Source organism: Humulus lupulus, chromosome 2, assembly GCF_963169125.1.
Source record: "Humulus lupulus chromosome 2, drHumLupu1.1, whole genome shotgun sequence".
NCBI lineage: Eukaryota > Viridiplantae > Streptophyta > Magnoliopsida > Rosales > Cannabaceae > Humulus > Humulus lupulus.
The window spans coordinates 66256872-66328960 of NC_084794.1; the positions used below are offsets into that span (position 1 = coordinate 66256872).

General features: G+C 42.5%; 1 protein-coding gene and 1 long non-coding RNA gene across 15 annotated transcripts; both read right to left on the reverse strand.

Moving 5' to 3' along the window:
* Positions 1-7790: 7790 nt before the first annotated feature.
* LOC133817967 (uncharacterized) lies at positions 7791-53284 on the reverse strand. 14 transcript variants are annotated; one of them, XR_009885748.1, is made up of 13 exons: positions 53020-53284; positions 52729-52784; positions 52375-52527; positions 52175-52272; positions 51290-51377; positions 51087-51190; positions 49561-49659; positions 44735-44810; positions 44430-44642; positions 25962-26043; positions 25122-25170; positions 9421-9476; positions 8066-8094 (listed from the first exon to the last, which is right to left on the reverse strand). XR_009885748.1 is itself a non-coding variant. In XM_062250629.1 (12 exons), the coding sequence occupies exons 1-11, from the start codon at positions 53093-53095 to the stop codon at positions 9466-9468; spliced, it is 1023 nt and encodes a 340-aa protein (XP_062106613.1). In that variant the 5' UTR covers positions 53096-53284; the 3' UTR covers positions 7976-8094; positions 9421-9465. The 14 variants fall into 14 exon arrangements, 12 of the variants coding, with proteins under 12 accessions (XP_062106619.1, XP_062106610.1, XP_062106612.1 ...); XM_062250629.1 differs by lacking the exon at positions 25962-26043 and having other exon boundaries at positions 7976-8094; XM_062250636.1 differs by lacking the exons at positions 44430-44642; positions 44735-44810 and adding an exon at positions 26132-26188 and having other exon boundaries at positions 8003-8094.
* On the reverse strand, positions 35695-36918 carry LOC133817966 (uncharacterized). The gene is made up of 2 exons (XR_009885747.1): positions 36495-36918; positions 35695-36408 (listed from the first exon to the last, which is right to left on the reverse strand). It is a non-coding gene; the product is annotated as an uncharacterized LOC133817966 (long non-coding RNA).
* Positions 53285-72089: the final 18805 nt, after the last annotated feature.

Consider the following 72089-nt stretch of genomic DNA (forward strand, 5'->3'; position numbering starts at 1 on the left):
CCTTTGGCTCAATATGCGCGGAATTGAGTTCCTACTAGTCAGCCAGCCCCGGAAGCTCCGGTAAATCAGCCCGGGCCCCGGATAAGTCAGGATACCCCTCCTCCTGTAATAGTAGGAGAGATATCCATAATCTCTAGAGCCCCCCACTAGGCTGGCACAAATAGAGGTGCCCAGAAGAGATATGTCAATGAGTTGAAGGCTCATAACAGAGTAGATTTCCTCTCGGAGCAGCATCTACCCAAACAGCAACGATTGGAGAGGCAACCAATAATTTTTACAGAGTAGAACGCTAGTCACGTCCAGTTCCCCCATAACGATCCTCTAGTCATAACTGCCCAACTCGCCAACCGGGGAGTTAGGAGGATACTAGTCGATAATGGGAGTTCGGTGAACCTGCTGTTCCGACTACGCTGGAGAAAATGGGATTGTCAGTAACCGAGCTGAAGGGCACCTCCATGATGATGTATGGATTTTCCGGAGAAAGGTCGGCAGCGATAGGAACAATCGAACTAGTAATAACCTTGGGAGAGGGGCCCCGACCTGTCTCTAAGCTCCTCGAATTCATGGTTATCGATTGTCCCACCACCTACAACGCTATTCTGGGCTGACCTACGTTGATGGCATTTGAGGCCATAACCTCTATCTGCCATCTCACAATCAAATTCCCCTCCTCTACGGGGATATGTACAGTTTGAGGTGATCAGCTCGCTGCCAGGGAATGCTATATCATTTCCATGAAGGGAAAATCACGAACCAGGCAGCAAACGATGACCATTCAAAGCGGGAATGAGGAATCTCAGGAAGTATGACCTATTCCTGAGATAGAAAAACCTCAAGAAGCCCATGGGGAGGGTATCACCTTGAATGATGATATCGACCCCAGGATAGGAGAAGATAGATCCGAGCTCCAGGCCATCGAAGAACTCAAAGAGGTGAACATTGATTCGAAAGACCCCTCGAAGGTGGTAAAGCTCGGGAAAAACCTGTGTAATGAGAGGAAGGCGGAGCTGCTGAGATTCCTACAAGAGAATCTAGATGTGTTCGCCTGGTCTCATGAAGACATGACAGGGATCAACCCAAGCATCATCATGCACACCCTCAACTTGGACAAGAATGTGCCTGCGAAGTCAAAGAAACAAAGGTGCTTGGGCATGACCCGAGCTGAGGCCCTAGAAGAGGAAGTAGCTCAACTTTTAAAGTGGGGCTTTATTCGCGAGGCGAAATACCCGATATGGGTCGCCAATCTTGTTTTGGTCCCGAAGCCCAACGAGAAGTGGTGGACCTACATCGACTTTTCCGATCTGAATAAAGCCTGCCCCAAAGATTGCTTCCCATTGCCAAGGATTGATCAATTGGTAGATGCCACTGCGGGGCATGAGCTCATGTATTTTATGGATGCATACTCGGGCTATAACCAGATCGCCATGAACCCTGCGGACCAGGAACACACTAGCTTCATGACCCCAACTAACATTTATTGTTACAAGGTCATGCCCTTCGGGTTAAAAAATGCAGAAGCTACATACCAGAGATTGGTCAATAGGGTGTTTATTAATCAGATCGGGAGAAACACGGAAGTGTATGTTGATGACATGTTGGTCAAGTCAAAATCTGGCGATAACCATGTCCTCGATCTGAAGGAATGTTTTAAAATTTTAAGACAGTACGGCATAAGACTGAATCCCCAAAAGTGTACCTTCGGGGTTGCGTCGGGAAAATTTCTGGGTTTCAAAGTCAACACCAGAGGAATAGAGGCGAACCCTGATAAAATCAAGTCGCTACTTGAGATGCCATCACCCCAGTCGCGAAAAGACATCCAAAGTCTAACAGGAATGGTGGCCGCCCTTAATCGGTTCATTTCCAAATCAACCGATAAGTGTTTTCCATTTTATAACCTGCTCTGGGGAAATAAAAAATTTGAGTGGACCGATGAGTGTGAGCGTGCCTTCCTCGACCTAAAAGCACATTTAACTGATCCACCCGTGTTATCTAAGCCCACAGCAGGAGAGCCTTTTTTTCTTTACCTAGCTATATCGGAAGATGCAGCCAGTGTCGTGCTGGTTCATGAGGAGGACCGATCTCAGAAGTTGGTCTACTACATTAGCAAGAGGCTTCTCGGAGCCGAGTCTAGATATCCGATGATGGAAAAGATGGCGTTATGCCTTATCACGGCCTCGAGAAAGCTCAGGTCGTATTTCCAGTCCCATTCAATCCACGTCATAACCGATCAACCTTTAAGGCAAGTTTTGCAGAAATCTGAGGCATCGGGGCGTCTTTTGAAGTGGGCTATCGAGCTCAGCCAATTCGAGATACTGTACGTGCCACGAACTGCAATCAAAATCCAAGCTCTGTTTGATTTTGTAGCAGAGTGCACGGGATTCCAAGAGGAACCAATGGAAGAACCGGTACGAACCTCGTGGAAAGTCTTTGTGGACGGCTCATCTAACGAGAATGGATCCGGAGCTAAAATCATCTTGATATCCCCAGAGGGACATCACTTCCACTCTGCGTTGCGATTCGGATTTGAGGCATCTAACAACGAGGCCGAATACAAAGCTTTATTTGATGGGCTAAGGGTGGCCCAGGAGTTGAAGGCCAGCTCCATCGAGTGCTATAGCGATTCCCAGCTCGTGGTAAACCAGGTGTTAGGAGAATACCAAGCGCAGGGAACCAAGATGGTGGCCTACCTGGCCAAGGTAAAGAAGGAGTTGTCTGCATTTGAGCACAACCTAGTTGAACAGATTCCAAGGAGGCCGAAACCTTGGGCCTAGTACCGGTGGAATTCTTGGAAAGGCCAAGCATAGAGGAATCCGGGAGGGAGGTCAAAATGATTGACACCAGGCTGACCTGGATGACTCCCATAGATGAGTACCTCACAATAGGAAAGTTACCTGAAGAGCAAAACGGCGCAAGGAGGGTACTTTACCAAGCTCCGAGGTATGCAATGGTAGGTGGGACGTTGTACCAGTGTGGTCTTTCTTTACCTCTTCCACGATGTGTTCTGTCAGGCGAAGCGAAAACAATTCTGCGGGAGATGCATGAGGGATTTTGTGGAGATCACGCTGAGAGGCAAAACCTAGCCTTGAAGATATTAACGCTAGGATATTATTGGCCCACTCTGTCGAAGGATTTGATTTCTTATGTCCAAAAGTGCAACAAGTGCCAGTGGTTCGCCACGGTCACCCGAGCCCCTCCAGTCGAGCTGAAGATGATCTCGTCCCCGTGGTCATTCACGGTCTAGGGAATTTATTTAGTTGGTGCCCTACCCAAGGGAAAAGGAGGAGATCACTATGCGGTGGTGGCTATTGACTACTTCACAAAATGGGCAGAAGCGAAGCCCTTGGAGACGATCACATCAAAGAGGGTCCTTGACTTTGTGGTTAATAATATTGTCTGCCGATTCGGGCTGCCAAAGAAGATCGTGTCGAATAATGGAACCCAGTTTGATAGCGACCTCTTCACTGAATTCTCCGAGAGGCACGGCATAATTAAAATCTTTTCCTCCGTGGCCTACCCCCAGGCTAATGGACAGGTCGAGGCTGTGAACAAGACACTAAAAGCGAGCCTTAAGAAAAGATTGGATGAAGCCAAGGGAGTTTGGCCTGAACAGCTCCCCCAGGTGTTGTGGGCGTACCGGACCTCACACCGAACTTCGATGGGTCACACTCCTTTCTCCCTGACTTTCGGGAGTGAGGTCGTCCTTCCTCTTGAAGAAAAGATAGCCTCGCATAGAGTCTGGGCGTTTGACCAAGACCAGAATGACAAATTGCTCAGCGCGCCCCTCGACCTAATTGACGAAAAACAAGAGGCTTTGCAGCTGCAGCTTGCGCTTTATCAACAAAAGATCACTCGTTATTTCAACTCAAAGGTTAAGAGACGCATCTTTAACTTAGGTGACCTGGTGCTCCGAAGAGTCTTCTTAGCCGATAAGGATCCCAAGGACGGAGTGTTGGGACCAAACTGGGAAGGACCCTATCAAATAATAGAGGTTGTGAAGGAAGGGACCTTTAAACTAGCTCGGCCGAATGGAGAAGCAGTCCCACGGACTTGGAACGCTACATACCTAAAAAAATATTATCAATAGTCATACTTTTGTAAGGCTTAATTATGAAATTCGCCTTGTTTTATTGAAAAATGAGCAGTACGTACCTCGTATATCGTTGTATGTTTTCGTGTGCGTGTAGTGTTAGAAGAGCGTGTTCCAAGTAACCGAGAAAGTTCCCTTTCTGGTTACTTGGGGGGCATATATATCCTGGATACAACCAAGTCCCGAAACTTAGAAGTTAATTCAAATTGGTTAATCGATGTTTTTCTTAAAAAGCACGAGGTATCAATAAAAAATTAACGTGAATTAAATTTTTAAAATCAATATCCTGGATACAACCAGGTCCCGAAACTTAGAAGTTAATTCAAATTGGTTAATCGATGTTTTTCTTGAAAAGCACGAGGTATCAATAAAAAATTAATGCGAACTAAGTTTTTAAAATCAATATCCTGGATACATCCAGGTCTCGAAACTTAGAAGTTAATTCAAATTGGTTAATCCATGTTTTTCTTAAAAAGCACGAGGTATCAATAAAAAAATTAACGCAAACTAAGTTTTTAAAATCAATGTCCTTGATACAACTAGGTCCTAAAACTTAGAAGTTAATTCAAATTGGTTAATCGGTGTTTTTTCTTAAAAAGCACGAGGTATCAATAAAAAATTAACGCGAACTAAGTTTTTAAAATCAATGTCCTGGATACAACCAGGTCCTAAAACTTAGAAGTTAATTCAAATTGGTTAATTGATGTTTTTTCTTAAAAAGCACGAGGTATCAATAAAAAATTAACGCGAACTAAGTTTTTTAAAATCAATGTCCTGGGTACAACCAGGCCCTAAAACTTAGAAGTTGATTCAAATTGGTTAATCGATGTTTTTCTTAAAAAGCACGAGGTATCAATAACAATTAACGCAAACTAAGTTTTTAAAGTTAACCGTCCTGGATACAACCAGGTCCTAAAAACTTAGAAGTTAGTTAAAATTGACTGGCAGTGCTTTGTGGTTTCGAAGAAAAAGTCAATAAACTAACGCAAACTAAGATTTTACCAAACATGCTAAAAAAATAAATAAATAATAAAAATAGATTGAAATGAAACCAATTGTCTCGAGGAGGAGAAACCTCGTGGTAAAAGATTACAAGTAAATAAAGAATACAGAAGTCCTAGGCCCCCCTAGGCCGCTCCGATGAAGTCACCCCTTCAGTCTCCTGCTCGCCAGCAGCGGAAGTCTCCCCAGTCTCAGAAGGCGACTCCTGTTGAAGGCGGGCCTTGAACTTCTTGAGGAATGGCTCCCACACCTCAGGCGCTAGGAAGGAGAAGTCGCCATCATGGTTGAAGGCCCAGCAGTGATAGAGCATGGCCTCCATGGAGGAGATGAAAGACGCCCTCTCTGCCACGGTGGCGGCCTCGGCCTCCAACTGCTTAGCCTTGGCCTCCCTGAGCTCGGTCTTCGCAGCAACCAAGGCGACCTGTGTAGCCTTGACCTCCAATTGCTTAGCCCTTGCTGCCTCCAGCTCGGGCTTTGCAGCGGCCAAGGAAACCTTTGCGGCCTTTTCGCTTTCTTTGGCAGCCGTCATGGCAACCTTGGCATTTTTCTCTTGCTATTGTGCAGACGCGAGAGCGACCTCAGCAGTCTGGAACTCGCCCCTGATCTTGTCAATCCTGGCCCTGGACCGAGCTATGCTACGGTGTAAAGCCAAAGCTGCTTGCAATGACATAGATAGTAAGGCATGTGCTGGAAAGAAAGCAAAGAAGCATGTGTTGAGAAGAAAACAAAGAAAGTTAACTAAATAAACTTACTGTGAGGGTCATCCCCATTGAAGACTCCATAACATTCTCGGGGTTCCTCGTCTCGATCTCCCGCAAGTCCCTCGGAGTGGCATTGTAGTAATGATCCACCGTATTGCTCGCGGTCTCGTAAACCATCCCTCGGAAGGCCTCAGGGATTTTCTCCAGGGCCTGGGTGTTAATCGGGATACGCGCGGTGGGAGTGGGAACTGGCGGGGTTCCAGCTGGTGCCTCCTATTCCCGAGTAGGGACTGGAGGTCGCGAGGGAGGTGGGGGTATGTTCTCTATGGCCGCAGGGACCTGGCTCCTCCCCTTAGCGGGAGACTTGGAGGTGGTCTTGGGGGGAGGAGTCTTCTTGGTCATCCGGGGTTTCTTGACCAGCGGCCCGGACGATCCGGAAGGAGGATTCCCCCCTGGAAGATGGACCGCAGGACGTTATCTCCGAGTTGGGCCATCTCTTCGCCTGAAATAAAAAATAAGGGAGCGTTAGTATACATGTAAGGTTACTTCATTACAAAAAAAAAAAAAAAAAGTCTGCAGGTGTATTGAAAAGGTCCTACCCTCCGAGATAGAGGAGGAATCTATTACCATGACCTACGGCCTCGGACCTTCTATGGGGGAGTTTAAGTTTATAACTTCGTGAATGAGAGGGGGATCTGGGTCCGGATCCGCCTCAAGACTGGACTCCTGTACATACTGCCTAAGCCCTGGAGTGACTACACCCTCCAGAAGGGAGGGCCACCACCTAAGGTTGGTCCCGTACTCCTCAAAGAAGGCCGACCTAAAAGTCAGGGTGTTGTCTACTACTATAGTGCCCCTAGGGCGGCCCATATCATAGCACAACAAAAGTTGATATACACACTAGAGTAGGGTTATGTTAAGGTCTGGGTCATCTCGATGACGATGTACGAGCTGGCTTGGGTTAAACCTAGCAAGCCTTAGGTCTGTGGCAGCCCTGTCTAAGTCCCTAAACAGGTATGGGTTACCTTGGCCGGAGGGGCCGGCTATTACCCTGGACTGAATCTGATCTGTGTTGAGGCCCTAAGCAGCCTCAAGGGCCCGCTTTCGTCGCACGAGTGGCACCTCATCTTCCTCGTCCTACTCGTCACTGTCCGCAGCATCCCCCTTGGGGATAAGCACCATCTCACGAGCCACTGGAATAGCCCGCGACCTCCTCAAGGCCAAAGTTTGGCCCGGAGAAATTAACTTACATGCCACCATCATCTCCTCAGATACGAGCTTGCGGTAGTCTTTTTCACTTGGTGGGAGCCCCACCAAGGTTTCGTATTAACCCCCAAGGGTCACCGATTTGGCCGTCCTCGCAAAATGGCTACACGGTAATGTTCAAGTCAATACACGCGAAAAGAACTAAAGCAATGTAGTGATTTTGCGAGCTGAGAATAGAGATAACTTACGAGGACGGTTGACACTACAAGAAAAAATACTTTAAATAACACTAAAAATGTGTTATCAAAACATACCATAACACTTTTTGATGTGTTAAGACCGACTATGTTATCGTAGGTCAGGGTACTTTACATAACACTTTATCATTGTTATACAGATGTTTTATTATACTACCAACGATAACACACTTTCTTTGTTATTTTAATAAATAGATAAGTGTTTTATTATATTATTTATAGTCGATTATATAACACATTTCAATACTTATAAATTTGTCTTATACTACACTTTAGTATAACACATTTTTTGTGTTATACTACACTTTAGTATAACACATTTTTTGTGTTATATAATGAATTTTGCATAACAAAATTCTTTACTTATAAAAAGTGTTATTGTAATAGATATTATAACACATTTTTCATATTATTTTAATATTTAGATACGTTTAAATTCTCATTATATATTCATTTATATAACACTAATTTATTCTATTATATTTTTATTTTTTATATATATAATTAAAATTAGTTTTCTAATATATACTAGCATCATCAAATGAACTTGATTTTCAAATAACAAAAAGTAAAAAAGCATTCAACATTGTATTAACAATCCACAAATTAGTTTAAAACATTCAACACTGTCATCAAATTATATTATAGTTCTCAGGAGACAAAGACCCGAAAACTTAAACCAATAAATCTTAAATCACATGTAAAAAAATTATCGCATTATTGCATATAAAGTGCATCCTAATGACCAAATATCATCTCTCTCATCGATATCTGCATTACTTGGACAATCCCACAACTCAAGAGCTCGAAAAGGTGCTGAACAATGCTCAGATGCCCATTCCTACACAGCAAGCAATGAGTCCACCATCAATACAAGTACGAAATATTTAATGAAAGATGAAATCTATGTCCATTCCTCCATTACTTTGGCATATTCTAACAATAGGAACTTTTAAATTGTACAAATTAAAAATTCAAACATTTTGTAATTTGATAAGTTTTTTAAATGAGGTTATCCAAACAGTAACTAAAAATGCAAAAACTTGATAGAAAACCTCAAAACATGAACACATGTCAAGTCTTCACAAATATGCCATTAATTAAAAAAATTCAATATTTTTTTTATCTCTTAAGACTATGAAAAAATAAACTTGGACCATCTTGAAGTTCAGATTACAAAAACACTAGACATACAAGTGAACACTTTAAATCGCCAATCATATTTGCTTATAATGTCTATATAGCAAGTACTTTTGGCCTAATTTTCTTTTCTTTGTCTTCTTTTTATTTTTATGTACAGTCAAAACAAATAAGGGAACTTGATCTTGCTAATATACATCTGCAACTTGAGGACACAGAACCATATTCAATCCATACTGCTTTAGAGGTGAGAGCAGTTGAATTAAAAGGTCTACAAGAAGTCCTAGATAGGCTTAGTTTAGACAAAGTTCAAGCAAGTTTATTTATTCTCTAGAGCCACAAACAGAGAAAAACTCAGAACCTGCATGCATAGGAAGATCATGAAATTTCTAGGAAGTACGAAGCATAAATGTAGAAAGACAGCTCTGACGTACTGACCTATTCAGAAAATAAAAGTTTTACTCAATTATCAACACATAAAAAGCATAGAACAGCAAGATTAAATTGCTACTACAAAAGTAGAAAACATAGAAACAAATGACCAAAACTCCAGACAAGAGAACTGCATGTACCATTAAACACCATTCTACATATAAAGAGCAGGTTAATTGCTAAGGCAATTGCTGATACGCAACTGTTGAACTAGCTGTAACATACACAGCACAAAGTTCGTACACACAAAGAAGAGCAACAACTAAGAGTAAAAGAACAGCAACAGCTCTTGTAGAAGTAAAATTCAGTGAAATGTGAGTGAAACTTTCTGAATTTCTCAAGAGCTTACAAAACCTCTTCCCCTCAGAAAAATAAATAATCACAACAACAACAATGCAACAATGATTTATTTACAGAATTTTGGACTTATAAATCAGAATTAAAAACTTATGATTACCCTATTCTCCCCACCATGAACAAGAAGATGTCACAATAACAAGAAGCATCTCAAAACTAAAAATAAAATTAAAAATTTGAAGCATTTAGGACACATCTCTTGCAAAGTACTGATTTAAAGAAAGGAGAACCAACCAACCTGTAGAGTTGATTCAAGATAAGAGGCCCCACAAATTGAGAAAGATCATTTCCAATCTACAAGTTATAAAGTGAACAAAAAAATAAAATATTAGAAAACATATTTGGTCTGATATAAAATTTACACTTAAAATAACATATTTGGAAAAGCAACGGTCTGATGTTGGTTGGTGAAAAATTAGAACACTGCTGTACTTTTTCCATATAAATGTGCAAAAAAAAAATGCTTTGTGCTATGATGTTCCAAAGCTATAATTAAGAGAGAGAGAGAGAGAGAGAGAGAGTAGTTGAGTACTAAAACATTATGACTTGGAAACTTTTGTTCATATGAAAAAAAGATCCAGTCTTGGATACTTGCCTAAAATATGCCAAAAGGTACCTAACATAGTGACATGGTGTGCTCAAAATATAATGATATATTATTATGGCCAATTTACCGTTAAAGAGGGTGACACAATTCAATATAAGCAATCACTTGTCACGGTTGTTTCGAACATTGTGAAAGGTAAAATCAAACTTGATGGCTATGAAGGAATGGAAATAATGGCCAAAAAAAATTCCAATAATGTAAACCGGAAAATAAGATGTAATACTCTGTTTTGTCTTTAGAAAACATAGCCCCCCAAAAAAACTCAGCAATGAAGGCTGAAAATAGATAAAAATCAGCAACAAAGACTTTGAAGAAACTAACACCATGTGGAAAAGAGAGTAATTTCTTCTACTACTTTTTCTATTAGAGAATAGAAGCCTTATACACAAAATACAATCCTAGGTTAAGTCGGCTAAACAAAGGGAACCAAATAAAAAACTTTAAAATATCTCAATTGATCCCACATAATCAGGACCTGCTAAGATATTCCATATTAAAAGGGCCTGCAGATAATTTAATCCCCTACAATTTATATAATTTATAATTAGGCTAAATAAATAACTTTTATATCCGTGTTTCTCCACAAGGTCCTATACAAGTAAAGAGGGGTTAATGTTTCAATCAAGCAAATTCAATTTTTTGGTGTCAGAGCTGAAACTCTATTTAGAGGACGAATAGCCAACTTGTACAAAAAAAAAAAAAGCAATGATGCTGGTACATAAGCTTTTACTTAAGTTTCCTCCCCTTGCCTTACAATCATGAATCCATGATGAAATTGTACTAAGACAACAAAGTTGCCATCAACATCTCTTGTAATCTTGTATGATTTTTTGAAACATGTTGAAGTTGATCACCATTTAAGCATAACAATAGTTAACACAAAATAGATGAGGAAACACGAGACTTAAGCATTAAGCTACCTTTCATGAAACAAGGTGATTTAGGGGGAAAGAGAATCCAAAAAGACTAAATTAAAAATATAGCAAGAAAGATAAGACAAACCTCAAAAAGTAGGAACCATAGATGAAATTTGATAATAGAGCACATAGAAACAATACATCAAAAAGAGGCCTAGTTTTGATATCCTTGTTGTACGCCCTGGTTTTCCCACGGGCTGTTTAGCAGGGCGAGCCTCGGACTAAACCTGGTTTAGTCCGAGGCTCCCACAGGCCGGAGGTTCTATTTCCAGGACGGGCCCTTGTCAGATCGAGGGGGTCCTGTTTCCAGCTCGCACTTATTGCCCCAGGAGCTGGGAATGACATCCGACGGCCACGAACGGATAAGCTCGGGTTATGAACTGCTCCGGTCGCGAGCTTCTCAGGAAGCTCCGACCCTATGGGAATTCAACACGCAAGATAAACGTGCATATTCCTGCCATCACGTGTCCGATATCCCCCTGACTTCTCGGACACGCAGCAGGAACGTGCGTATTCAGACACCCACGGACGGGTTGGGCCGTGCGGCCCATTATCTCCTTCCATACTGATTAGACCACACTTGTGTGTCAGGTTTAGGAATTAATCATGAATATCACAGATTTGATATGACAAATGGTAAGGTCACGGGATGACCTCCCTACCAACTTCCAGGTGCCTTCTCCTATAAATATGGAGACCCTGGGAGTTGATAGGGGTTGGAAAAAATAGTCTTTGAAGAACTATATACTTTGTAAACCAAATACCCAGAGAATATCAATAATATTGACTAGTGGAGTAGAAGGATTTTAACCTTCGAACCACTTAAAAACGTGTCTTGAGTCACCTAGTTCTTTCCCAAAAGATTTCCTATCTGTGACGGTTCTACTTTTAGTACTAATCTCTTTCTCTTCTTCTCTTAATTATCTGTTGCCGAAGAACCGCGTCAACAGTTTGGTGCTTTCATTGAGAGAAAGTCCGATTAGTACTACCACAAACATACAACTATGGTGACCACTCGATCCAAACATGGCAATGAGACAGAACAGCATGATGGGCAGGAGGCCCGCCATGTTGCCCTCCCTGATGAGCAAATTCCTGAAGTCCAGCAGAGGCCAGGGAAGCAGCCGGCGGGCCAAGACGACACTGGTAGTTCAGCGCCCCGGCCGCCTAATCCGAATCCATGTTATTACACTGCGGTGGAGATGGAGAACGCTCAGCTGAGGAGCCAGTTAGCAGCAGCTGGTCAGCAAATCCAGGATATTCTGAGCCGACTACCCTGTCTCACAACCAACGGTAACGTTGGAGAGAGGCAAGGCGAGGCTCCTAAGTCTCGCCGGAGTAATCGATCCAGGCATAGCCGTTCGGGTAGACTTCCTGCAGCCAACGCCACCCCTTCATCACACCATCAAGAGGCGAACTTCAGGGAAATGCCTCGGACCGAACAGCAGCAGTACAGCCGTTCGGTTAGGACGTCAACCCCTAGCTCTCAGCCTTCCTCGAGGACGCCCAGAAGAGATCGAGGAGATTCCCAAAGAAGGGCCGAGGAGATCCGGAGACGTCAGCCCGTCCCCGAAGAACGTCCAGTTCCTCGTCCAGCTCGCTCAGCGCGAAACCAGCAAGCTGGCAGGGCCGAGAGGCCCCCACCAAATTTAGTCCGTCCTGACAGCACTAGGATCGCCTCTCCGGTCAGGCATCCTCCTTCTCCCATCAGATATCCGTCTCCTCAGCCCGTCCGAGACATCCCGACCTACGGGAATAGCAGGAGGGGCCCGCCGTCAGCTGGACCCTCCTGGCGCGGCAGGGTGCCGGAGGAAGGATCAGGTCATGGCCGCCAAAGACGCACTCCTAGTCTGTCCAGCAGGAGTCACTGGACCGGCAGTGCACAGAGTGATCTTTCGGGAGGAGACCTGCGCCAGCGACTAAGTTCAGCACAAAGTCACCATACTACCCAGGGAGGCGACCTTCGAGATCGCCTCAACTCTCACAGAGAGGATCGAGTTAGGGATAGTAGCCAAGCCCGCTCAGTTGGGGTCCGATCCGAAGTACGTAACGGCGGGAATGCCCCAAATGACCTATCTCAAGATAGGAGGGGCAACAACCCGCCTAATATGTACAATGGGTCCGAAGCTGTTGAACAGCCCCGGAATAACCCAGGATCTCAGGACAAAACCCTAGAGCGCTTAACTCAGATGGAGGAGCTGATGAAGAAGCTCCTATCGGAAAAGGAAAAAGACGAATATGATTCAGGGGATGAGATGGAACTCTTCGCCCCCAATATAGCAGCAACGGCATACCCTTCTGGCTTTCGTATGCCCCACTTGTCAAAGTTCAACGGGGATGGAGACCCGTCTGACCACTTAGGGATGTTCAACACCCTAATGATGGCTCATAACATCGGACCGGAGCTTCGTTGTTTGATCTTTCCTTCCACTCTAACTGGACCTGTCAGGCAGTGGTTCAAGCAAAGTAAAAGGCAGTCAATCAGCTCCTGGAAGACCTTTTCGGCTGACTTCAAGAGGGCATTCCGCGCCTCTCAGGCCGCCCGGGTCCAGGCCGACTCCCTAGCTAATGTGAGACAGCAACCTGGTGAGACACTGAAAGCCTACTTGAGCAGATTTGCAAATGTCGCTGCTCGAGCCAGGGATGCTGACGATAGCTCCAAGCTCATGGCCATGAGGACCGGGATCCTGGTCAGCGGAGACCTGTGGAAGGATATTCAAAGGAGGGGGGTCAGCTCGGTTAGTGAATTCCTTAACAGAGCCCAAGAGTGGATAAACTTGGAAGAAGCTGAAGCTTCAGCCGCGGGGACCAGCCAGGTCCTCGAGAAGCCCGCTGGGACGGGAACAGAGATCGTAGTGGCGACTCCCGACGTCACGCAGAGTAACCAGCCCGATGGCGGCAAAAGAAAAGGAAATGGTGAAAACAGCCAGCACGGTCAAAAGAAGAATAAGTCCGTGGATAAATTCAAGCCCGTGTTCACAACGTATACCGAGCTCACCCAGACCAGAGAGAATACTTTCCTGGCCAACGCTACGCGAGTCCCCTGGAAGAGGCCGGAGCCATTAAAACACCCTAAGGGAAAGAGAGACGCTTCCAAATTCTGCCGTTTTCATAACGACGTCGGGCACAATACCGATGACTGCAGGCACCTCAAAGATGAAATCTAGACTCTAATCCGAGCAGGTCCATTGGCGCAATACTCGCGAAATAGGGTCCCGGCAAGTCGACCCGCTCCGGAGGTCCCAGTCAATCAGCCCGGACCTCGGGTAGATCAGGACGTCCTTCCCCCCGCGGTCGAGGGGGAGATCTCCACCATCTCTGGAGGACCACACATGGCTGGCACGAGCAGAGGCGCCCAGAAGAGGTATGTGAATGAGTTGAAGGCCCACAATGGAGCGGAGTTCGTCCCGGAATAGCGTCAATCAAAACAACAAAGATTAGAGAAACAACCGATTATCTTCGCGGAGGAAGACGCAAGCCATGTCCAATTCCCTCATAACGATCCCTTGGTCGTAGCAGTCCAGCTCGCCAACCGGAGAGTAAGGAGAGTGTTAGTGGACAATGGGAGCTCGGTGAACCTCCTATTCCGGTCCACCTTAGAAAAAGTGGGTCTGACCGTCTCCGAGCTGAAGGCAACCTCGATGATGCTGTATGGTTTTTCAGGAGAAGGATCAGCAGCGATAGGGACGATTGAGCTGGTGATCACCCTAGGAGACGAGTCCCGAACAGTGTCCAAACTACTCGAATTCGTAGTCATTGACTGCTCCGCTGCTTACAACGCCATTTTGGGCCGACCTCGCTCATTGCTTTTGAGGCTATCACTTCCGTCCGGCACCTCGCCATGAAATTTCCTACTTCGACAGGGATCTGCACTATCAAGGGCGATTAGCTCGCTGCCAGGGAATGCTACAACATTTCCATGAAGGGAAAATCTAAACCCGGGCAGGTGACGATGGCCGTTCAGGACGAAGAGGAATCTCGGGGACCCAAGGCGGCTCCCGAGATTGAAAAACCTCAGATTTCTGAAGGCGAAAAGCTCGCCCTAAGCAAGGACATTGACCCCCGAGTAGGCGAGGACAGGTCCGAGCTCCAAGCTATTGAAGAGCTCGAGGAGGTAAGCGTCGATGAACAAAACCCGTCACGGACGGTTAAGCTCGGAAAGAACCTCTGCGATGGAAGAAAGGCAGAGCTAACTACGTTTCTGAAGAAGAACCTGGACGTAATCGCATGGTCGCACGAGGGCATGATAGGGATAAGTCCGAGCGTAATCATGCACACGCTCCACCTAGACAAAAGTGTCCCTGCCAAGTCTCAAAAGCAGAGGCGTTTAGGGACAACCCGAGCCGAAGCCCTTGAAGAAGAAGTGGCCCGGCTCAAAAAATGTGGCTTTATCCGCGAAGCCAAATTTCCCATTTGGGTTGCCAATCCCGTGTTAGTTCCAAAGCCCAATGGGAAGTGGCGGACCTGTATCGACTTTTCCGACTTGAATAAAGCCTGCCCCAAGGATTGCTTTCCATTACCGAGGATCGATCAACTGGTGGATGCCACGGTGGGGCACGAGCTCATGTCCTTCATGGACGCGTACTCAGGCTACAATCAGATCGCGATGAATCCAGCAGACCAGGAACATACCAGCTTCATGACCCCGACTAATGTCTATTGCTATAAGGTCATGCCGTTCGGTCTTAAGAATGCCGGGGCTACCTACCAAAGGCTGGTAAATAGAATGTTCGCAGACCAGATCGGGAAAAACATGGAAGTGTACGTTGATGATATGCTTGTCAAGTCAAAGATTGCCAGCAACCACGTCGCCGATCTGGAAGAGTGCTTTAACATACTGCGAGAATATGGCATGAGGCTCAATCCTCAGAAGTGCACTTTCGGTGTCGCATCGGGGAAATTCTTGGGTTTCATAGTCAATACCCGAGGAATCGAGGCAAACCCCGACAAGATCAAGTCCCTGCTCGAGCTTCCTTCCCCCCGGTCGCGGAAAGATGTCCAAGGTCTCACCGGAAGAGTGGCAGCACTGAACCGGTTCGTTTCCAAATCGATCGATAAGTGCTTGCCCTTCTACAACCTGCTCCGGGGAAACAAGAAGTTCGAATGGACAGTAGAATGCGAAGGCGCATTCCTCGACCTAAAAGCGCACCTGGCAGAACCGCCTGTGCTATCAAAGCCCAAGGTAGGAGAACATATTTTCCTCTACATGGCCGTCATGGAGGACGCAGCTAGTGCCGTTCTGGTGCGAGAAGAGGACCAGGCTCAAAAACCGGTTTATTACATCAGCAAGAGACTCCTCGGAGCTGAGTCAAGGTACCCATTAATGGAAAAACTGGCGTTCTGCCTAATCACGGCCTCGCGAAAACTCAGGCCATACTTCCATTCCCACTCTGTACACGGCATGACCGATCAGCCTCTAAGGCAGGTTTTGCAAAAGCCTGAAGCCTCAGGACGCTTGCTAAAGTGGGCGGTCGAAGTCAGTCAGTTCAAGATTTTCTATACTCCCCGAACTACCATAAAAAGTCAAGCCTTGGCCGACTTCGTGGCAGAATGCGCGGGATTCCATGAGATCCCATCAGAAGACTCACATCAGCTCGCCTCCTCAAGTTCATCGTGGAAGATCTTCGTTGATGGCTCATCTAACGAGAACGGCTCCGGGGCCGGAATCATTCTGATATCCCCAGAGGGGCATAGATTCCACTCGGCGCTAAGGTTTGGGTTCAAGGCATCTAACAACGAGGCAGAGTACGAGGCCTTGTTAGCTGGACTTAGGATAGCTAGCGAGCTAAAGGCGAGCTCTGTCCAATGCTTCAGCGACTCCCAGCTCGTGGTGAATCAGGTTCTAGGCGAGTATGAGGCGCGGGGTCCCAAGATGGCCGCCTATTTGGCAAAGATAAAGTCCGAAATGTCTGCGTTTGGGCGGGGGTCGATCGAACAGATACCTCGGGAGCAGAACGCCAACGCAGATGCTCTCGCCAAGCTCGCCACCTCGGGAGAGACGGAAACCCTGGGGTTGGTGCCAGTTGAGTTCTTGAAGAAACCTAGCATAGACGAAGGTCAGGCAGATGTTGAAATGATCGACATCAGGCCGACCTGGATGACTCCCATTATTGAGTACCTCGTCGAGGGCAAGTTACCCGAAGGACGCAACGACGCACGACGAGTCCTTTATCAAGCTCCGAGGTATACGCTAGTCGAGGGGGTGCTGTACCGACGTGGGCATTCATTACCTCTCCTCCGGTGCGTTCTTCCAAGCGAAGCGAAGGCCATCCTGCAAGAAGTTCATGACGGATTCTGCGGAGATCACACTGGGGGGCAAAGCCTGGCCTTGAAGATCCTCCGGCAAGGTTATTACTGGCCGACTCTGTCCAAAGACTCGGTCTCATATGTAAAAAAGTGCGACAAATGTCAGCGGTTCGCTGCGGTCTCCCGAGCTCCTCCGACCGAGCTAAAAATGATTTCATCTCCATGGCCATTTGTCGTTTGGGGGATAGATCTAATAGGCGCCCTGCCCACCAGAAAGGGCGGGGTCCGTTACGCCGTGGTAGCCATTGACTACTTCACCAAGTGGGCCGAAGCGGAACCGTTGGCGACAATAACATCGAAAAAGGTACTAGACTTCGTGGTTAAAAGCATCGTATGTCGATTTGGCCTACCTAAAAAGATCGTCTCCGACAATGGTACTCAATTTGACAGCGATCTGTTCACCGAATTTTGCGAAAGGCACGGAATTGTGAAAAGCTTCTCGTCCGTGGCCTATCCCCAGGCGAACGGCCAGGTCGAGGCTGTCAATAAAACTCTGAAGGCGAGCCTCAAGAAGAGGCTAGATGAGGCAAAGGGGATCTGGCCAGAACAGCTCCCCCAAGTTCTGTGGGCCTATAGGACCTCACATCGGACTCCCACGGGTCACACTCCTTTCTCCCTAACCTTTGGAAGTGAAGCAGTCCTCCCCGTGGAGGTGAAGGTCCTGTCACACAGGGTCCGGTCCTACGACCAAGACGGGAACCATGAGCTCCTACGCCATTCCTTAGACTTAGTGGGTGAAAGGCGAGAGGATTCACAACTCAAGCTCGCCCATTATCATCAGAAGATCACTCGCTACTTCAACACTAGGGTCAAAAGACGTGCCTTTGGCGTCGGTGATTTTGTCTTGAGGAGAGTTTTCCTGGCCGGGAAGGAGCCCAAAGATGGGGTTTTGGGACCAAGCTGGTAAGGACCATACCAGGTCGTCGAAGTCATCAAAGAGGGAACTTATAAGTTAGCTCGACTTGGTGGAGGGGCGGTCCCGCGGACTTGGAATGCTATCCACCTAAAGAAATACTATCAATGATCCATTTGTAAGGCCTAGAAGGTCACCTTCCGTGTATAAATAAAAATCAAATGTTTCTCTTTATTTGCAAGTGTAATTTTAAAGTAACCACGAAAGACCCTTTCCCAGTTACTTGGGGGGCATATGGTACCTGGATATAACCAGGTCTCCTTAACGACTTAGGTGTTAATTTTTATCTATGGATAAGAGTTATCACAAACTAAGTCCTATCCTGGTTTTAACCAGGTCAGAAAACTTAGAAGTTAACTAAAATTTGTTGACCGTGGTTCTTCTTTAAAGAGCCCGGGATATGGATAAAAGTTGACGCGAACTAAGTTTTTTAAAATAAGTTCCTGGTTCTAACCAGGTCAGAAAACTTAGAAGTTAACTAAAATTTGTTGACCGTGGTTCTTCTTTAAAGAGCCCGGGATATGGATAAAAGTTGACGCGAACTAAGTTTTTTAAAATAAGGTCCTGGTTTTAACCAGGTCAGAAAACTTAGAAGTTAACTAAAATTTGTCGACCGTGGTTCTTCTTTAAAGAGCCCGGGATATGGATAAAAGTTGACGCAAACTAAGTTTTTTAAAATAAGTTCCTGGTTCTAACCAGGTCAGAAAACTTAGAAGTTAACTAAAATTTGTTGACCGTGGTTCTTCTTTAAAGAGCCCGGGATATGGATAAAAGTTGACGCGAACTAAGTTTTTTAAAATAAGTTCCTGGTTTTAACCAGGTCAGAAAACTTAGAAGTTAACTAAAATTTATAGATCGTGGCCCTTCTCTAAAGAGCCCGGGATATAAATAACGGTTAACCCGAACTAAGTTTTTTAAAAATAAGTTCCTGGTTTTAACCAGGTCAGAAAACTTAGAAGTTAACTAAAATTTATAGATCGTGGCCCTTCTCTAAAAAGCCCGGGATATAAATAACGGTTAACCCGAACTAAGTTCATAGAAATAAAGATGAATTGTAGCCAAATGCATAAAAATATATATATGTTAAACTGGTTGAGCAAATTGTCTCGAGGTGGAAGCACCTCATAAAAAATCTTATTACAATGTAAAGTAAGAGTTCAAAATGCCCAAAGAGAAATATCCTAAGCCCCATCAGTTGGCCTTTTGGAGGTCGCGCTATCGTCCTGCCCCGCCGCGGCAAAGGCCTCTCCAGTCTCCGAGGGAGGAGCCTCCTTATTTAGGCGGGCTTGGAGCTTCGGCAACAAAAACGCCCAGAGGTCCGGGGGCATGAAAGAAAAGTCCGCGTCCGGATTGTGGGACCAGCAGTGATAGAACAGGTCTTGTAAGGACTGCTCCGAAACGACCCGCTCGGCTTCCAGGGCGGCCTGTGCGGCCTGGGCCTCGGTCTTCGCTGCCTCGAGATCCGTCCACGACGTGGTCAGGGAGTTTTTTAGCTCTTGGTTCTCGGAACGGATCTTCTTCAGTTCGGCTTTGGAGGCCGCCAGCGCGTCTTTCGCCTCTTGGGCCTCCTGAAGCGCGGTCTGGCGCTCAGCCTCCATACCCTCGAGCTGGGCCTTGGTCCTGGCAATGCCTCTGTACACGGCAGCAATGCCCTGCATGAAAGGAAGGATAAATTAACTAACTGGAAGAAAAAAGGCGGCGTATGAGTGTTAAAGCTTTAAAGGAATGGGACAGTTTACCGTTAGGGTCATGTCCATCGAAGACTCTATAACTCGGACCGGGCTCGTTGCTTCGATGGCCCCAAGCTCCTTCTCCTTGAGCTTGTAGAAATGGCTGACGGCATAGCTTGCCGACTCATATACCGTCCCCCGGAATGCTTCCGGCATCTTCTCCAGATCTTGGGGATCGACCGGGATGCGCACATCCGGGGCTGCCGTGGCTGGGTTCCCGATCTCCATTACCCCGACCTGGACGGCTATTGGAGATCGTTGGGATGGCGGGAGCATGGGCCCTGTCCTGGCAACAGGAAGGATCGCCCCCGTGCCCTGGGATGGAGGGGCTTTCTCCTTCTCCTTAGCCGGGGATTTGGTGGAGGTCCCAGCCGAGCTCTTGAACTCTCGGAGCCTTTTTAACCTCGGCCCTGCTGGGGGGTTCCCACCAAAGACAACGCCCCGCAGACTATTTCCGGGCTGAGGCATCTCTTCTGCTAAGAACAAAAAACATGGTTATTACAAGGTAGCAATCATGCAGAAATAGAGACAAAAGGTTCAAACGCAATAAGTAAGCAAATACTAAGGGAGCCCTACCCCCCGAACTGGAAGAGCCTAGGACGATTATCTCGCGAACTGGCGCAGGTTCTAGGTCCGGTTCTGACTCGGGGCTGGACTCTTCTACATACTGCCTAGTCCCCGGAGCATAGATGCCCCTCTGGAGCGCTGGCCACGTGCGTAAGTAGGTCCCATACTCCTCAAAGAGGATCGACCTAAAAGCTAGGGTGCTATCTACTACTACGGTACCCTTAGGCCGACTCTCTTGGTTGTCCAGCACGAGCTGGTCAACGCAATGGAGTAAGAGCGTATCCAGGTCCGGATTCCTCGGATGACGATGGACGATCTGCCTAGGGTTGAACCTAACCAGCCGGGGGTCTGCAGTGGCCCTATCTACATTCTTAAATAAGTAAGGGTTACCTTGGCCGGAAGGACCCGCAGCAGCTCCGGATTGAACCCTCTCCTCGCCCATCCCCTGGGCGACCTCCAAGGTCCTCTTCCTGTTCATCACGAGAGGCACTTCTTCACCCTCCTCCTCGCCTTCGTCGTCTGCGACCTCCTCCGCGACGATCGGTCTGTTGTCGCGAGCTGGGGGAGGCCCCCGGGGCCTTTTCAAATTCAAAGTCTGATTTGGGAAAATCAGCTTGCAGAATACCATCGCCTCGTCCGTCACGAGCGCGCGGTAGTCTTTCTCACTGGGGGGCAAGTTCGCCAGTGTATCGTATTGACCCCCGAGGGTCACAGACTTTTCGGTCCTCGCGTAGATGGCTGCAAGGTTGGTTGAAGTCAGAAGTGGAATAAGGGAAGAGCTAAAATAGGATAACCTTTAAAAGGCGAACTAAATCAAGGATTTCTTACGAGGACGGTTGAAATAGTGATGATCGCAGTTTCGGAACCCAGTTGACATGAAAAACTGGTCTTTGAAGTCGTTTGGATGGCTCGGCAGCTCGATGACTGCTGCTGTGTTAGGGAAGCGGGTTAAATAATAGAACCCGTCGCCTCGCCCCCGCTGGTCCGGGCTGGCTTTGAGGCAAAAGAAGTATAGAATATCAGCAGGAGTGGGGACCTCCCACTCATGCTTTTGAAACAAATACCTCAATCCCGCCAGCAGACGGTATGAGTTGGGGGGGAGCTGAAATGGGGCCAACCCCACATAGTTCAGAAAATCAGCAAAATACTGATCCAGGGGGAGGAAGGCCCCTGCCTTGAAGTGTTCACCGCTCCAGGCCGCGAACGACTCGTCGAGCGGCGTGCAGCTCCGCTCCCCATCCGCAGCAGGTCGGGCGATCACGGAGGCCATCCCCAGGGGAATGTTGTGGTTGAGGAAGATTTTGGTGATCTTTGCCTGGTCAGTTATCTTCGAGACGATTCTCTCCGCCTCGAAAAACGCGTCAGGGGCCACCTCGGCCTGTTTCTCCACCGCCGGCCCAAAGTGAGGAATTGGCGAGCTGGTCATCGCTGCCTTCCCTTTATCCTGCTGGGAGGACGAACTTCCCACATTCTTCTGTGGCAGATTTCTCTTTGGAGCCATCTGGTCGCCTATCGAACAAAAGAAAACACTTTAGAAAAGGCGACCCAAGCAAGAGAATGAAGCAAGTATAATTTACACGAGCTGAGGTAAGCCCAGCCCGTGGAGAGTAGAGCCACGCGTTTCGAAGAACACGCACCTGTGCCCTCAACAGATCCCAGATTACTCGGAATTCGTGTGTCAGGGGGCTCAGGGTTAAAAATTTGCCTTGGGGGGAAAGTTTCAGCAGGCAGAACGTTGCAAAACCGCTTTTGAGGCGTATTCCCTAAGCTACCCGGTTTTACACCCCAAAATTCCTAAGGGTCCTACCCAGAAATTGTTCCTAAGGGAGAACCATGGAACCCATATTCTAAGACGATGTCCCATGGCAAGTGTGCCCTAATCTAAGAAGGGCTGTCACCCTCCATATCCGCGCAACCCAGAAAATCCCTGCATGTGGCTACAGTAAAAAAAATTTACCTAAGCTACAGTGGCATGCTTTCAAAAATAAACTGGGTCAGGAAACTTACAGTGTGTGGCTGGATGGTGAACGAGATTGTTGCGCTGGAAGGAGCTTCGTTGGTACAGTGGCTTCGAGGGCTTTGAAGAAACTTGTACGCTTCAGCTTCGTGAACCAGGAGAATGAGAGCAATGGAAATGAGGGTTTCGTTCTTCGGAAGGTCAAAGAGAAAAGAAGGAAATTTGAGAGGTTTTGAATGATAAGATGACTCGTGCGTGGGATGGCCACCCCCCTTTTATACAATGGGGAGATCAGGTGTAGAAGACTCTGGGAAGGCCCTCCACTCGAAACATGAAACGACGGCAGGGCAGTAGGCTAGGTCATTTAATGCGATTCTCGTAGAATGTACCTTCGCCGCCCACGGCGTTCCACGTGCAGCACACTGCGGAAAGCATGGAATACGAAGGGTTGTGGGGGAAGTCTAAAAGCCCCTACTATGGTCTCCCATATCTGACGTCATAGACCACGAACAGGAGCTTGGGGGGCAGATGTACGCCCTGGTTTTCCCACGGGCTGTTTAGCAGGGCGAGCCTCGGACTAAACCTGGTTTAGTCCGAGGCTCCCACAGGCCGGAGGTTCTATTTCCAGGACGGGCCCTTGTCAGATCGAGGGGGTCCTGTTTCCAGCTCGCACTTGTTGCCCCAGGAGCTGGGAATGACATCCGACGGCCACGAACAGATAAGCTCGGGTTATGAACTGCTCCGGTCGCGAGCTTCTCAGGAAGCTCCGACCCTATGGGAATTCAACACGCAAGATAAACGTGCATATTCCTGCCATCACGTGTCCGATATCCCCCTGACTTCTCGGACACGCAGCAGGAACGTGCGTATTCAGACACCCACGGACGGGTTGGGCCGTGCGGCCCATTATCTCCTTCCATACTGATTAGACCACACTTGTGTGTCAGGTTTAGGAATTAATCATGAATATCACAAATTTGATATGACAAATGGTAAGGTCACGGGATGACCTCCCTACCAACTTCCAGGTGCCTTCTCCTATAAATATGGAGACCCTGGGAGTTGATAGGGGTTGGAAAAAATAGTCTTTGAAGAACTATATACTTTGTAAACCAAATACCCAGAGAATATCAATAATATTGACTAGTGGATTAGAAGGATTTTAACCTTCGAACCACTTAAAAACGTGTCTTGAGTCACCTAGTTCTTTCCCAAAAGATTTCCTATCTGTGACGGTTCTACTTTTAGTACTAATCTCTTTCTCTTCTTCTCTTAATTATCTGTTGCCGAAGAACCGCGTCAACACTTGTCTACTAGATATCCAAGAGCAAAGTTATCCATTTCAAGAAGCAGTGAGTCCCTCAACAAGCGAGGAATATGCACGCTTCGATCATTTGGAAATGAACAAACCTTGCAATATTTACAAAAAGAAAATTGAAATAAAGTAAATACGGTTGAAATCTAGTACAGAAAGTACTAAATGATACAAAACCCCAGTACCTTAACAGAGGAAACCTGATCAATATTCGCAAGTACATCCAATATCTACTCCTTGTTAGTCTATTATTATCTACTCGATCAACCAGTAAAGCCACAATAGATGAGCGATAAAAGAGTATTAATCCCATTCTTTTTTTAAATTGATAGAAGAGTTGTTCAATGTTCCACTTTTCTTGTTTACCCATTTTAAAGAAGAAAAAATGCAATTAATTATAAGAAAAAATCATAAAGGAAGAGGAGAACCAAAAGTCCTCCAAAGAAACAATCACAAACTATAAATAAAGAAAAGCATTCCCTCAATATCATTCACCCATAAAACCAATCCAAAACTTCAAAGAATCTTTTGGAAAAAAAGCCCCAATTAAACAGCCAAAACTGGAACATTCCCTAGCAATCTACCATTATCATTAAAAACACTCAGCAAATAATTAGCCCCAAGCAACGCCAACACTTCAGAATGACAAAGTCTGTGCTAAAGCTTTAATTTCATCGGCAGTTCCGCATTGTTAAACAAATCTAGAAGGCCAGGATCGCATCAAATATCACATCCACATAATCACACATCATCAATAATTTCCAAATAAATAATATATAATACATTAAAAAAAATTAGAATGTATTCAAAACTATAGTGATGAGAACAATACTTTTCTCATAGTAAAAGAAAATAGACCAGAAATTTGAGTCATGCTGACACCAAGAGATGCGCACAATTTGGGACAAAAATCTGGCCCTGTGCCAGGTACTTAACAGTATGATAAGCTGGCATCAAAAAAATGTCTTTGAAGATAGCTTTGGACAGAAATTGAGCTTTTTCAATTTCTTTATTAATGGAACTCAGTGTTTCATCTAATCTTTACATTGCTGGATTTAAGAGACTTATAATAATATTTTTATTTTCTTTTGGAAAGTACTGCTTATTATATATTTCTCTAGTTATGTATAAACAAAAATTATTGTGTGTGTGTCTCAACCCCTTCAAAACCATCCCGGGCATAACAAAACAAGAAACAGACCTACCACTCAAGATGACCCAAAACTGCTTTCAGGAGGCCTTTTCTAAGATGCAAAATGTCTCGGGAATCCCCCTCCATCAACATGAAGGAAGTTGATTTAACACATTATACATACAGCCTTTGTTGCTTGTATCAAGCTTTATATGACCTGTAACTACTTTATTAGCATGTAATGGTATTGAAGTCTTAATTACCAAAAAAAAAAGGATTTACTTTGGAAAGGAACCACTAAGACCACATCCAATCATGACTCATTCAGATCTCTCTAAGTGTCTCTGTCTAATTGTAAATACATGATATGTGTGCATGCTATTCAGAAATGTAGATCATGTTAGGCTAATTCTAGTTAAAACCCGGTTCATGTCAACAACAGCTGCATATCTTCCAACTAACAGTGAAAATATACTAATTAATTGTACCACTTACTTGGGAGCATTTCCTTGTGAAGTAGCATGAAATGAAGTACAAAGCTGACCTGGATAACATAACATTTAATTTGGTTAATGTGAACCTTAAAATACTATATGATATATAACTCATATTTGAAACTCAATGACAAATTAAAAAAACTAATGACAGTGAAACTTAAAGGCTAAATATGTCAAAGACCTTGTCATTTTCTGATTAGAATAGAGATTGGTGTATTTGGTTGTAAATTTAGACAGGCCAAACACCCATACAACAGCGGTAGCACATGAAAACTGCAACCAAAATTTTGGGATACAGTTTGGTTTAAAAGTGTAAATGAATTTATAGCCTTTTCTCCTTTCTTACTTGTTGATAGATTGAGAGGTCTTGCTGTAACTTATTTCTGTTTGAAATTTTTCATTGTTGTGTTCCCAATTAGATGCTTAACCTCTGGTTGAGTTTGTGATGGTCTTATTCATTACAATTTTTTTAGTTGTAATATTATTTTCGCCATATGATAAAAAGTAGCATTGTTACTATAATTATTTTTTTTTTAAAAAAAAGTCCTGCTGACTGCTAGAAAGTCGTAGTTGACAAAAACCATTTGCTAATAACCTTCTTTTTCTAGAATACATCTATCATAAGCCAACATTTCAAAATATACAGACTGGAGTCATAAGCATGTACATCAAAAACAAAGTTGACACCTATGAACCATTCAAATGTGTTCTCATGTATTTCAAAATAATACAAAACTGAACAAAATCATTCTAAAAATTTAAGTTTCAACATTTTAAGGACAAGCAAATTTTAACAGCAACAACAAAATACAAAAAGGCAAAAAATCCAAATGTCTACCTCATTTAAAGAGGAAGAACTAGAAGAAATTGCAACCTCTGAATCTGGTAGCAGTAACACAAAAGAGAGTTCTTGCGAACTCCTTTAGATGCAAAAATATAGAAACGTATGAGCTCACAAAAGAAAGCTGGAGATGGAGAGAATTTGAAAAGAAACAAACTATTTAATACCTCAGAGTCCACAACAAACCATCATAATTGTGCCCCATACTTGCATCATTCATAATTCTACAACACATTTCAATTTTCTAAGTGAACAATCATTTTCTATTTAAAGCATCCATAAACAAGCATGTAGAAGATGCATTTTAAAAAAACTCATGTCATCAAAGAAGCTATATACCCTAACAAACATGCAAATAGAATGTTTAAAAACCAGCATCCTGTTATCATTTTTTATTTTATTATTTTAAGCAAGGAACGTACAAAAACATCAGTATAGGAAGTATTATCCTATACAAGCCTACATCGAAACACAACTAAAACAATGTAAGTTGATTATGCATTTTAATATGAAAGGCATCTTAAAAATAGTTGCATAGTTATGAAATTATAATAGAAAATTAGCATAGCAAACACATAAACAGAAAGGAACAAACTAAGGGTGATATAGGACCAAAGGAGAAAATAGGATAGATAAAAAGAGATGAATTGTAACGACCCAAATTCGCTAATAAGGCTTAGGGGCCTTGATTAGTGTGTCGGGAGGGCATAAATGGGATTAGAGTGAATATTATTGACTGTGTGAATATGTGATTAATGATGATTATATGGTAATTAATGATATTATGTGATAATATGGAATATTTATGTGATATATGTGAGAACCGCATTATTATGTGGGCAGGTTCATAAAGCGCAACTCGAGACGATCCTAGGGTCAGATAGCGGAAAAAGTCACAACGGGACTTAAGATATGACTATGGACAAGTCAGGGGTATTTTAGGTATCGGGTAGCGATTTGGACTATCGGGTCATAAAATTAAATATATGGAGATATATTCGAGGTTAGAATGTCTAAGCAGGAATATTGGGGAATTTTACCGTTTTGGCCTCGGGGATGGTTCCAGCACCCCGAGCCATGGGATTAACTTAATGAGTAAGACAAACTTAGGAAGCCTTTAGAAAATTAGACCGACATTACCATTTTCCCTACTCAGCTGGTTACTCTCACTCTCACTCTCAAGAGAAAAAAAACAAAGGGAACTAAACTAGAAACTCTCAAGGGAATTGGGGAAATTGAAGATGAAGAATTGCTGGAAATTTATAAGAATTCAGGAGCAATCTTGGGGATTAGCTCAGTAGACAATCAAGGATTAAATCAAGACCAAGGTAAGCATGAATCTCCTTCTTCTTGTGGTTAAAACTTGAGTTTCAGCTGGGTATTGAGGTATTGTTCAATTGATGATTAGGGTGGAATTGAGCTGGGGAAATCCTTGGAATCAACTAGGATTTGGCTAAGGGAAGGGTTCAATCAAGAAGGTAAACTTTGTTTCATGAATTGATGATTTGAGTTTGAGTTTTGACTGGTTATAACAGGGTGTTTACGTTCTTAGAGTTTCATGGATTGGAAGTGAATTTTCTATGGCTTATTAAGCTAAGTTTCTATTGAAATTGTGTAGCAAGAGTTGAGGATATGTTGGGTGTTGAAGTAGGAAGCTTAGGGGTGGTTTTGGCTGAGGTTTTGAGCCTTAAAATGGTGGGTTTTCTGGGTTCGAAAGGAAGGGTCGTGGCTCTGTTCTAGAGCGCTACGGCCCTAAGACGAAAAAGGGCCAAGGAGGCTCGGCCAAGGGAAGGCGCCGCAGTGCCCAAAGCAAGGGCTGCGGTGCGTGTCCTTGCCCAGGTTGGTCCTTGGTTATGTTTTGGGGCTAGGGCCACGGCTAAGCTCCAAGGGCCGCAGCCCTTGATTGTGCAATTGAACTTTTAAGGATTCTAGGCTTGGGGATGGGGTCTAGTTTGCTCGAGATTGGTTCCACCACCGTGCTTGGTGGAATTTGAATTCCCGGGAGTTAGTTTTGTGACCGGGAACCCTAATTTGAGTTTTAATGAGACCCTATACTTTGGTTGTGACTAGGTGATAAAGGCTTAGGCTCGGTATCGGATCGTGCTTGAGGGGCGTTGCTCATAATCCAAAAACGAAAAGATTAAAGGTAAGAAAACTGCACCTGGTTGAATATATGTGACGGGACTAAGGGTTCCCTATTGTAAATGCTTGAAAGGATGGTATTATGCCATGCAATCCATTTAGTGAACCAACGACCTAAGGGTGCCAAGGGTTTCACTAGCGCACAGGGCGCGGCTCGGGCACTGGTAGCCGAGGACAGCTTATTATGCACTGAGCTCGGTTTAAGCGGGCCGGAGTCAGTGGGATAAATAGAGGGTGCGGCCTAAGTCGTCGGCCCTGAGTATTATGTGGTGTGAATGATATAATTGATTGATTGCATTTAGAATCTGAGCTTATGTGCAGAATGTCTGTTGTGAATTATTTGATGAAAGATCATGCTTGCTGATTAAATTGTCTGATATCAATGATTGTGTTGTATATGATGTTTTCTTGATGGGCCTTGGCTCACGGGTGCTACGTGGTGCAGGTAAAGGCAAAGGCAAGATTGATCAGCCTTGAAGGGAGAGCTCTGCAGGGTGAATGTACATGGCAGGCCGCTCAGCCGCCACGGCTGAGAAGGTTACAGGGACAAGAGGACTAGAACCTTGTATTTTGCCTTAGTATGGCTAATGTATACCTTTAACTGTTGAATTTCGCGAACCAGCTTTTAAACACTGATGTTTTGGGGATCCCTTCTGTAAACTGTTTATAATATATAGGGTGTATCTTTTGAGGCCAAAATGTCTTTTAACCCTAGAACACTTAAACTAACGACACGTTTTTAAAATAATGACTTGACTTGCAAGTCCTGCACTTTACTAGCGGTCTTGGCTATCCAGGGCGTTACAACTTGGTATCAGAGCGTCCTAGGTTTATGGGTTCCTGAAGACAGGCTGGACATGTACATTCGTTGCAAGAGACAAGCTCAAATCAGGGTTCGCTAATGTGTATATGTGTTTATGTGCTTATGTGCTTATGTGCTTGTGATGAGCTGTGAATGTGTTTGTTATCCAGATTTCCGGATAGCGTTTAGATTGATGACCTCGGGGAAGCAGAATTATCGATGTCTTTCACGGTGGTGACCAGAGCTCGCGGATGAACAGAAAGGCTTCGCCTCTCCCGTTTAGTGTCCGGATTATTCTTCCAAGGAAACACAATACGAAAACTCGTCAACTCTCCCGGACTCCCGAAGGGGTATCCTTCGGGGAAGCTCCTTCCAGGAGAAGCTCTTCGAGTGGTCTCCGCGGAAGCAGTTCCGTGCCTCGCACGGAACAAAGCCAAACGGTCGAGTCCTAGAGGAGGCATATTTGGAATGATATCCGCCTGACACAGGATCCCGCCTGACACGCCCGTCAGGTCAAAGCCGCACACATCCCAGCACGCCTAAGGGTACCTTTTCGCCTACTGTTCCGCTGACAACTTGGAAAAGACGGCTGACTTTGTGTGTTCCCCATACTTTCACGTAAATATACCCACATAGAGTCTTGTAGCCATGCTACTACAGTAATTGTATCCCTATTTATGGCTGGTGTAATTAAGACTCATGTACGTAGAGAAAAACCCTAATCCAAAAACCTAGCTATAAAGACCCCTTCATTTTACAAGAAGAGGGACAGAGAAATCATATAGCAAAAACTCTACTAAAATCTCTCTAGCTTCATCTTCTTCAAGAGAACCCGAGAGAAACACTGTGAGTGTGTGAAGTTCCTGTGCACCAGCCATCTTACTGTAACCTTTCCCAAGTATAATAACATCGACTTGTGGACTAGGGCTTGTTAACGCCTGAACCACGTAAACGTAAAAACACTGTTTGTTTAGTTACATTTCAGCATTTCTACAGTTCTTATCTTTTTATTATTCTGTTAGTTATTCGTTTCCGAAAAACTCGGTAAACATTTTGGTGCTTTCATTGAGAGTCCAACTAAAAATGTACCAAGGCAAGATAGCCCGACACTTTAACATGAGAGTCCAGAGCCGTACATTCGAAGTTGGGGATCTTGTCCTACGGAGAGTATTTTCTGCTACGCAGGATCCGGGAGTAGGAGTCCTTGGACCCAACTGGGAAGGCCCCTACGAAGTCCAAGAAAAAGTGGGCCATGGGACGTATCACTTAAAGAGACTCGACGGATCTAAAGTCCCGCGCGCCTGGAACGCGGAGCACCTCCGCCGTTACTACCAGTAGGCCCCGGACCATCCAGTCGGAAGTCCTTGGTGAAAATAGCAAAAGTGAAAAATGTGGAAATAATCCTCCCTGTTGTAAAACTCACGCCTAGCAGGCTAATTTAATGAAACACGGAGAGATTCACTCCGCTTTTACTGCACTTTTTATCCCTGTGTTCAAAGCTGCGTTTTAACAAGTGACCACGCGGTCCGGAGACGTCCGGACCCCACGCTCACTTGGGGGGTATACATGGCTAAGGCATAGCCATACGCCCCTTAAACAAAACGTACACAGAACACCACTTATATGCTAGCATTGTGTTTGAAATTTTTAAATTGTTTGAAATGTTTAAGTTGTTAAGCTTAGGTTTATTTTGTTGCCATGAACATGCTTGCATTACGTGTCATATGTGTATTATGTGCTTATGTGAAAATTTCCATGGAAATGCCTGCCATTATGTATCATGAGAATTATCTCCTGTGTAGCCCAGCGAGGGACGGGACTGGGGGTTGAGGCACGTTCATAGAGCTACACCAAAACACCCCCAACTCCCTGACAAGTCCTTTGCAGAATTCTCCGCGATCGCTGTAGATCTTTGCTTCGCAAACTCCAGCTCCGGGTCTCGGAAGGCAAAAGATGGCAAAATCCGCGAGCGCTGTAGAGCTTTGCTTCGCAAGCTCCAGCTCCGGGTCCCGCAAGGCGAAAGATGGCAAGATCCGCAAGCGCTGTAGAGCTTTGCTTCGCAAGCTCCAGCCCGGGTCCCGCAAGGTGAAAGATGGCTAGACCCGTGAGCGCTGTAGAGCTTTGCTTCGCAAGCTCCAGCTCCGGGTCCCGCAAGGTGAAAGATGGCAAGATCCGCGAGCGCTGTAGAGCTTTGCTTCGCAAGCTCCAGCTCCGGATCCCGCAAGGCGAAAGATGGCAAGACCCGCGAGCGCTGTAGAGCTTTGCTTCGCAAGCTCCAGCTCCGGGTCCCGCAAAGCGAAAGATGGCAAGATCCGCGAGCGCTGTAGAGCTTTGCTTCGCAAGCTCCAGCTCCGGATCCCGCAAGGCGAAAGATGGCAAGATACGCGAGCGCTGTAGAGCTTTGCTTCGCAAGCTCCAGCTCCGGGTCCCACAAGGTGAAAGATGGCAAGATCCGCGAGCGCTGTAGAGCTTAGCTTCGCAAGCTCCAGCCCCGGGTCCCGCAAGACGAAAGATGGCTAGACCCGTGATCGCTGTAAAGCTCTGCATCGCAAGCTCCAGCTCCGGGTCCAGCGAGGCGAAAGATGGCAAGATCCGCGACCGTTGTAAGCCTTGCTTCCCAGGCTCCAACTCCGGATCTCACAAAATAATGCATGGCAAGCTCCATGGCCATTGCAAGTTTCAGCTCCAGAAGCAGACATGCTCGATCCCCCCACTCACAGCCGGCTTTGCTTCGCAAAGCCCCTGCTCCAGGATCACACCTGGTGGGCGTGGCGATTTCCCCGACAACAATGAGCCTTGCCTCGCAGGGCTCCGTGCCAGGTCCCTGAAGTCAACCACCATGAGGTTCGCAACAACAGTTAGTTTTGCTTCGCAAAGATCTAACCTTAAGTCTAGCGACGCTCACCAAAAGAACTCCCGTTCCAAACAATGGAACGACTCACCTTAGCAATCCCAGCGAACAGTATAAATACAAGTCCCGAGATTGGCTATTTGCCTCAGGAAAGCTAAAGTACGGTGAAAGGAGCCTGGTCGTTGGAACCAGGAAACCTTCGTAACCTAGAAACTACATGGGAAAAAGACATCATCCGTTAAAGCTTCAAGTGGGAAGTGCATAGGTTTTGGCCGTTGGAACCAAAACCCCATACGCCCCTACAACAGTTTCTACCGTATAAATGTCTACCCTAAGCGCAAAGATAAATAAAGAACTCGGCAGAAAAGAAAGGAGAATGCTATGATTATGGCAAAAATGTCCGCAATGAAAAACTCAAAATGAAAAATAATTAAAGATAAAACCCCTTCAAGCATTGGGGGTAACTACAGCTTCCACGACCGCAGCATCGGGGGCATCGGTTTCAACTGAGGCTGGCGGAGTCGGCTCATTGGAAGGAGGAACTTGGTCATGAAAAGGTTCAGAGGTCCCCGCCTCTCCGGGATCTCCCGCCTCAGGAGCTTCAGCACGTTCGTCAATGTTGTAAGTTTGGACGTACGCCTCTGGTCCCTGATCCCACACGAGTAGCTTCTCCCTCATGGCTTCGGCATCATCTCCTAGATAGCCTAATACCTCCGGGTTCACTTTCCAGAGTTGATGCATGAGGACCACATGCGATATATTAATCGTCCTGTTCAGTATCACCTCAGCATCCTCCTTCTCCTTCAAACGCTCCGCCTCGGAGGTTGCCAGCTGTGCTTCCGCGACAGTTAGTTGGGCCCTCAATTTTTCCATTTCGGCCTTGGAGGCATCCCGCTCCCCCTTAAGAGAATCAATCTCCTTGCGCTGCTCCCTATTTTGGTTCAGCACGGATTGCTTCTCGGTCACATGCCCCCTGGCAGTGAATTGCAAGGCCCCGATCTCTTTATCCTTCTCGGCGAGCCCCAACTGCAGCATAGACACGAGATCCCTGCTCCTCTTATGGAGTTGCTCCTCCTCGTGCAGCTTACTCTGAAGAGTGGAATATTCCTCTTGCCGCTTAAGGAGGAGATCGTTTTTTGATTGCAAGCGGGCTTCCAGGGTATCCTTCTCCACCTTGGCTTGGGACAGCTCTTCCCGGAGCTTGGAGTTTTCGGCCTTAATCCCATCCGACCGCTGTCTAAACTCATTCTCTGCCTTGGCCCGGTACTCTTGATATTTGGCAAGATATTTCTTCTCCGCCTCTTCTTCAGCCGTGCGCCGGGCCTGATCAATCTTCTCCGAAGCCCCCAAGGCCTGTTGGGTCAGTTTCTGTTTCTCCGCCTCCAAGGCCTGGCGAGCCAGTTGGCTCTCCTCCAGCTGAACCAGAGCTGCACCAACCTCCCGGAACGAGCGTTCCGCGATCATAGAGGCCTGCAAGGAAAGACAACAGAATGAGCTAAAGCCGGACCAAAAGACAGGTGATCCCAAAAAATAACAACTGACGGCTTACCCCGGACAGTTGCTGCTTCACAGCGTGTGTCAGCAACAGCGGATCCTTGCTGCTACTGATGGCCCATTTCTCAGAATTGAGCTCGCATAAGCTCAGGGCCATGTCCTCCATCATCTCAGCTCCGAACGGCGCCAATGCACGTCCGAGCCTAGGCACCAGCCTCTTCTCCAAGGCTGGACCATCCAGAACCGCTCCGGCCGGGTGAAGAGATCTCACCCCCTCGGCCAGCTCAGCTCTCTTCACGGCAGACAAGTTATCTGCCCTTCCCTGAGTAACAGCCTTCTCCGCCTCTAACCGCCTCTTCAAAAAACTATCGGCCCGTCTTACACCCTCTAGGAGGGCAGCGGGGAAACTGGTTGGCTTCCGTGGGAAGTGGAACTTCAGGCCAGGCAGAGGAAGGTTGGTTGTCTGAGAAGAAGGAGACCCCGGAAGGGTGGACCCCCTTTGAGCTGGGGGAGGAGGCAGACGGGGTATTAAGGCCCCGGTCTGTTGCTTTTGCTGCTGCGGCATCAGAAGTAATTGCCCTTGTTGCTGCTGCTGGTTTGGATGTTGTGGTTGCTGCAGCTGTGACGTTGGTGATTGTCTCTGTTGTTCTTATTGCTGCTGTTGTTGTAGTTGTGCTTGCTATCGTTGCTGTTGTTGTTGCCTTCGACCAGGAGAAGAGTGTCTAAGGCGTTTCTTCTTAGCACCCTCAACATCTTCTCCCGGACGCTTGCTCACCCCAGTTGTCTTCACGGGGAACACAAGCCCTTCCCCGTCGCTGCTGCTACTCGAGACCATCATGGTCTCAGAAGGCCCGTCAGCAGGAGACTTCTCTACCCTCGGAGACACTTGCGCCTCGCCACTCGTCTTCTTGGGGGAGGCAGTTTTACCTCCCCTACCAGCCTTGGTCTTCCGTCCTTTCCCCGTGGACGGGTCTTGGCTAGTGGCAGCCTTCTTAATGAGCAAAGTCACTCTCCCCAACATCTCGGCTTCCGGATACTCTGCAAGAAACGTACAAAGCAAGGTTAACGAACCAACGAGCAATGAGAAAGAAAATAAGTAAGAAGCGGCAATCAAAAAGCACAAGCAAGCGCGTCAGCAGGGAACAAGAAACGAGAAAAAGAAAAGTTTGAAAGGGACGACCATGCACGAGAAACGTGGATGGCCTTCCCCGAGCAAAACAAAACATCGCTTCCTGCTCCAGGAAACTCCCGTACTCCTTGAAGTCCGGGAATGACATGCTGAGAGAAGAAGGGTCAACCATGATGACACCTTCTGGCAGACTACCGTCACTCAGACACCAGAGGAGCTCATCTACCCTATCGCAATACCTGTCGAAAGGTATCCTACGCGGATCTAGCCTAAGGAAACGGGGATCAAACCCCATCTGAGAGGTCCGGGAAACCTCAGACAGGCTGGGGGTGTAAATCAACCGAAAACTAGTCTTACCTCTCCCGGAGGTACTAGCCCCCGGAGCCCCTATGTTAGGGTAAGCCGCGGCGTGGCGAGCCTTGATCTCCTCTTCCTCCGGCTGGGGGTAGGGGAACCTCTCCGCCCAACTAGGAGATAAAGTATTTTCGTCCCGGGCTGCTTGGGTGATCACCTTAGACAGCTCCAGGGCAATCTGCTCCCGGATGTCAGCCGACACCTGAGTCTGCCCCCTGCCACTCACTGGCTCGATATTTTGGAAGGAGGCGAGTAACCCATACTCCCTCAACGATTCGGAGGTCACAAGTCCCTCCACTCTCAACTCTTCCTCAGAAAGCCCTTCGTAGAACTTGGACCTCCTTATCATCTCCGCGCAGCGAGGTGTCCGCGGAACGACTTCTGCAAAAATCAAGTACAAGCGTTAGAGATCCTCCCAAAAGGCAAATCAAACGAACAAAGTTGAAAAGGAGAGGAAGGAGCACTTACCAGGGATTTTGAAGTCCAAAGATAGGGCTGGCACCCTCTTTAGCGGGAAGCCAGTCGTCAGGAACCAGTATTCCCGGAGGTCTGGAACCCTCGCGGTATGACAAGTGGGGCACATCACGTCCGGGTGCCTTTCTAGCCTGTAAAACCCCACCTTGTCTGAATGACCCCTCATAGGCTGAGACTTCAACCCGTAAAAGTACAGCACCTCCTCCGGGGTAGGAGCTTCCAGTCTCCGGGACTTGCAAAAGATGAACCACCCTGCTAAGAGCTTGTAGCTGGGAGGAATTAACTGGAAGGGGGCAATCCCCGCCTTCACACAGAAATTGGCGAAGTAACTCCTTAGGGGCAGGTGCGCCCCACACACTATGTGTGCCCAGCTCCAGGCACCAAAGCCCTCGTGACTCTGGCTAGCTGACTCGCCCAGCACCGACAGACGGTGCCACATCAGACCTGGGATGTTCTTCAGGCCTGCCTCAGAGGAATACAGCTCCAGCATGCCATAATTCCTGAAAAGGTTCGGCTTTTGGTCCATCTCCCAGATGGAACTATTGGAGGTTGGTGGGCTAGCCGCGACCACTTTCGCCTTTCCTTTCCCCTTTCCACCAGCGACAGGAGAGCCCTTCTCTTGGGCAGAATCAGCCTCCCCCACAGCAAGGAGTTGTTCCTTTGGGATGTTCATCACTGGACAAAAGAAAAGAAAGAAGAAAACACTCTAAGCAGTCAGCACCCTTGTCATACCCTAGTGGTATCAAAGGCGTCGGGGAGACCCTCCCCGAAAACTGCTTGGAGAGGCTCCCACCGAGCTTACCGAGGGATTGGCACCATGCCACCCAAAGGGCAGCAAGGAACCAGACTCAGACCCCGAGCCTAAGCCCACCAAAAGAAGTGTTTTTCCAGAGAAAGACACCCTAAAGGCGTTCATGCTTATGCCCTAAAACAGCAAAACAAGGGACGACTTTCCAAACGCAAATCGCCAAAGCATGCAGAAAAGGCTACTTATCGACTCACAATCGATCACATGCCTACCAAAGCCCTATTCACGCATGCACACAAGCAATAATGGCAGAAACCTCTACTCTAACAACTACCAACAACCTAAGGTCTGGGAGGAAAGAGCAAAGTAGAAATACTTACTGATATTCGGGTAGGTGGAGGTTGAAGGAGTAACTGGATCACTGCACAGCACGATCGCGAGAAGTAAAAGCTGCAAAGACGAACGGCGATTCAAACCAGGAACTTCGGGGAATAAACCCACTGCCAAATCAAAAAGAAAAGTTTCCAGATACTTACCAAAAGAAATGGCAAGTTCGGGGGAACGTAAGCCGGGAAGCCTGAGAGTTCGAAGGTTTGGAAATCTGAAAATCCTAAAGATGGAGAATCTGAAAGCGTAAAGAGGAAGAAAGGTCCTTTCCCTCGTTTTTATAGCAGGGAAGAAGCCGTTTCGAATTCCTCAAGTGGACGGGCCCGATCTTCCCATTCCGTGTGCATCAGATCCAACGGCTGGAGAGGAAGCGACGATCCTATTTATGACTCCTCGGATGGGAATAAAGTATTTATTTCCCATCATTACACCACCTCGGGCCCTGAGTACCATTAAAAACCGTCAAATCATTAGTCAGATGACTGACGCACGCATCCTCAACCAGTCGCCTCACGCACACGTCTTGGTCGCAGATCCATTCCCAGAATGACACGTGGTCCTTGCCGCACTTGAGTACTTGATCTCAAATGGAAGAAATTCCCTTTCTTTTTCATACTAACACTCAGGCGGGAAAAAGGAACCCTTCCGGGAACACAGGAGGTGCCCCCTCGCCTAGTCTAAGAAACCGATTGTACAAGCTCCCGGATCTCTCAAAGCTCCGTGACCTTGGGGGGTAAATGTTATCCAGATTTCCGGATAGCGTTTAGATTGATGACCTCGGGGAAGCAGAATTATCGATGTCTTTCACGGTAGGTGACCAGAGCTCGCGGATGAACAGAAAGGCTTCGCCTCTCCCGTTTAGTGTCCGGATTATTCTTCCAAGGAAACACAATACGGAAACTCGTCAACTCTCCCGGACTCCCGAAGGGGTATCCTTCGGGGAAGCTCCTTCCAGGAGAAGCTCTTCGAGTGGTCTCCGCGGAAGCAGTTCCGTGCCTCGCACGGAACAAAGCCAAACGGTCGAGTCCTAGAGGAGGCATATTTGGAATGATATCCGCCTGACACAGGATCCCGCCTGACACGCCCGTCAGGTCAAAGCCGCACACATCCCAGCATGCCTAAGGGTACCTTTTCGCCTACTGTTCCGCTGACAACTTGGAAAAGACGGCTAACTTTGTGTGTTCCCCATACTTTCACGTAAATATACCCACATAGAGTCTTGTAGCCATGCTACTACAGTAATTGTATCCCTATTTATGGCTGGTGTAATTAAGACTCATGTACGTAGAGAAAAACCCTAATCCAAAAACCTAGCTATAAAGACCCCTTCATTTTACAAGAAGAGGGACAGAGAAATCATATAGCAAAAACTCTACTAAAATCTCTCTAGCTTCATCTTCTTCAAGAGAACCCGAGAGAAACACTGTGAGTGTGTGAAGTTCCTGTGCACCAGCCATCTTACTGTAACCTTTCCCAAGTATAATAACATCGACTCGTGGACTAGGGCTTGTTAACGCCTGAACCACGTAAAAACACTGTTTGTTTAGTTACATTTCAGCATTTCTACAGTTCTTATCTTTTTATTATTCTGTTAGTTATTCGTTTCCGAAAAACTCGGTAAACAGTGTTATTTACCGGATTACTAGGAAGCATGAGAAACTGATAGGGGCCGGCCCTTGACTGCTGTGTGAAAATATTGAGGCATGTTTATTAACATCGTCGTGCATATAAATGAGTATATGGATGATTAATTGTATATAGTGCTTGGATGAATGCTTGTTTTGTAGACATTGTGTGATGAGTATGAGGTTGGTGGCGTGTTTATTAGCAACCAGCGCATGTGGATGGATGCTTATATGTTAAATGTTTGTGATTGGTTATGCTCCATTGGTGGATCTTGGGGAAGCTTTTACCCTGTCATCATGGTCTAACTGCCGAGTCGTTATTTGCAAATTGACTTGGATAGCTATGCATCCAAGAAAGTCTACACGACTAGCCGGCACTAGGTCTAGGGCCGGGAATGATGACCAGGGCCAGAATCCTCTACCATTCCCTGAGAACTGGCAGCAGTTAATGGCTGATATGAAGGCTCGACTACAGAGTCAAGACGAGCAGATTCGTATTCTGCGACAGCAGGCTCCATCAAGGAGTGCTGCCCCTATTGTACCACCTACAGTGTTTCCAATTGTGCAGCATGGGGAGGTTCTTAACAAGTGGGAACCGTTATATGAGCGGTTCAGGAAGCAGCAACCCCCAATCTTTGAGGGTGATCGGATCCGTTGAAAGCCAAGCAACGGCTAACTATGATACAGTAATTCTGGATTTTATGAGATTTGAGGGGCATGATAGACTGGCCTGTGCCACTTATATGTTGAGGGAGGATGCCCGTATCTGGTGGGAAGTGGCATCGCAGACTAGAGATGTTACTACTTTAAGTTAGGAAGGTTTCAAAGATTTGTTTAGTCAGAAGTACTACAATGTTGCTGTCAGAGCAGCAAAGGTCAATGAGTTTATGAGTTTGGTGCAGGGCAATATGACTGTTACTGAGTATGCCCTGAAATTTGATAGGCTTGCGAAGTTTGCACCAGATCTTGTGCCTATTGATGCTGCTAGGCAAGATCGTTTTATCAGGGGGCTTAATGCTATGATAGCCCGGGATGTCAGGATCACAACGGTACCTGGAGGAACAACTTATGCCCAGGACATTGAGAAGGCTCTAACCGCTGAGGAAGCGGAGAACAAGATATGGAGGGAGAGAGCAGTGAGGCGTGAGGGTCGCAAAGCGGTGCCTCCTTATTCAGGGACGGGTAGGGGCGGAGGCCCCAGTGACTTCAAGAGGAAGACTCCTGACACTTCGACTGCTGCTGGTCCTGATAGGAGGGGTCGGGGTGGTCAGGGTGGCGGCGAGGCATGGCAGACCTATCCAGAGTGTCCGAGATATAGAAGACGTCATCTGGGCGAGTGTCGGGCCAAGGCTTGCTTTGTGTGCAGAGTGGTAGGGCATCTCAGGAAAGACTGCCCAACGGTAAAGAAGGGCGAAGCAAGGAAGGTGGATAGCTTGACTCCAGCTCGAGTATTCACCTTGACTCAGGCAGAGGCCGAGGCTAGTCCTTTGGTAGTGACAGGTCAGCTTTCTAGTGCTGGCTTTCCTTTTATAGTATTGATTGATTCTGGTGCTACACATTCTTTTGTTTCTAGTAGAGTGATTGATAGATTGTGTAGACCAAGTGAGTATCGGACTGCGGGGTTTAGGACTTTGTTGCCTACAGGGGAACTGGTAGTCTCTAGGAGATGGGTTAGGGCACTGCCAGTGATGGTTGATAGTAGAGAACTCTCGGTGGATCTGATTGAGTTAGATTTGGAGGAATTCGATATGATTCTGGGGATGGACTGATTAGCTAGATATGGGGCTACGATTGATTGCAGGAAGAAGATGGTTACTTTTGAGCCTGGGGGCGAGGACCCTTTTGTCTTTGTGGGTGCGGTGTCTGGACCACGCGTACCCATGATTTCAGCATTGAGAGCCAAAGACTTGTTGCAGGGGGGATGCATAGGTTTTCTGGCTAGTGTAGTGGATACTGCTAGAGTTATGCCGGCAGGGCCGGGAGAGACCAGATTGGTGTGTGAGTTTTTGGATGTATTCCCTGAGGATCTGCCAGGGTTGCTGCCACCCAGGGAGATTCAGTTTGAGATTGAGTTGGCACCGGGGACAGAACCAGTATCAAGGACATCGTACAGGATGGCACCAGCAGAACTGAAAGAGATGAAGATATAGTTGCAAGAACTTCTGGATTTGGGGTTTATCAGACCTAGCTATTCTCCATGGGGCGTTCTAGTGTTAATCGTTAAGAAGAAAGATGGGACCTTGAGGATGTGTATAGATTACAGAGAATTGAACAAGTTGACTATCAAGAATAAGTACCCTCTACCAAGGATTGATGACTTGTTTGATCAGCTGCAGGGTAAGATGGTGTTCTCAAAGATTGATCTTCGATCTGGTTATCACCAGTTGAGGATCAAGGATGAGGATATACCAAAGACAGCCTTCCGGACACAGTATGGGCATTATGAGTTCTTGGTCATGTCTCTTGGCCTGACCAATGCCCCAGCAGCTTTCATGGATCTGATGAACAGGGTGTTCAAGGACTTCTTGGATCAGTTTGTTATTTTCTTCATCGACGACATTTTGGTATACTCCAGTTCAAAGGCAGAGCATGAGCAGCATCTCTGACAAGTTTTGCAGAGGTTGAGGGAGCATCAGTTGTACGCTAAGTTTCCTTGGGTTGGCTGGTTACTACAGGCGGTTTATAGAGGGGTTCTCAAAAATTTCTTCACCAATGACAGAGCTGACAAGAAAGAATCAGAAGTTCATCTAGTCAAAGAAGTGTGAGAACAGTTTCCAAGAATTGAAGCGACGGCTTATTTCTGCACCTGTGTTGAGTCTTCCTTCGGAGGAAGGAAAGTTTGTGGTCTACTGTGACGCGTTGAGGATGGGTTTAGGCTATGTGTTGATGCAGAATGAGAAAGTTATAGCCTATGCATCTCGACAACTGAAGGAGTATGAGCAGCGGTATCCGACTCACGATTTGGAGTTAGCAGTAGTGGTATTCGCACTAAAGGTGTGGCGTCATTATCTGTATGGAGAGAAGTGCGAGATATAAACTGATCATAAGAGTCTGAAGTATTTCTTCACCCAGAAGGATCTGAATATGAGGCAAAGGCATTGGTTGGAGTTGGTTAAGGATTATGACTGTGACATCCTTTACCACCCTGGGAAAGCCAACGTAGTGGCAGATGCGTTAAGCCAGAGGGGCCTAGGACAGTTGTATGTTTCCACCCAAATCTCGAGAGAATTGGCTGATGAGATGGTCAGGGCAAAAATAGAACTGGTGGTAGGCCAGTTAGCCAATATCACTTTGCAATCGACCCTGTTAGAGCGGGTCAAGGAGGGTCAGTTGGCAGATGTACAGTTGCAGGAAGTTAGGTAGCATGCTTTAGCAGGGACAGCTAAGGATTATGCAGTTTCTGAGACAGGTTTGCTCTGATATCAAGGACGGATATGTGTTCCAGCAGATGAGGGGATTAGACGGGAGATATTGGATGAGTCTCACACTACACCATACTCACTTCATCCAGGTACCACAAAGATGTATCAAGATCTACGGACATTATATTGGTGGCCCGGGATGAAGAAGGATGTAGTTGAGTATGTGTCTAGATGTTTGACATGTCAGCAGGTTAAGGCTGAGCATCAGCGACCAACGAGTTTGCTTCAGCCTTTGGGTATCCCAGAGTGGAAATGGGAGGATATTACGATGGATTTTGTGGGAGGATTTCCCAAGACAGTTAGACTTCATGACTCGGTGTGGGTGATAATGGACAGATACACCAAGTCAGCTCATTTTCTACCAGTGAGGTCAACTTATACAGTGGAGCAGTATGCAGAGTTGTATGTGAGGGAGATAGTTTGTCTCCATGGGGTTCCAAAGTCTATTGTATCTGATCGAGACCCTATCTTTACCTCCAAGTTTTGGGGAGCTAGGGCTGTTCATTGGACCATATCCAATGTTTTTGGACCCATCCAGATCCAATCCAATTATATATTCGATGTTGGATTTCTCCAACCGATCCAATCCAATACTGTATGCTCAACCGAACTGAATTGATCCAATAAGTCATTGGATTGGATCGGTTCCATCCAATGGATATGAATCCCTGTATTGGATCGGATCCATCCAATATTTTTGATCCAATATTTATTAGATCGGATTGGATCCATCCAATATTTTTGATCCAATATTAATTGGATTGATTGGATCCATCCAATCTGATCCTTAGAAGAGTTAAACCTGATTTTTCACATAAACGACTAATATATTAGTTCAAAACATTACAAACCCAACTTAAATCCAACCTAAATTGTAACATAAGTCCAACATAAATCCAACCTAAATTGTAACATAAGTCTCACATCGAGTTATAATAATACATGCTACATAAACAAGAGTGCACAAATTATGAATATCATAGAATCCTTCATCGGTCCAAAGTGACAATATCACTCAATTCTGATATCCCCAATTCCAGCCAATATTTCTGCAAATTGAAAATAAAAATGATAAGTATTTAATATTGCAAACAGGTATAAAATATAGTAAAAATATAAATGCATTTACCATTTTCTAATGCTTCCACTTCTTCAATTGTTCCAGCGATATCAATTGTTGTTGTATGGAAAATCCAATTCTGAGTACATATGAGTGCTTGTACAGCTTTAGGAGTTAAACAACTCCTATATGGATCAATGACTCACCCCCAGTAGAGAATGCAGATTCTGATGCAACAGTAGATACAGGAATGGCAAAGATATCTTGTGCTATCTTTGAAAGAATCTTAAATCTACTAGCATTATGTTTCCACCATTTCAAAATATCAAAATCAGAATTTTCAAAGTTCTCACATGCTTCTATGAAATACTTATCAACTTCTGTTTTGTTCTCCGAGTGTTCAGCCGCCTTCAACTTTTCTTTGCGTTGTTGATCAAACCAAGTGTAATCATCATCATCCTCATCATAATCCCTACTCTCTTCCCCAAGGTGAGTACTAGAAGAATTATGCATACCACCATTAAAATCAATGATGGAGTACTCTTTGTACATTTGATCCAAAGTCTTCCTAACATCGTTTGCATGTCTTGAAGCTTCAAGTGAATCACCACACATCATCTCGAAGCATACTTTCAAAAATGGCTCCTTATAACAAGGATCAAGTAAAACAGCCACAAGTAATAAAGGGTTCAATTTCTCTATTTCCCCCCAATACTTGTCAAATTTTTGCTTCATTGATTCAGCCATAATAGTCAGTTTATAATTATTCTTATTCCCACACTAGAATGCCAACCGACTATAGATAAAAGAAACTCGATCTAGAAAGTGGTTTGATGTTACATAATTAGACCCGGAGGATCTTAAGGTGCAATCATAAAAGATCTTTAAGAACTTTATGAACAATCTAGCACTCTCCCAATCACTCTCATTGGGACATGCTTTCTCCTCATAAGTGCAAAACTCTTTGACATATCCTACATCATGCATCTCCATCCTTTCAAATGCCTTTTGATACTTTTCAGCTGCCTCTAACATCAAGTAAGTAGAATTCCAACGAGTTGGGACATCTAAGGAAATTGATTTCTTACATGTGATTTTAGCCTGCTCAACACACTCCTTCAGCTTTTGCATTCTAGCACTTGAAGATTTCACATATCTCACAACATCTCTAATCTTGCTTATACTTTGGTCATACTGTTTTAACCCATCTTGAACAATCAAGTTCAAGATATGTGAAGCACATCTTAAGTGCATGTGTTCACCTCTCAAGATTGCACCACCCCACTGATTTACAGTATTTATGACATATTGAACAGAAATATTATTTGATGTTGCATTATCTAAAGTAACGGTAAATACCCTCTCAAGCCCCCAATCTAACAAACATTGTTCAATAGCTTTGCCAAGTGTGTCACCTTTAGAGTTAGGAACAACAATATAACTCAATATCTTCTTATGCAAGATCCAAGAATCATCAATAAAGTGAGCAGTTAAACACATGTAATGCAAATTTTGACAAGATGTCCATGTATCAGTTGTAAGACTAACTCTCTGTTTTTTTCTAACAAAAAAATCTCTGAACTTCTTTTTCTCCCTAACGTAAAGATCCATGACATCCCTTGTAATTGTAGTGCGAGAAGGGACACTAAATTTAGGCTCAATTTTCCAAAGTAGTTCTCTAAAACCTTCATTTTCCACAAAAGAAAATGGAAGTTCATCTTTGATAATCATCCTAGCAACATATTCTCTAATTCCTTCAGGATCAAATTTATGTATCACCAAAGAGTTTCCATCCCCTTTCATTTCAAAACATAGTGTTTTTTGCTTCTTGTCAACTCCCAAAGCCCCCTCATACTTCTTATATTGATTTCTAATATGATGAGCCAAATTACTAGTCCCATTTTTCTTACTACCACAAGCATATTCAGCACCACAATAATTGCATTTAGCTTTTTCATTCTTTTTAGTATCACAAACCTTAGTAAAGTGCTCCCACACCCATGATGAAGGTTTTGACTTCCTCTTCAATTTATTTTCCTCAATCCCATCATCAGTAGTAGGTAAAGTGGTAGATGATGGTGTTGTACTTTTATCCACATCTTGTGCATCTGTTCCTTCATTGCTTATATGCTCAATCCCAGGATCTTCTTCCTCATCAAGAGATTTAGGTTTGTGTCCAGTTGAAGCCATCTATGTGAACAAAAATTTTAAAATATAAAATATTAGTGTTAAATTAAATTTTAATTTCTAAATTAAAGAAAATGATAAATAATTAAACTCACCGAGCTAGATGCACTTGCAGAATCCGCAGTGGTGTCTAGTGTGATGATGATTTTTTCCCAACCCCACTCTAATAATCTAGAATACAAAAAAAGAACATTATATTAAAACTCTATACTAAGTAATGTTGTAATGCATATACATCAAAGCCTGCAAAGATAATTTATAAAAGAACATTATGTTAAAACTCTATACTAATGCATATACACCAAAAACGCTATACATATAATATATATACATACATATCACAACATATATGTTCAAACTTGTATCATTAGTATCAATTTAAAGAAGAAGATATTTAATGACATCATCACTTGAGTCTTGAATAATAAATAATTATATAAGAAGTTGAGCTTTTTAATTTAACGTATATGAACTGCTAATCTGCATAAAGAGCAACACGAGCCACTAAGCTTAGCTTACACCACTATCAAGTGTGTAATTGGCTAAACAGTGAGCTAATTGATTAGCTTCTCTAAAAACAAATCTGGAACTTACAAAATCAAAGCTAGGAATTAGACTCTTAATACTCCAAACGATGTTGTCAAGATCACTACAATAATCTGAGGAACTAGAGATAATAGACACCAAACCTTAAACAAAAGTCGTTACTGCCTTTAAAGAAAGAAAAAAAAGAAATTCTGGATCCAACAATGAGGAACCAAAACTTCAATAAACAGAATCCCAGTAAGGCAACAACATAGAAAATCCTTTTCTTTTTTTCCCTAATTTTCAACGATTTGAAGATATTCTTATAATCAATTTTAATGAGAAAACATATATAAAAAATATGAAAGTAAGAGTACCTATAAATGTGTATATTAAATTAAGAGAAAGTTAAAAATACCTGAGTTGCTATCGTTTACGAGGGAGAAGCTGTGCCGTCGTCGGGGAGGGAGGAGCTGTGTCATTTCCGTCGGCGACTGAGGGAGAATATGCCGTCTTCGTCAGCGAGTAGGGGAGAAGCTGCGGTGTCTTCGATCGTCTGCGAGTGGAGAGTTTCCGTCGTCGTCAACTCTCTAGGCAGGTCAGTGGAGATGGCGGCTTAGGATAGGAATACGATAGAGAGAGAGAGAGGTCTGGTAGGGATTTGCTTTTTTTTTTTCTTTTAGAATATAAATGCTTTTTAATATATGTAAATAGTAAATGTAATAAAATATAATATATTTTAACTTTAAAAATATATATAATATATTTTTTATCTGAATATTAATTGGATGGTATTGGATCATTATTGGATTGGATCGGTCGGTTGGATCCATTGGATTTACATGTCATCCAAGAACCGACCGATCCAATATTGGATTTTTAAAAATGTCATCCGATCCAATCCAATCATGATTGGATATCCAATTTTTAGCGGTCGGTTGATATTGGATCGGTCGGTTTGTTATTGGATTGGATCGTTTCTGCACAACCCTATGGGGAGCTCTACAGAGAGCCATGGGGACTCAGCTGAAGTTTAGCATAGCTTTTCATCCTCAGACTGATGGACAGTCTGAGAGGACGATTCAGGTATTGGAGGACATGTGTGATTGATTTCGAGGGTTCGTGGAGTAAGTATCTCCCATTGATCGAGTTTTCATATAACAGCAGTTATCAGTCCACGATTGGAGTGGCTCCATATGAGATGTTATATGGAAGGAAGTGCAGATCACCCATTCACTAGGATGAGATGGGTAAGAGAAGATATTTGGGGCCGGATATGGTTCAGAAGACTACTGAGGCTATTGAAAAGATGTGAGCGAGAATGCTTGCTTCGCAGAGTAAAACGAAAAGCTACGCTGATCCTAAGCATAGGAATGTGGAGTTCCAGGTTGGGGACCACGTGTTTCTGCGAGTCTCACCATTGAGGGGTGTGAGGAGGTTTGGAGTGAAGGGAAAGTTGAGCCATCGGTTTGTTGGGCCTTTTGAGATCCTAGAGAGGATTGGGCAGGTGGCTTATAGGCTGGCCTTGCCACCGTCGCTATCAGGAGTTCATAATGTGTTCCATGTCTCTATGTTGCGGAAGTATGTTTCTGATGCGATGCATGTGCTGAGGTACGAGGACTTAGAATTGCAGACAGATTTGTCCTATGAGGAGCGACCAGTTCAGATTTTAGATTGGAAGGACAAAGTCTTACGTAACAAGACAATTCCATTAGTGAAAGTATTATGGAGGAATAGCAAGGTCGAGGAAGCGACCTGGGAGTTAAAGACGGCGATGCGGGATCAGTATCCCGAGATATTCAAGTAAATTTTGAGGATGAAATTCTCATTAGGAGGGGATAGTTGTAACGACCCAAATTCGCTAATAAGGCTTAAGGGCCTTGATTAGTGTGGCGGGAGGGCATAAATGGGATTAGAGTGAATATTATTGACTTAAATGTGTGAATATGTGATTAATGATGATTATATGGTAATTAATGATATTATGTGATAATATGAAATATTTATGTGATATATGTGAGAACCGCATTATTATGTGGGCAGGTTCATAAAGCGCAACTCGAGACGATCCTAGGGTCAGATAACGGGAAAAGTCACAACGGGACTTAAGATATGACTATGGACAAGTCAGGGGTATTTTAGGTATCGGGTAGCGATTTGGACTATCGGGTCATAAAATTAAATATATGGAGATATATTCGAGGTTAGAATGTCTAAGCAAGAATATTGGGGAATTTTACCGTTTTGGTCTCGGGGACGGTTCCGGCACCCCGAGCTGTGGGATTAACTTAACCAGTAAGACAAACTTAGGAAGCCTTTAGAAAATTAGATCGACATTACCATTTTCCCTACTCAGCTGATTACTCTCACTCTCACTCTCAAGAGAAAAAAAAAAACAAAGGGAACTAAACCAGAAACTCTCAAGGGAATTGGGGAAATTGAAGCTGAAGAATTGCTGGAAATTTAGAAGAATTCAGGAGCAATCTTGGGGACTAGCTCAGTAGACAATCAAGGATTAAATCAGGACCAAGGTAAACATGAATCTCCTTCTTCTTGTGGTTAGAACTTGAGTTTCAGCTGGGTATTGAGGTATTGTTCAATTAATGATTAGGGTGGAATTGAGCTGGGGAAATCCTTGGAATCAGCTGGGATTCAGCTAAGGGAAGGGTTCAATCAAGAAGGTAAACTTTGTTTCATGAATTGATGATTTGAGTTTGAGTTTTGACTGGTTATAACAGGGTGTTTACGTTCTTAGAGTTTCATGGATTGGAAGTGAATTTTCTATGGCTTATTGAGCTAAGTTTCTATTGAAATTGTGTAGCATGAGTTGAGGATATGTTGGGTGTTGAAGTAGGAAACTTAGGGGTGGTTTTGGCTGAGGTTTTGAGCCATAAAATGGTGGGTTTTCTAGGTTCGAAAGGAAAGGTCGCGGCTCTATTCTAGAGTGTTGCGGCCCTAGGACGAAAAAGGGCCAAGGAGGCTCGGCCAAGGGAGGGCGCCGCAGTGCCCAAAGCAAGGGCCGCGGTGCGTGTCCTTGCCCAGGTTGATCCTTGGTTCTGTTTTGGGGCTAGGGCCATGGCTAAGCTCCAAGGGTCGCAGCCCTTGATTGTGCAATTGAACTTTTGAGGATTCTAGGCTTGGGGATGGGGTCTAGTTTGCTCGAGATTGGTTCCACCACCGTGCTTGGTGGAATTTGAATTCCCGGGAGTTAGTTTTGTGACCGAGAACCCTAATTTGAGTTTTAATGAGACCCTATACTTTGTTTGTGACTAGGTGATAAAGGCTTAGGCTAGGGATCGGATCGTGCTTGAGGGGCGTTGCTCATAATCCTAAACCGAAAAGATTAAAGGTAAGAAAACTGCACCTGGTTGAATATATGTGACAGGACTAAGGGTTCCCTATTGTAAATGCTTGAAAGGATGGTATTATGCCATGCAAGCCATTTAGTGAACCAACGGCCTAAGGGTGCCAAGGGTTTCACTAGCGCACAGGGCGCGGCCCGGCCACTGGTAGCCGAGGACAGCTTATTATGCACTGAGCTCGGTTTAAGCGGGCCGGAGTCAGTGGGATAAATAGAGGGTGCGGCCTAAGTCATCGGCCCTGAGTATTATGTGATGTGAATGATATAATTGATTAATTACATCTAGAATCTGAGCTTATGTGCTGGATGTCTATTGTGAATTATTTGATGAAACATCATGCTTGCTGACTAAACTGTGTGATATCAATGATTGTGTTGTATATGATGTTTTCTTGCTGGGCCTTGGCTCACGGGTGCTACGTGGTGCAGGTAAAGGCAAAGGCAAGATCGATCAGCCTTGATTGGAGAGCTCTGCAAGGTGAATGTACATGGAAGGCCGCTCAGCCGCCACGGCTGAGAAGGTTACAGGGACAAGAGGACCAGAACCTTGTATTTTGCCTTAGTATGGCTAATGTATACCTTTAACTGTTGAATTTCGCGAACCAGCTTTTAAACACTGATGTTTTGGGGATCCCTTCTGTAAACTGTTTATAATATATAAGGTGTATCTTTTGAGGACAAAATGTCTTTTAACCCTAGAACACTTAAACTAATGACGCGTTTTTAAATTAATGACTTGACTAGCAAGTCCTGCACTTTACAAGTACACAGTGTAGCGGTCTTGGCTATCCAGGGCGTTACATGAATCCATAGAGAGAAATAGAACAACAGATAGAAAAAATGTAGAGAGAACAAAATTAGAGAGAAATCTCAATGATTTATAATTTTATAGACAAATTTGACTATATAAAGTATGAAGTCACTTGTGCACAAAATTATCAACACAGTAAAGAATCACATCAGAAGAATAATAGTTCAGATACATTCAGCAAAGGTATAACTATTTACTATGTTTGACCTGACACAAAGAACTACCTTTCAAAGCTTACAATGATACCCTCAAACCAGTAGATGAAGAGAATTTTACTCATGCGCCTTTTGTAGTTGTGAGTGAGACAACAAAATGCAGCATTCCTGTAGAATAATCCCTCTGTTACTTAAACATTCTTTTGTAGTATCATGACCGGGAATCATAAACATTCTTTTGTAGTATTATGACAGGGAATCATAAGGTTGAAAATATTGGTGTCCATAGATATACCGGTACTTGATTTTATGGAAATATCAGAGAAAATATCAATACCGATTGGAAAATTTTTAAAACTTTATTGAAATTACAAATAAATTCTTAAAATATAATTTTTATCATAAAATCTTAAACAAATACAAAACATTCAATAATACATAATCCACATATATTTAAACATATCTTCATAAATACATTTCCATACAAATATAACATTTCATAAAAAGAAAATCAATACCAAAACAAACTCTTAGGGGTTCAAAAGTAGTATTCATATGATCTTCATCTAATCAATACTAATTATATTATGATATAGTTTGAGTATAACTACATGTAAATAAGAATATTAAACCAACCAAATTGAGTATATGAATAATTGAAAAATCTTGCAGATACTAGAGTAGTCACTATCACAAGATTTCATTCTATAGTTGCTAAAATCATAAATGATGTTAAAGTGGTTACAAGATACTCTACAAAGATTACTTACAAGAGTCTCTATCAATTATGTTTTCATATTAAAAAATATGATTTAAATTGTTTCTTTTGTGTTTTATTTGATACTTTTCAAAATTAAATTGATATTTCTGACATTTCATCAATGTTTCCACAATATTTCTGCTATATTTTGACAGATAAAGTTTTACACTCAGAAAAATATTAGAACCTTGGAAAATTCAGATATTTCGACAGAAATATTGCCGATAATATCGATTTTTTCATCCTTGATACTAACCAATTATTTTTTTTAAATCACCACTTTCCTCACATAGTCTAGCTGCTGAACTCTGTTTTTTTTTTTTTAAATCTCCAGACTAGTATGTCCAGAAATGTTACTCCATCCCCTACTTACATTCGTACATTACCAAGTTTTTCATGAACTTTTTTCTACCTTTTCCGCACATCAAAAACCCTGCTAATACATTAATTCTTGCAATCCACTCTGAACATATGTAGCAAAAATACTTCCAAACCTATAAAGAGTAGAGCCTTGTTTCAGTAGATGAGCATCAATATAGACAAGACAATGATAACTGTTCTAACCAAAGCGTCCTGCGTCACACTAAGAAACCTAACCTCCTAATCCAAAGTTAACAAAAATTTGTTACAGCTCATCTAAAACCGGTAACCAGGGTGGTTATTTATATATTTAGTTTCCCTTAATATATTTTACAATGTTCACATCACACAACTCATAAACTATTAGACTCCTAAATTAAGGAAGCGGAGAATTGTTGCATTTTATTTATAAAAAGTAATGACAATTACAAAAAAGGAAACTTGATATTGCCAAATCAATCAGTTTATGATTTACCATAGCCACTTTCCTTTTTTGAGCTCTTCTCTTAAACATGCATCAGCATGCTCTCTCTTCACCCGCTTCTCAGATGATGATGGCTTATCTCTGTTAACACAAGCCTAAGAAGCAAAATCACATTAGATACCTCTTACCTGAATCTTTATCTCAGGAAATCTAACATAAATCACAACTTTTATAACATGAATAGATATAACTACCCGATAGAATAAAGCAGCTGCAAGGTCAACAAGACCATATTGTGACCTACTTAAATCTCCAAATCTATCATCTTTAGTTGCCTCAGCCCTGAATAAGTATAGATTTAATATTATTTTTCTATTGATAAAGCAAGTTGTATAAATAAAAAGATGATAGTCATCATTTGTATTACAACTTAGGCAGTAGCAAAAATGCTCCTTCTAAAACGTAGTGAAAGACAAAAATAAAAACAGAAACACCTTCCCATAAACATCTTAGATTACAGCCACAAATACCAATCACGTGATCTTAGTAAACACTGGTATATATATGACAAATTAAAGCAAGGTGAGCTCTTGCCTGGTAAGTGTCAATTGGAAAGAAAAGAAAATATAAAGATGACCTATTATGAAAAGCAAATTGGAAAAATAAGAAAGAACGAAATACTGAATGGTATGACATGCAATTCAAGAAACAGAATCATCATTTTTTTAGACACAAATTCATTATTTGTCACCTAAAAAAAGGCACCAATCCAACAAGGGTTTTAAAAGAAAACAGGAGTAAAATATTTTCAATGAGTAGTAACAACCTGTGATGCTAAACATAATTTCCTGGTATGTTGTGCGAACAATACGTATAGAGTCTATAGACCTTGTTCATACTACTTACACTTTTTCATAAACATTTTTTGGTGGTGATATGGTTCTCTCTCTATTAACATCTTATAAAATACATTGAGGCAAAGTCACAACTGATATTTATTTTTGGTTTTAGGAGCCATAAATGTGCATTAGCTAGTAATGATTAGAATCAATATCAACAAGTTCTTGAATAATAAAGCCACAACTTAAATTGCTTTCTCTGAAATAAGATAGAGGTCGTGAACAGTTATAACTGCAAACCTTCCATGCTCTCCAGGTCGGATACAGAGCATCACATCTTTTTCTGCAAGAACTGCACTTACAGGGATCACTCCACCACCCAAGGCTTTCCCTAATATCTGGAAAGAACAAATATAAACTTTCATTTAGTGAATGAACTTTAGCGACACTCTAATACATATAAATATCAGTAGAGTGTGAAAAAGAAAGTGATGGCTTACCACTACATCTGGGCGAACTTCTTCCCAATCACAAGCCATCAATTTTCCCGATCTAGCTAAGCTAGATTGGATTTCATCAGCAATCATTAAAATATTGTATTTTGAGCAAAGATCTCTTACAGATTTTAAATAACCATCATGGGGAATAACAACCTACCAACCAACAAAAGATACAGTTCTTCTCAGGTAGTTTAAAGTCGATAAATACTTAAAATTGTTATACCAAATGTGGGAGAGGCAAATCTAAGTAAGTCATACCTAACAAATGAACAAACTCATGAATGCTTGTACATGCTTTCTTTAGTTTAACTAATTAAACTTAAGAAAAAATATATATGTTTCACGAAAAGGTACCCCAGCTTCTCCTTGGATGGGTTCGAATAAAAATCCAGCTATTCGATCTCCATTTTCTGCACTTCACAACAATCATAAGTTAAGAAATGAAATAAAATAAATTGACATTACAATGATCTCTCTATATGTGTGTCTAGCTTCAAATTTTTTCCCCTCTATCTCAAAATTCAAAATAACAATTGAAAGAGTTATAGTAACCAATTCAAAATGAGATATTTTACAATTATATAATAGAATACAGAAAAATAAACAAGCAGCTCAAATATGCAAGAAAGCTTAGAGAATCCAAACCTTTAAAAGCTTTTTCAAGGGCTACCAAATCACCAAAATCAACTTTGAGATGACCAGGAAACAAGGGTCCGTTCATCGTGGTGGGGAGGCTCTCTGTTCATCGTGGATGGAGAATCAAGGTCTTCCTAGTCCGGTGCTTGAATGGCGGTGACAATCGGTGGGTATCCGTTCGGGGTTGGCAAAGAGAAAATGAAAGAGAAAGGGAGAAAAGAGACGATCGGTTATGGAGGGAGAGAGAAAGAGATTTGGGGATTATATTTTTTTTTATTTACTTATTTTATAAATAAAATTTGATTATCTTTGGGACCGTGTGAAAAAAAAAAATTGGGGGGGGGGGGGGGGAAGCTGGGGAAAAATTAGGCGCCAAAAGGTACCAAAAGATTAAGTACCACACCTATACATTTATTTATCTATTATAATACTTTTTTAGAAGTGTTAAATTTTTGTGTTATGGAAATGGGTTTTTGTTGTAGTGTGAAGTAGTGGTATTCGCAGTTGTGAAACCCCGTCGACATGAAGAACTGGTCTTGAAGTCGTTGGGGTGGCTAGGCAGCTCGATGACCGCTGGAAAGTTGGGAAAACGGGTTAAATAGTAGAACCTGTCGCCTCGCCCCCGTTGATCCGGGCTGGCTTTGAGGCAGAAGAAGAAAAGGATGTCCGCTAGGGTAGGAACCTCCCACTCGTGCCTCGGGAAGAGGTACCTCAGCCCCGCTAGTAGACAGTAGGAGTTAAGGGGCAGTTGGAAGGGACCCAGCTTCACGTAATTCAGAAAATCCATGAAGTACTGGTCCAGGGGTAGGAAGGCCCCGGCCTTGAGGTGTTCGTCGCTCCAAGCCGCGAACTCCTCGTCGAGAATCATGCAACTCCTCTCGCCCTCGAGAGGAGGTAGGGCAACAAGAACGCATGTCCCAATTTTGATGTTATGGGACAGCAGGATCTTGTTGACCCTCCATTGGGTCATAATCTTCGAGACTATCCTCTCTGCCTCGAAGAAAGCATCAGGTCCCACCTCGACCGCTTTCTCCACTATGGGACCGCAGTGGGGGATGGGAGAATTCACAGCAATCCCTTTCCCCTTGCTGGCCTGCTGGGATGACGAGCCAGTCGTGCTCTTCTTGGGTATGTTCTTCCTGGGCCCAATCTAGTCTCCTAATGAACAAGAATGAAGAAATGTTTAAATAGGTGACCTTAGAATAGAAAAGGGAATATAGCGCGAGAAAACAGGGGCTGAGGTAATCTCAGCCCGCGGTGTGTGAAGCCACGCGTTTCCATGGTCACGCGCCCACGTTTCCCACGGATCCCCGATTGCTCGGGATCTGTGTGTCAGGAGGGTCAGGATAATGCTTGCCTTGGAGGGAAAGTTTTAAAAAAAGCAAAACCGCCTAGGAAGCGTAACCTTACCCGGTTTTGCACCCTAGAAACCTCTCACCTTCCCCTTTCCAAATAGGCATTCCCTAAAGCTACCCAAAATAATTACCCAGAAATTATCTTGTCCTAAACATCACATTCCTAGACATGTTCTCATATAGTCGATATCCCTAGGATCAAAACCTATGCACCAGAAACCAGCCAAAAACAACATGCAGTGTGCGACTAAGAAAGAAGTTTACCTAACAGAGAAACGGAAAGACCAAAACATGCAACAGGCAGAGGACTTACAGTGTTTTCTCCGTGTGAAAGTCACAAAAAGCGTAGGAATCGGAGTCCTGGTGGAGCCTTTAAAGCTGGACTGACGAAGAAACTCTTGTGGCAAGAGCGTAAGGATCTCTAGGATGATAACCGGAAGAAGAAAAACTTCTGAGACTAAAAAGGAGAGAAAATGAGGAAAAAAATTCAAATAAAGGGTGTCTAATACGGAAGATGGCCAACCTTATATATACGTAAGAGACAAATAAACGAGGACCGTTCGATCAAATTAATGCGAGATACGAGGGTCATAACTCGAGAGGCAAAACGACGGCCGAAGACAGGCTAGGCCATTTAATGCAATTCTCGAAAGCCGAACAGTCGCCAACCACGGTGCTCCACGTGTCTGATACCCGCGCAGTGGACGGGACATGAGGAGTCGAAAGGGAAACTTAAAAGCCCCTGCTGTGAAGGTCACAGATGACGTCTTGGGTCACGAGCAGTGGCTTGGGGGGAAAATGTACGCCCTAAACATCCGCGCACTGTTGGCGAGCTGGAAAAGGGCCTAATTCGATCCGCCACATGTAAATCGTCCACCCGGAGCTGTTGTTACGGGCTTCCATCTGTCCAGCCCGAGCTGATTAGAGAGTTAACTGCTACTCGGAGGTAGTGGGTCAGCAGTATGGATGTCACGAGCTGGCGCTACGTTGAGCTTGTGATGCGACAGAGATCTGACACCCGAATCCTTGTAAAGTCAATCACGCAGAACAAACGTGCATATATTAGACATCACGTGTCTATTCCATTCCTGAATTCTCGGACGCGCAGTATAAATGTGCGTGTTCAGGCGCCCCACGCCTGATTTGGGCCATGCGGCCCATTATCCCTCCTTACCTATTGATTAGACCACACTTCATTGTAAGGTTTTAGGAATTAATCATCAGTGTCACAGAGATGATGTGAAGGGTAAAGAGATCACGGGATGACCCCATTGCCAACCCAGGTATCCTCTTCCTATAAATACCAAGATCTTGGGCAATGCAAGGGGTTGGCATATTTTTGTAAAGAAATTCTCTGTAATAAATAGCCAAGAGAAATTAATAATATCGACTGGTGGACTAGAGGGATTTTAACCTTCGAACCACCCAAAAGGAAATGAGTGATCACCTTCCCATGATATTAATTTCTCAAGTCTATAATTTAGCTATTTTCATATTACGATTCACCAATTAGCACTAATCCATCCTACTTATTCGTATAATTACATGTTGGGGAAGAACCGTGTCAACAATAGGCAAGAAGAATAGTAAAGGTCGAATGGATCTGAACCCTTGATCAGGGATGAAAAATAATCTAAGAGATGACATATGATTTCAAAAAGATGCGGCAAAAAAGAGAATGGGAAATGACGTGCACAGGTAAAAGGGTACTCGAGTACTCTCAGTAAGAAATCCCCTTGTGACACATGTCCACACTTGAGTGTGGTAGGAGGGCACGTTTTTCGAAAGTGAAAAAGTTTCCTTCTCAGAAGCTTCGAACCAACTCTTTTAAAGGGGCAAAATGTTACACCCAAATTTCGAGATTAAATAAATAGTCTCGAAATATAGGCTCGAAAAGAGTAAGCTTGAAAATAATAAGTGTTAGCAGTACACTTGTATAATTTGACACATGATTCCAGATCTGTTACTAGCGCTCGAGCAGGAGTCGCAGCGTTCGAGCCTGAGATGAAAGCTCGAAGATACCAACTTTCTCCGAAGAATGAGCTCGACGAAATTCATGAATGAGGAGGAGGCAATAACTGGAAGGATGAGCTCAAAGCTTGGATAGTATTAAAAGCGCGTCAACGCAACGTTCGAGCTCAATGACGTGCTTACCATACGGAAAAATTGTTAGGAAATTCCTATTTCTTAGGGATTCGTTAAAGCGGCATATTAAATCCCTATTATCATGGGATATTACTTAATTAACTCATTTAATATATTTATTTCAAATTTGAATGCTTCCTTGTAACTTCCCTGAATTGGGGGAAGATATTCCTACAACCAGATCTATAAATAGCCTGATCTGATTCATTTGTAGGGAGGCAAAAATTGTACTGGAGAAAAATCTACCAAATTTATTCAAAGCTTTGAGAGAGTATTGATAACAACAGTGACTTGTGGACTAGGCAGATTTTAACTGCTGAACCACATAAAAAACTCTCAATTCTTCTATTTTTTTCTACATTCGTGTTTAGTGCTCTTCATAATTAAGTTGACAAAAAATGGCGTCAACATTATGTATTATATATTATTGTAATAATAATATTTTATAACATATGAATTTATATTAATATAATTATGAAATATCTATGTTGACTCGTTTTTTCGTTAACTCGTCTAACACCCAAAGAATAATATTGAAAAGATTTATGAAAGCTAAATAAAGTACATTAGATGTTTCTAGTACCCAGAAATAATGGATAGAGAGAGCTTTATAGTGGTTCTACCGCAAAAAGATGGTCTACATCCACTTAGTCACTGTCATTGATCTTGAAAGTCATGAATTACATTTGTATTTAATTTTTAGCTATTTGACTCCATTTAAGATGAAGAGCTCTCTCTGTGAAAAGTTGTCGCCCCTTTTTTCCTCTACCCTTTTTTGGCCCCTACTCCTCTTATTTATATTGAGGAGTTAGGGTTACATTTGAGTGAACTTAAGTTATTAGGTCTGACCCAATAACTTAGACAAAGTTACAAGTGACTAGGCCTTAGGCATGATCTGGGGTGATGGGTAGTGACACTCCAAAAATTGGTATAACAATAGCCACCCAAGACAGTCTTCATGTTTGCATAAGGCTGACTTATCGTGTGAACCCTCTCTTTCATGAGAACCAGATCTTTAGGCCTTCGACATATCATTACTTGACTTTGCTGGTCTTTTAATAGTGACAGTGAGAAGATCTCAGCTGCTCGTAGGCTAATTGGGCGAGCTTGTCTGAGATGCTTCACTTCCGAGATAGGCGAGGGGCTCCAAGATCTGAGATAGATGAGATGAATGCTCAAGGTTTCGAGGACCTCAAGGAACCAAGCAAAGCTTAATGCTTAAGATTCTGAGGACTGCTAGGAACCAAGCAAGAGGATTGCTCCAGGTTCTGAGGACCTAAAGGAACCAAGCAAGAGGAATTCTCAAGATTCTGAGGACCTCTAGTAACAAGCAAAATGAATGCTCAAGGTTCTAAGGACCTCTAGGAACCAAGCAAAATGAATGCTCAAAGGTTCTGAGGACCTCTAGGAACCAAGCAATATGAATGCTCTAAGTTCCAAGGACCTCAAGGAACCAAGAAAAGCTGAATGCTCAAGGTTTCGAGGACCACTAGGAACTAAGCAAGATGAATGGTCCAGATTCTGAGGACCTCAAGGAACCAAGCAAGAGGAATGCTCAAAGTTCCAAGGACCTCTAGGAACAAGCAAAATGAATGCTCAAGGTTCCGAGGACCTCTAGGATCCAAAGCAAAATGAATGCTCCACGTTCTGAGGACCTCAAGAAACCAAGAAAAATGAATGCTCAAAGGTTCCGAGGACCTCGAGGAACCAAACAAGATGAATGCTCCAGGTTCCGAGGACCTCAAGAAACCAAGCAAGATGAATGCTCCATGTTTTGAGGACCTCAAGGAACCAAGCAAGGCTAAATGCTCAAGGTTCTGAGGACCTCGAGGAACAAAGCAAGAGGAATGCTCAAGGGGAACCTCTCCCTTCAGACAATCCTAAGTGATCGTAGGCATGCGGTAGCTCCTGGGAGTGGTCTTTCGCATTTGGCAGGTTCCAATATCTAAGCACGTCTTTGGAGATGGGTCCCCATATCCAACTAGCCTCGTATGTATGTAATTGAGGTTACTCACTAATGCGGGGGAGCTTATGAGTCGATCTGTTAGCCACTATAGCGATATGTCTGAGATATCGCCCAACAGAGATGGCTTAGGAAAGCTAATCGTTGCGGGAAATTTTAGTGACTCAAATATCTCTTTCCTTGTGTTCAGCTCTCAACGAAAGCACCAAAATGTCGACTCATTTTTTCATTAAATCTTCTAACACCCGAAGAATAATATTAAGAAGATATGCGAGAACTAAATAAAGTACATGAGATGTTTCTAGTGCCCAGAAATAATGGATAGAGATAACTTTATGTTAGAGATATATGTATTGTCTCAATGGAAAATAAGAAATACTATTACAACTCTATGCAAAATAATACAAAGACACTGTGATAATTGATTAAATAAGATTACAACTCAATACTTAAAATACAAATATATGTGGAAAAGAAATAGATGAAGAGAATGATAAGAATTACAACTCTAAAACAAAATATACAAATAAATATGTAAAGATAAAATAGAAGAATAGAATATAAAAGCAATAACAAGAACAAAAAAAGTAAAACACTCTGACTCACACAACCAAAGTGAAGAGCATTGGAGATCACCAACTTGAACAAGGTTTACAACCTTTGCCCAAAAGCTTATTTTATCCCAATCTCAAGCACTAAGGAATTCTCTCAATATTGGAAATAGCTCTCTGGAATAATCAAGCATTTTAGTGTATTTCTAGCCAAGTGATCTAATTGATAGAAATAGATTTGTCTTATAAGTGAGCATTAGGCTTCTATTTATAGAGTTTTGAGATACCCTTTGAATTTCGAATTCCACCAACCCCCATAGTTGTTACCAATGTTTAATTAGATGTTTATGCAATTAAAATGGAGATTTTGGAGTTACTTGGGATGTTAGAACAATTCAAATTGGAAAAAACTGAAAAAACAAATTGGTTGTCAGCCTCACTGGCCTCTATCCCCCAGACCGCGGCCAAGGAATGTCATTGGTCGTGGCCACAGGCTATTATCAGCACAAAATGTCGTTTTTCCAAAACGTCCCAAATCATTTCCTGCATGTTATTTTAACCTCCAAACACCTAATGGGAGTTAAAAACATGTCTCCAACAGCCATATTTCATAATGGCTTTGTGAAATCCAATCTTAAATGTGTAATATACAATCTACACATTATTGGGTAATATTTTGGAGTTACAAATTTGTAACTAATTTTGTAACTCCAAAATATGTCACATTTTGGCACACACATGTGTCCAATTTTGTGACTCTCAATAATATGTTACAAGGTGTGACAAATCACATTTTGTCACATATTTAATCTAACATTATATTATATGAAATAATATAACACTTTAGAGTGGTTCAACCTCAAAAAGATAGCCTGCATCTACTTAGTCACTGTCATTGATCTTGCAAGTCATGGATTATATTTGTATTTAGCTTTTAGCTATTTTTCTCCATTAAAGATGAAGAGCTCTCTCTGTTAAAAGTTGTCACCCCTTTTTCCCTCTCCCTTTTTTTGGTCCCTACTTCTCTTATTTATATTGAGGAGCTAGGGTTACATTTGAGTGGGCTTAACTTATTGTCTGACCCAATAATTAGACAAAGTAACAAGTGACTGGGTCTTAGACATTATATGGGCTAATGGGTAGTGACACTCCAAAAATAGGTATAACAATCTAGTTTTGTATTAAATATTATTATAATTATATTTTATAATATTTGAATTTATATTAATATAATTACTAAATATTTATTCTAGCAAAATTTTATAAAATTAGGATTATATATTATATGACATTTGAATTTATATTGATATAATTATTAAATATCTAGTCTTGTATTATATATTATTATAATAATGATATTTTTATAATATTTGAATTTATATTAATATAATTAATAAATATCTAGTCTAGTATTAAATATTATTATAATAATGATATTATACATTAATATAATTACTAAATATCAATTCTAGCAAAATTTTATAAAAATTAGAAATATATATTATATGTTATACATTTTTATAATAATATTTTATTACATTTGAATTTATATTGATATAATTATTAAATATCTAGTCTTGTTTAATATATTATTATAATAATGATATTTTATAACATTTAAATATATATTAATATAATTAATAAATATCTAGTCTAGTATTAAATATTATTATAATAATGATATTTTATAACATTTGAATTTATATTAATATAAGACTATTTATGATTTTTGTCCCCCGAACTATGACATATACATTATTGTGCCGCCTGGTTTTTTTAAACCGTTAAAAATTACCCTCGAACTATTCATAGTATTGTAAAGTGAGACTTTTGTTAAGTTTGATCTTATGTGGCTAATGGATTGCTAACGTGACGATTTGGACACTGACTTGTCATTGCAATGTCAGCGCCATGTGTATAATTTAAAATTAAAAAATATATATTTCTCATAAAAAATTAAAAAAATATATTTTTTCTTTTTAATTCTTAAAAGGTTAATTTTTTTATTAAAAATAAAAAAAATTAAAACTCATTTAACTTTTTTTGTTTGACAAAATTAAGTTATTTATTTTTAATAAAGACGAAGTCAATAAAGTTTAAATTGGATGAGTTTAAGTTTTGTAAAAAAAAATATATGAGTTTGAGGCTTTTTTTTTTTATTCGAAATATTTTATTTAATTAATCTTTTAAGAATTTATTAAAAAATTAATCTCTTAAGAATTAAAAAGGAATTTTTTTTAATTTTTTATTTGTTTTTTAATTTTAATTTTTATAAGAAATATGTATTTTATATTAAATTATACACATGATACTAACGTGACAATGACAAGTCAATGACCAAATAACCACGTCAACAATCTGTTAGCTATATAGGATAAAACTTAAGAGAAGTCTTACTTTATAATACTGTGAATAGTTTGGTAGTAATTTTTAATTGCTCGAAAAAATCAATGGGCACAATAATGTATATATCATAGTTCAGGAGTAAAAATCATAAATAGCCTATAATATAATATCTAATGATATTTTATAATATTTGAATTTATATTAATATAATTAATAAATGTTTATTATTGATTATTAGTTTTAAAAGTATATTTCATTAAATATTTAGAATATTATGTTAATATTAATAAAAAAATATTGTTAAAATCAATCATTTATGTTATTTAGACACTATTTATATAGAAGAGATATATATAAATTTTAATGATTGTAATTAAACTTAATAATAAATTTAAATTGATAAGATAAAAGTAGTAATATTTCAACAACAAAAAAAGTTGGATGAAAAAGACGTGTGAGCAAAAATTACCTAGTTGCATATGATATGATCAAGTGGAGGCCCCTCCCCAACTCAACTTGCTAATTGATAAGAATATATAATTATTATTCTTATTATTAACCACTCAATATTAAATACAATTTTTCAAGGAACCAATAAAGAATGTCTTGAGCTATGCTGAATTTTAAAGCTCTACGTAACCTTTTTTTATTTATTTTATTTCAGGCTTTTACGTTAGTTAATTGTATCTCAATCGCTGTTCGAAACTTGAAAGAGGTCAAATCAAAGTGAACAATATATATTATACAAAGAATGGATCTTAAATTAAGCAACTTCAATCATTAAAAATATATATTTTAATGATGATATTTGAAAAAAATTAATTTGTACTGATTACTCATATTTATCCTTCGAAACATTACAGAGGAAAGTGCCTGTTATTACTATTTTTTTCCAACCAAAATTAAGTGGATTTTTTTTCCCAACCATATACATTTTTCATGAAATGAAAAACAAATTTAACAAGATTATTTATGTGCAACTTGATTGACTTAGAAGTACATTTAATGATTTATGGGATTGGGGCCAACTAAATATGTGTAAAGATAAATGTTACTATATCTCAATTAAGTTTAGATTTGTGGATTTTTTATTTTCTATCATTTTTATTTATTTTAGATTTAAAACCCCCAAAGTTTAATTCTAAGATTTATCATGTTCCAAAATTGATTTATTTAAGAAATTATAATTGTATTAGTTACAAGAGTCATGTCTAAAAAAGGAGATGATTTCAAAATAATGAAGAGGAATCTCACACAAAACTATATTTATAATAGATCAAAAGTTGAGCTTGGTTTGGATTGTGAATTTTGCTAAAAGACAAAAAAAATGTGAGAAAAAATTACAAGCTGAAATTTTAGAGAATATTTTTTCACTTTTTATGTATTTGAAACTTCTTAAAAAAAATTCCTTTCTCAATCTTTTATTATAATTTTAAGTCTTCCAAATCTCATTTGCCAATAAAGAGTTAATTGTACCACTTTTATATATATATATATAATTTCGTTTGATTTTATTTATAAAATTTATTATTATTTTTATTAATTTTGTATAATTATTATATAAATTTTAAATAAATAAATAATAATCTATGTAAAAAAATAACATAAACATATTAAATAAAAAATTAAACTAAAATATTGTTTATAATTTTTAAAAAAAATATATATATATATAATATGATAACATTTTTAAACATAAATAATATTTTTTTAATAAAAATTAAGATTATGTATTATATATTATTATAATTATATTTTATAATATTTAAATTTATATTAATATAAATATTAAATATCTAGTGTTGTATTAAATATTATTATAATAATATTTTACAATATTTAAATTCATATTTCTTACACCTAAATTTCAAGACTGAGTAAATGAGCCTCGAAATGTAGGCTCGTAAAGCATAAGCTCGAAAATAACAAGTATTGGCTGAACACTTGTATAAATATGCATGATTCCTGACCTGTTGTTGTTGGCGGTCGAGCACAAGTTGCAAATCTCGAGCTTAAGTTTCAAGCTTGAACGAAAGATTCTTCTCTGAAGCATTTGGGTATTATTCGAGCATTAGTTGCAGCCTCGAGGACATCAGCCTCCGAAGGTTGAGTTCGATGAAACTACTCAGTGAGGAAGAGGCTAACTGAAATAACGAGCTCGAAGTCTTGGTTGATCTCGAGAACGCGTTAACCTTGCATTCGAGATCAGCAATGCGTTTTGCACACAACAACTGTTAGGAAATCCTTGTTCCTTAGGCATTTATTGTTATCTGATATTAAATCTCAGTTATCATGGGATGTTATGTAATTAATGTATTTATTTACATTTATTCTAAATATGAATAATTGATTGTAATTTCTCTGAATCAGTGGAAGATATTCTCCTAAGCAGGTCTATAAATAGCCTAGTATTTTTCCTTTGTATTCATGCACAAAATTGTACTGAGAATACTGTCGAATTGCTCTGAGAAAGCTTTGAGAGAGTATCAAGATCAATAATATTAACTCATGGACTATGCAGATTTTAACTGCTGAACCACGTAAAAATTCTTCTGTTCTTTTATTCTTTCCGAAATATTGTTTAGTGCTCTTCAAATTTAATTTGAAGAAAAGCGGCGTCAACACTATTAATACAATTAGTAAAAAAATTAGGATTATATATTATTATGATAATAATACTTTGGGATATTCGCGGCGATAATACTCAAATTTTTCAAAAGTTACACTTTAATACCCAACTTCTTTTTGCGGTAATAATACATAAATCTACAATTTTGGTGCAACCGTTAGTATTCACCACTAACTATTTGTTAAGTATGCACGTGACACATTTTTATTAGTCTACTTGGCAGCGATAATACCCAAATATTTTCATACTTATGTTTATCCATATTCTCTTAATACCAAACAACATAAAGTAATTATTATCCTTTATATCTTTCATACTCTCCATCATTTTCGAACTCTCAATCTTACAAACTCTCCTTCCATCCTAACTTATCCTTAAACCCTATAGCAATTTCGGCATAGCATATTCTAAGCTATTGCAACGTATACAAGGGGAGTAATTTTTAATTTTTTATTATTTTATAATTTTTCAATAATAATAAAATATTACTTAAAGATGTCAACTCTGTTTTTTTATAGAAATAATCCAAGCAAAACTGTAGCGTCCCAAATTTGCAAATAAGGCTTAGGGCCTTAATTAGCGTGTCTGGAGGGCAATACGTGGCTTATTATTATAATATGTGAATTTTTATGAGTATGTGATTAGAAATGCATGTTTAGGTGAATTAAATATGCATGTGGGCCCCGTTTGGTCGTTGGTGGCATATTTGTAATTTTAGCCCATTGAGGGCATACATGTAATTAATTGTGATATATTGTGATATATATGTATTGCACGATCCGAGACAATCTTAGGGAGCGGTTAGCTAGAAATTCACAACGGCGAGTCGAGGGGTATTTCGGGCATTAGACATTTTATTGGGTTATCGGGTTATGAAAATAAATATTTTGAGATATATTTGAAGTTAGAACGTTAGGAGGGAATATTGGGGAAATTTACCATTTTGCCCTCAGGGACGTTTTTGGGTACCCCAAACCTTTGAGATAACTTTAGAGACTTAAGTTAAATAAAACAAATTGAGGAAACACTCAGAAACTAAGGGAAACCGACCCAAGCATCTCTCTCTCTTTCTCTCCTTCGGTTCTCCCTTCTCTCTCTTGAGTTTGAATATTTTGATGAATTAGAGAATTGGCAAGCTTAGTTCTTAAGGGATTGAAGCTGGCTGTGATTGAGGGTTAGTTCAAGGGCAAAGCTAACAGTTAAGGTAAGGATTCTAGTGTTTAATTAACTGAATTATGTTTGAATTTCTGCTGGTATTTCAGAGTTATGCATGTGGGTTAGATGAAGAATCATTCTTGAGTTTTAAATGAGTTTTGGGGTTAATTCTTGTTAGGTTTTGTTGCTGAGACTATAGTAGAACTTTTGTGATGATTGATTTGAAACGTTGGATTGATTTTGGGGTAAATTAGCTTGGATTTGGTGGAGAAAATGGAGGATTTTTCTGGGTTCGAAGGGTCGGGCCACGGCATTGTTTTTGCTGAGCTGCGACCCTCTAGAACAAGTTGGAGGCTTGGATGAAGGGCGGGCCACGGCACACCCTAGCTTGGGCCGCGGCACGCCTACCCAGTTTTGGGGTTGGGGGTTTCTGGTTGAGGCGAGCTGCGACATGGGTTCATGGGGTCGCGACACTTAGTGCGTTTTTGGGCTTCAATGAGGTTTTAGGCTCGGGAATCCAAAAGTTAAGGCTCGGTATGGATTTTATCACCCAGATTGATAGAATTCAAGGTCCCGGAGACTAGAATTATGACCCAAAGCTATTTAATGGATTAGAACTTGATGGATGGATGTTGTTGATGCGTTGTGACTAGGTTTTTAGCGAGGCTCGGACTAGGGGACTATGCTCGGGACATCGGTGCTTGGAAAGCTCGAGACACAGATAAGAAAACTATTGTACCCGTAGAGCAGGGCGAGGCCCTATAGTTTGTGTTGTAGGGCACAGCCCTATATGGTTATGTTGGAGGGTGTAGCCCCATTGATTCTGTTTATACGTGTTTAAGTATTTGTTTAGTTATGCTATGTGTGGATATATGTGAATGAACGACAAGAGTAGGAACGGCGAAGGCCGAGAACGGCCAGGCTGAATACGGCAAGGGGGTCGGGAGCAGCGTTTAGCACGCGGAGTGCGAGTTGCCAGGGTGAGACCCTATAGGATACCTGGGATATCCTCACGATGTAGACCGCGAACCCAGGGCCTGGTAAAGTGCCTGGGACGGCATGGTCGTATGTGTTTAGCCCATTGGCGGTTTAATTGTATGCTGAATGATAGCTATGCATATGTTATTTGCTTGTGTGAGTTTTCTTGATGGGCTTCGGCTCACGGGTGCTCTATGGTGCAGGTAAGGGCAAGGGGAAAGTCGACCAACCATGAGTACGGAGAGCGTGAAGCGACATGTACATGTTTGGCCTGCTTGGCTGCCATGGCCAGGGGTATTTTTGGGAGGTGTTTGTATTAACGTAAATTTTGTCTTTTAGCCGACCTTAGTTATATTTTTGAGTTGTAAATATTTCTAAATAGTATTTTGGGATCCCAAATGTTAAACGCTTTATAATTTTCAATGAATGGATATATTTTTAAATTATGTGACTTTGTTTATGGTTTAGCTACACTTTTGTCTTAAAACCTTGATTAGCAAGTTAATTGCACATTTAAAACTCACTTAGTAACGACTCTAAGGAAGTAGGGTGTTACAACATGGTATCAGAGCGAGCCAAGGTTTATGGTTCCTGGAGATTGACCGAACATGTACGCTCGCTGTCAGTGACAAACTCGACTCAGGGTTGGATGGTAATGATTAACTTATATGCTTGGATATATGTTTAGGTGCCCTGTTTGCCAGCTTATTTTATATAGAGCATGATGAATGAGTTAACATATGCATGATGTCAGGGCATGTCCAGTTAAGTGTTATATGCTAATTGTATGTTATGTGGATTGTTGTTATGGTTGGATGATATGAATTGGGAGGTGGTTTTGGATTTTGTTATTATGCTTGATAAGTGGCGTCGTTAATTGCAGGCATATTGTTGAGATGCCTCGACAATCATCGAGACTTCGCGGCATTAGGGCCGAGGAAGACAACCAGGGTCAGGACCCTCCACCTGCCCCACAAAATTGGCAACAAATGTTTGCCGAAATGGAAGCGAGACTGCAACGAACAAAGGAAGAACTTCAACAGTTGAGGCAGCAGGCCCCTCCACAGGCCATTGGGTTGTCAGTTCAGCAGGTTGTGGCGCCAGTGCCAGTTCAACCTATTATGGAGAACATGTGGGAACCTTTGTGTTGACTGCGTTTTTAGCCAACGACGTGAGCACGTCAATAACGACAAGCCTTCAAGAGAAATCAAAACGACAACAAACGGTATAAACAAGAAAAGTAAAGAACACAGGAGATTTTTATAGTGGTTCAGCCCCGATTGTCGGTAATAGCCTAATCCACTTAGAGTTGTGATTTATAAATCTATACTCAAGATCAGATGGATTGTGCCAACTGAGTTTCTTCAGTACAGATTGTGAAAATACAAGAATTCTCTCTAATTTCAGCACTTTCTCTCTCTAGAATAAACAGACCCAATTTTCTCTCTCTAGAATGAAGAAGCAGAAGGGACCCCTCTCTCATCTCATAAGCTCCCTATTTATAGAGATGGGATCCTCAACTGATATCCCCTTATAATAGGGATATTTTATTATATTTATTACATTTATATTACAAATAAACACTCAAAATTCAAAATGTAACAAACTCCCCATTTGTGGGAAGAATGAGAGATTCCCGCGCATGTTGTTGAAGTTGTGTTTGACTTAGTCTCCTCTAGCTAGTTGGTCCACCTCCTACTCGCTACCCATGCAAGGGCTGGTTGAACATGCATGGTGGTAGGATATGCATGGTGGTAGGTTGAACGTGCATGGTGGTAGGAGATGCACTTCTCTCCTCTAACATGCACTCTCCTCTAGCATGCCATGTTCCTCCTTGAACCAATCTCCTTGGCTTCTCCTCGGACCAAGGTGGTCCGAGGCAACCTCCTTGGCACCTCACCTTGGACAACATTGAGGGAACCTCACCTTGGACAACATTGAGGGAACCTCACCTTGGACAATATTGAGGCAACCTCACCTTGGACAATATTGAGGCAACCTCACCTTGGACAACATTGAGGCAACCTTCTTTAGCATCTCCCAAACATGTCCGATCGAACATTGTATAGACTTTCCTTATGAAAGTCTAAGTCTCCATTCTCTTGCATGAGACTCCTCCTCCTTAGCTATTTACCTTGGACACGTTCGAGCCAACACTTAGAAAACCTTGGGAGGCTTGCCTCCTACACACCCTTGGGGTCTCCTAGGACCACACCCTCCTTGGGGTCTCCTAGGACCACATCCCCCTTGGAGTCTCCTAGGACCACTCCCCTTAGCTCTCCTAGGAGGCACTCTCCTAGATGCATTCTCCTTAGCCTCCTAGGATGCATTCTCCAATTTTTGGGTATAACACTTTGTATGAGAGGTTCAGGAAGCAGCATCCTCCCACCTTCGAGGGTGGATTAGACCCACTACGAGCAGAGCAGTGGATGAATATGGTTTCCTCCATCCTGGATTTTATGAGGGTGGAAGAGAACAAGAGGGTAGCTTGTGCCGGCTACATGTTCAGAGAAGATGCCCGCATCTGGTGGGATGTAGTGACTTAGAGGAGGAATGTGGTAGTTATGACTTGGGAGGAGTTCAGAAACATATTTAACGAGAAATACTACAGTGTTGCATTCCAAGCTGCGAAGGTTGACGAGTTCATCAACTTGACTCACAACCGGTTGACCGTTACTGAGTACGCCTTAAGATTTGATTGATTGGCAAAGTTTGCGTCGGATTTGGTGCCGACTGATGCAGCAAGAAGGGATAGATTTGTACGGGGTGAGCTTCTTGTCTTCTCCTCCGAGGCAATTTCTTGGCTTCTCAGACTAGGGTCCGATCGGGCATATTTTTGCATTCTCCTCGGACCAAGGTGGTCCGAGCCACACATCTTGGAAGTTCACCTCGGACATGTCCGAGCCAAACGCACTAGGCTCCTCCAACTATGTCCGATCGGAGCTTTCATGATATGGTCCGATCGGAGCTTCCATGGCCTTTCCTCGATCTAAAATCTAAGCCAATGACTTGGCTTTCTCCTCGGACACTGTCCGATCGAAGCTTGTGTGGCCTCTCCTTGGCCAAAATCTAGGTCCAATCTCTTGGCATCTTCAACCATGCCCGATCGGAAGAACACTCTTATTGGCATCTCAGATCATGTCCGATCGGACATTGCATACCCTTTGCCAAAAACTAAGTTCATCTTTTGGGTATGCATGGGACTTCTCCTTGGACTTGGTCCGAGCCAACCATCTTGGAACGGATGCACGGTCTCCTCAAACTGAGCTTTCATGACATTGTCCGATCGGACACATGCATTAGGCTCCTTGGATATGCTCGGCCTACACCATGCAAAACAGGGTCTCCTTGGATGTGATCCGATCGAATGCAGGCACTCTCCTCGGGTATGGGTCCAAGGCAATCACCTTGGCTCTCCTCGGACATGTCCCAGCTACATATTTTTGGAAGTTCAAACTAAGGTCCGATCGGACACTTCTTGGCTCCTCCAATCATGTCCGATCGGATGCATATACTCTTAGACACAAGGCAGGCATGCATTGGACCTCTCCTTGGATTTGGTCCGAGCCAATCTTTTTGGAAGCTCACCAAGCTAAGGTCCGATCGGACCCTTGGCACACATGCATGGCCTTCTCCTCGAACATAATCCGATCGAAGTTTTCATGACCTTTCCTTGAACCAAAGTCCAAGCCAATGACTTGGCTCCTCCTTGGACATGGTCCGAGCCAAGCTTTTGGCTCCTCCAACTAAGGTCTGATCGGTCACTTCGTGGCCTCTCTTTGGCCAAGGTCCAAGTCTATCTCTTGGTCGAATGTAGCACCTTAGGCACACTTCTTGTCCGATCGGACACTTCTTTTCTTATGGTGCCAAGGACCTAGGTCCGACTGGATACTTCTTGTTTCCTCTTGGTCGGATGTAGCACCTTAGGCACCAATATTTCTAGCCTAGATCCTTGGACGTAGGTGAGATGCTCCTTGGATCAACATGCATCCGATCAGCCATCTCAAAGTATGCTTGGACACCAAATTTTTCAAACACTTTAAGCACCTGTATTGATCGTGAGCATGGACAAACAGGCATAAGTCGTGTTAACATGAATGCAATGCAATGCAATGCATGGAACAGTAGCCAGCCTTCTAAGCATGCACATCCGATCGGACATAGGCAGCATCACCATTTGGACGCTTCTCCTTAGACACACCTTTCGGACCAAACATGGTATACTCCATGCTATAATTTTTCCAAACATTTCACCTTTAGGCACTCTTAGGACCTTTTAAGAAAGACCATCGAAGCACCTTTGTTCGAGCCTCCCAAAATTATTTTGAGAGATTGATTTTTCTCAATAAATCTTGGTGAAAACTTGACTTCTCCTCCCAAGGAGAAATTTTCACCATGTAGCATTTATTTTGCACGTATTTGTTTGATTCACTCTAGGGAAGTCGATTGGTGATACATGCTTAGCCTACCAGGGAAGTTGTATCTGCTCTCCTGAGCAAGAAAACTTTGCACCTGGTGAGCTAAACTTGTAGCTGTTGGCATTTAGACTTTACTTCTCCTTGTTAACTTAAAACATTCTAAGTCTCCTCTAGACTTAAAAAGTTATAAGTTTTTTGTGAAGAGTAAAGTCACTCTGGTGTATGCCTTAGATTTTCGCATGAGTACTTAGTTTTCTAACTTAGAAATTCTAGACATTTCATAAGTCCATGCTAAGTATACTTTCTCACACTCTTATTGCTCTAACATTTTATGAGCATGATGTTTATGGTCACACGAATATCTGCTCCTAACTTGAGATTTTAAAAAAATTCCAAGTTACTTAAGCTTTGCCAAGCAAGTTAGCTTAATGGCCTTTTTGGACTTCGAAAATTTACAAGTCAGCCTAAAAACAGATATATTACCTCGTGCTCTTATTGCCTGTGTTAAGTTATATACCAACATACCCCATGTGCCCCCCAGGTGGTTGGTGGTTGGAGGTTGAAAGATCCTTAGTCACTTGCTACCTGACTGAATCTGTTCGAGTAGTTAACTACTCGTGAAACACATAGAATATATGGAAAATACTCAAGCAGTTGAACACTGCTTGAACATATCGACCAGTTGAACACTGCTCGGATAATTAACACACATGCATATTTGTAGCAAGAATCGACCACGCTGCGCGTAGTCTCTTTTATTACTCGTAAATTAAAAATGACAAAACATGTCTAACAACGAGTCTTAAACAACCAAAATTGTTCAAAATAAAATGACTGGTTAGCAAATAACCAGTTCATACACCAAACTTAAATAACAAGTCTAAAAAACTCAAAACCAAGCTACCACTCTGAAAGCGGTATTTAAAAATAATATCTCCTTCGACGCTCTATGTGCACGCCACTCCAACGATTCCTGCTCCTAGCACTCCTCCTCAGCATACTCCTCCTCTTGCTTCGTTGCTCTCCTCAGCTAAGGGTGGACCTCCACATATAGTGTCTACGGTGAAGTCCACGGGTCCAGGCTGCAAGGGTGGAGATTTTTGTCGCTTGAATCCGGAGTTGCTTCTACCTCCTTCTCCTTGGGGTGTCTCTGCTCGGTACTTCTTCAACTTGCCCGACCGGAGAAGAAATTCTATCTCGTCCTTGAGGTGGTTGCATTCATTTGTGTCATGACCATAATCTTCATGGAAGCGACAATACTTGTTCATGTCTCTCCTGATGGGTGGAGGCTTCTTGTAAGGAACCTCCTCTTGACTAGCAAGATATATCTCTGCTCTACTGGTTGAGAGAGTGGTGTAGTTGGTGAATTGAGGCTCATACTTGGTTGGCTTCTCACTTGAATCCACCTTTGCCTTCTTTTCTTCATGGTGGTCAGACCCATTACTTCTACGTTTCTTTCCACCATCACTAGGAAAGTCACTTGGTCTACTTGGGTTGTTTATGCCATTCTCCCCTTTCTCTATCGCATCATCCAAATTC

What these genes read in the sequence shown, in the direction of transcription:
- LOC133817967 (XM_062250626.1), bottom strand. Translation starts at nt 53,095, where the DNA reads ATGAACGGACCCTTGTTTCCTGGTCATCTCAAAGTTGATTTTGGTGAT. An exon ending in CCTTGAAAAAGCTTTTAAAG is followed by an intron (nt 52,785 to 53,019) that starts GTTTGGATTCTC and finishes TGTGAAGTGCAG; the next exon opens with AAAATGGAGATCGAATAGCT. An exon ending in CGACCTGGAGAGCATGGAAG is followed by an intron (nt 51,378 to 52,174) that starts GTTTGCAGTTAT and finishes ATACTTATTCAG; the next exon opens with GGCTGAGGCAACTAAAGATG.